The 63,761-nt window shown below is 56.7% G+C and overlaps 1 protein-coding gene across 1 annotated transcript; it reads left to right on the top strand.

Moving 5' to 3' along the window:
- Nucleotides 1-4,194: 4,194 nt before the first annotated feature.
- Nucleotides 4,195-33,320, top strand: brix1 (biogenesis of ribosomes BRX1). The gene is made up of 10 exons (XM_087975310.1): nt 4,195-4,347; nt 7,227-7,338; nt 8,796-8,839; nt 10,017-10,087; nt 16,626-16,675; nt 17,754-17,827; nt 17,918-17,968; nt 18,854-18,955; nt 22,178-22,306; nt 32,843-33,320. Exons 1-10 carry the CDS (start codon nt 4,210-4,212, stop codon nt 33,116-33,118), a joined length of 1,047 nt encoding a protein of 348 aa, XP_087831436.1. The 5' UTR covers nt 4,195-4,209; the 3' UTR covers nt 33,119-33,320.
- Nucleotides 33,321-63,761: the final 30,441 nt, after the last annotated feature.

Below are 63,761 nucleotides of genomic sequence, written 5' to 3'. Positions count from 1 at the left end.
CGGGTGTATCCCCCCCCCCCGTTACCCGGGTGTATACCCCCCCCCCCCGTTACCCGGGTGTATCCCCCCCCCCGTTACCCGGGTGTATACCCCCCCCCCCCCCCGTTACCCGGGTGTATCCCCCCCCCCGTTACCCGGGTGTATCCCCCCCCCCCGTTACCCGGGTGTATACCCCCCCCCCCCCCCGTTACCCGGGTGTATACCCCCCCCCCCCGTTACCCGGGTGTATACCCCCCCCCCCAACCCCGTTACCCGGGTGTATACCCTCCCCCCCCCCGTTACCCGGGTGTATCCCCCCCCCCTCCCGTTACCCGGGTGTATACCCTCCCCCCCCCCGTTACCCGGGTGTATACCCTCCCCCCCCCCCCCGTTACCCGGGTGTATACCCTCCCCCCCCCGTTACCCGGGTGTATACCCCCCCCCCCCCCCGTTACCCGGGTGTATACCCCCCCCCCCCCGTTACCCAGGTGTATACCCCCCCCCCCCCGTTACCCGGGTGTATACCCCTCCCCCCCCCGTTACCCGGGTGTATACCCCCCCCCCCGTTACCCGGGTGTATACCCCCCCCCCCCCGTTACCCGGGTGTATACCCCCCCCCCCCGTTACCCGGGTGTATCCCCCCCCCCGTTACCCGGGTGTATACCCCCCCCCCCCCCCGTTACCCGGGTGTATACCCCCCCCCCCCGTTACCCGGGTGTATCCCCCCCCCCCCCCGTTACCCGGGTGTATACCCCCCCCCCGTTACCCGGGTGTATCCCCCCCCCGTTACCCGGTTTAATCCCCCCCCCCCCCGTTACCCGGGTGTATACCCTCCCCCCCCGTTACCCGGGTGTATACCCCCCCCCCCGTTACCCGGGTGTATCCCCCCCCCGTTACCCGGTTTAATCCCCCCCCCCCCCTCCCGTTACCCGGGTGTATCCCCCCCCCCCCGTTACCCGGGTGTATCCCCCCCCCGTTACCCGGTTTAATCCCCCCCCCCCCCCCGTTACCCGGGTGTATACCCTCCCCCCTGTTACCCGGGTGTATACCCTCCCCCCCCCCCGTTACCCGGGTGTATACCCCCCCCCCCCGTTACCCGGGTGTATACCCCCCCCCCCCCCCCCCCGTTACCCGGGTGTATACCCCCCCCCCGTTACCCGGGTGTATCCCCCCCCCCGTTACCCGGGTGTATACCCCCCCCCCCCCGTTACCCGGGTGTATACCCCCCCCCCCCCCGTTACCCGGGTGTATACCCCCCCCCCGTTACCCGGGTGTATACCCCCCCCCGTTACCCGGGTGTATACCCCCCCCTCCCCGTTACCCGGGTGTATACCCCCCCCCCCCCCCGTTACCCGGGTGTATACCCCCCCCCGTTACCCGGGTGTATACCCCCCCCCCCCCCGTTACCCGGGTGTATACCCCCCCCCTCCCGTTACCCGGGTGTATACCCCCCCCCCCCCGTTACCCGGGTGTATACCCCCCCCCCTCCCGTTACCCGGGTGTATACCCCCCCCCTCCCGTTACCCGGGTGTATACCCCCCCCCCCCCGTTACCCGGGTGTATACCCCCCCCCCCCCGTTACCCGGGTGTATACCCCCCCCCCCGTTACCCGGGTGTATACCCCCCCCCCGTTACCCGGGTGTATACCCCCCCCCGTTACCCGGGTCTATACCCCCCCCCCCCCCGTTACCCGGGTGTATACCCCCCCCCCCGTTACCCGGGTGTATACCCCCCCCCCCGTTACCCGGGTGTATACCCCCCCCCCCGTTACCCGGGTGTATACCCCCCCCCCGTTACCCGGGTCTATACCCCCCCCCCCCCCGTTACCCGGGTGTATACCCCCCCCCCCGTTACCCGGGTGTATACCCCCCCCCCCGTTACCCGGGTGTATACCCCCCCCCCCCCCCCCGTTACCCGGGTGTATACCCCCCCCCGTTACCCGGGTGTATACCCCCCCCCCCCCCGTTACCCGGGTGTATACCCCCCCCCCCCCGTTACCCGGGTGTACACCCCCCCCCCCCCCCGTTACCCGGGTGTATACCCCCCCCCCCGTTACCCGGGTGTATACCCCCCCCCCCCCCCCGTTACCCGGGTGTATACCCCCCCCCCGTTACCCGGGTGTATACCCCCCCCCCCCGTTACCCGGGTGTATACCCCCCCCCCCCGTTACCCGGGTGTATACCCCCCCCCCCGTTACCCGGGTGTATACCCCCCCCCCCGTTACCCGGGTGTATACCCCCCCCCCCGTTACCCGGGTGTATACCCCCCCCCCCCCCGTTACCCGGGTGTATCCCCCCCCCCCCCCGTTACCCGGGTGTATACCCCCCCCCCCCCCGTTACCCGGGTGTACACCCCCCCCGTTACCCGGGTGTATACCCCCCCCCCCCCCGTTACATACCCCCCCCCCCCCGTTACCCGGGTGTATACCCCCCCCCCCGTTACCCGGGTGTATACCCCCCCCCCCCCCCCCCCGTTACCCGGGTGTATACCCCCCCCCCCCCCGTTACCCGGGTGTATACCCCCCCCCCCCCGTTACCCGGGTGTATACCCCCCCCCCCCCCGTTACCCGGGTGTATACCCCCCCCCCCGTTACCCGGGTGTATACCCCCCCCCCCCCCCCCGTTACCCGGGTGTATACCCCCCCCCCCCCCCCGTTACCCGGGTGTATACCCCCCCCCCCGTTACCCGGGTGTATACCCCCCCCCCCCCCCGTTACCCGGGTGTATACCCCCCCCCCCCCCCCCGTTACCCGGGTGTATACCCCCCCCCCCCGTTACCCGGGTGTATACCCCCCCCCCCCCCCCGTTACCCGGGTGTATACCCCCCCCCCCCCCCGTTACCCGGGTGTATACCCCCCCCCCCGTTACCCGGGTGTATACCCCCCCCCCCCCCCGTTACCCGGGTGTATACCCCCCCCCCCCGTTACCCGGGTGTATACCCCCCCCCCCCCCGTTACCCGGGTGTATACCCCCCCCCCCCCGTTACCCGGGTGTATACCCCCCCCCCCCCCCGTTACCCGGGTGTATACCCCCCCCCCCCCGTTACCCGGGTGTATACCCCCCCCCGTTACCCGGGTGTATACCCCCCCCCCGTTACCCGGGTGTATACCCCCCCCCCCCGTTACCCGGGTGTATACCCCCCCCCCGTTACCCGGGTGTATACCCCCCCCCGTTACCCGGGTGTATACCCCCCCCCCGTTACCCGGGTGTATACCCCCCCCCCCCCGTTACCCGGGTGTATACCCCCCCCCCCCGTTACCCGGGTGTATACCCCCCCCCGTTACCCGGGTGTATACCCCCCCCCCGTTACCCGGGTGTATACCCCCCCCCCCGTTACCCGGGTGTATACCCCCCCCCCCCCGTTACCCGGGTGTATACCCCCCCCCGTTACCCGGGTGTATACCCCCCCCCGTTACCCGGGTGTATACCCCCCCCCCGTTACCCGGGTGTATACCCCCCCCCGTTACCCGGGTGTATACCCCCCCCCCGTTACCCGGGTGTATACCCCCCCCCCCCGTTACCCGGGTGTATACCCCCCCCCCCCCCGTTACCCGGGTGCCATCTCAGCGCCAGGTGACGATACGCTTTCCTCAGATCCTGTTCCCCCACATCCCGCCCGACACCGAGCTCCTCATACAGACACCGCATCGTCACCGCCGCCGCCGCCGCCTCCCGGGCCCCGGGCCTCGGCCTCGGCCTCTCCTCGCCGCCCGCCCCCGGCCTCAGGACACACCCGCGCGCCGCTCAACAACACACTTCCGGAGCAACTGTCACCTCTGACCCCGCACTTCCTGTCCTCTCTCCTCCCTGACACCGTCACAGAGCAGGCCCTGCGGAGACACGCCGGAAGTGCCCGGGGGAGCGGGCTGACGGGGACCCCCACCGGAAGTGCCCGGGGGAGCGGGCTGACGGGGACCCTCACCGGAAGTGCCCGGGGGAGCGGGCTGACGGGGACCCTCACCGGAAGTGGCCGGGGGAGCGGGCTGACGGGGACCCTCACCGGAAGTGCCCGGGGGAGCGGGCTGACGGGGACCCCCACCGGAAGTGCCCGGGGGAGCGGGCTGACGGGGACCCTCACCGGAAGTGCCCGGGGGAGCGGGCTGACGGGGACCCTCACCGGAAGTGCCCGGGGGAGCGGGCTGACGGGGACCCTCACCGGAAGTGGCCGGGGGAGCGGGCTGACGGGGACCCTCACCGGAAGTGCCCGGGGGAGCGGGCTGACGGGGACCTCATGGTGATGGCGGCGGCGCTGAAGCGCGGCTCCGGGAACACGCGGGTGAAGCGGGTCCGTGTCCGGGGCCCGGGGCCGGGGCCGGGGGGTGAGGGTCCCGGGGAAAGGGACAACGTTGTTCCGCGGCCCGTGTCCACGGTGAGCCCCGCGCGGGTACATTGCTCTAGCGCCTGTCACATCCCGGCACCGGGGGGGGGGTAGTGACCCATCCTCAGGGAGAGGGGACCCTCACCACAGACCCATCACCCCCCTCCCCCAGCCCTGACCCTCGGACAGTGTCCCCTCCCCCAGCCCTGACCCTCGGACAGTGTCCCCTCCCCCAGCCCTGACCCTCGGACAGTGCCCCCTCCCCCCAGCCCTGACCCTCGGACAGTGTCCACTCCCCCAGCCCTGACCCTCGGACAGTGTCCCCTCCCCCAGCCCTGACCCTCGGACAGTGTCCCCTCCCCCAGCCCTGACCCTCGGACAGTGTCCCCTCCCCCAGCCCTGACCCTCGGACAGTGTCCCCTCCCCCAGCCCTGACCCTCGGACAGTGTCCCCTCCCCCAGCCCTGACCCTCGGACAGTGTCCCCTCCCCCAGCCCTGACCCTCGGACAGTGTCCCCTCCCCCAGCCCTGACCCTCGGACAGTGCCCCCTCCCCCAACACTGACCCTCGGACAGTGCCCCCTCCCCCAACACAGACCCTCGGACAGTGTCCCCTCCCCCCAGCCCTGACCCTCGGACAGTGTCCCCTCCCCCAGCCCTGACCCTCGGACAGTGTCCCCTCCCCCAGCCCTGACCCTCGGACAGTGTCCCCTCCCCCAGCCCTGACCCTCGGACAGTGTCCCCTCCCCCAGCCCTGACCCTCGGACAGTGTCCCCTCCCCCAGCCCTGACCCTCGGACAGTGTCCCCTCCCCCAGCCCTGACCCTCGGACAGTGTCCCCTCCCCCAGCCCTGACCCTCGGACAGTGTCCACTCCCCCAGCCCTGACCCTCGGACAGTGCCCCCTCCCCCAACACTGACCCTCGGACAGTGTCCCCTCCCCCCAGCCCTGACCCTCGGACAGTGTCCACTCCCCCAATACTGACCCTCGGACAGTGCCCCCTCCCCCAACACAGACCCTCGGACAGTGTCCACTCCCCCAGCCCTGACCCTCGGACAGTGTCCCCTCCCCCAGCCCTGACCCTCGGACAGTGTCCACTCCCCCAGCCCTGACCCTCGGACAGTGTCCACTCCCCCAGCCCTGACCCTCGGACAGTGTCCACTCCCCCAGCCCTGACCCTCGGACAGTGTCCACTCCCCCAGCCCTGACCCTCGGACAGTGTCCACTCCCCCAGCCCTGACCCTCGGACAGTGTCCACTCCCCCAGCCCTGACCCTCGGACAGTGTCCCCTCCCCCAGCCCTGACCCTCGGACAGTGTCCACTCCCCCAGCCCTGACCCTCGGACAGTGCTCCCTCCCCCCAGCCCTGACCCTCGGACAGTGCCCCCTCCCCCAGCCCTGACCCTCGGACAGTGCCCCCTCCCCCAACACTGACCCTCGGACAGTGTCCACTCCCCCAGCCCTGACCCTCGGACAGTGCCCCCTCCCCCAACACTGACCCTCGGACAGTGTCCCCTCCCCCCAGCCCTGACCCTCGGACAGTGTCCACTCCCCCAATACTGACCCTCGGACAGTGCCCCCTCCCCCAACACTGACCCTCGGACAGTGTCCCCTCCCCCCAGCCCTGACCCTCGGACAGTGTCCACTCCCCCAGCCCTGACCCTCGGACAGTGCCCCCTCCCCCAGCCCTGACCCTCGGACAGTGCCCCCTCCCCCAGCCCTGACCCTCGGACAGTGCCCCCTCCCCCAGCCCTGACCCTCGGACAGTGCCCCCTCCCCCAGCCCTGACCCTCGGACAGTGCCCCCTCCCCCAGCCCTGACCCTCGAACAGTGCCCCCTCCCCCAACACTGACCCTCGGACAGTGTCCCCTCCCCCCAGCCCTGACCCTCGGACAGTGCCCCCTCCCCCAACACTGACCCTCGGACAGTGCCCCCTCCCCCAACACTGACCCTCGGACAGTGCCCCCTCCCCCAACACTGACCCTCGGACAGTGCCCCCCTCCCCCAACACTGACCCTCGGACAGTGCCCCCTCCCCCAGCCCTGACCCTCGGACAGTGTCCCCTCCCCCAGCCCTGACCCTCGGGCAGTGTCCCCTCCCCCCAGCCCTGACCCTCGGACAGTGTCCACTCCCCCAGCCCTGACCCTCGGACAGTGTCCCCTCCCCCCAGCCCTGACCCTCGGACAGTGTCCACTCCCCCAGCCCTGACCCTCGGACAGTGCCCCCCTCCCCCAGCCCTGACCCTCGGACAGTGCCCCCTCCCCCAGCCCTGACCCTCGGACAGTGTCCCCTCCCCCAGCCCTGACCCTCGGACAGTGCCCCCCTCCCCCAGCCCTGACCCTCTGACAGTGCCCCCTCCCCCCGCCCTGACCCTCGGACAGTGCTGACCGTTTTTCCCCCGGTCTGGAGTGAAGAGCACAGGCCCCACATCCATGATGTTTGTGCGAGTGGGGCAGGCCCGTGCTCCTGAATGGCCTTCCTTTGCCCCCCCCCCGTTATAGTTTGCTGTATTGATCCGCTCTGTCGTCTGAGAGGCTCATGGCTGCCCTCTCCGCATTGCCCACCTCCCTCCCAGATCCTGACTTGCTTTAACGAGGAACCTGGGCCATGAGAATATTCCCTTCAACCTCCTTTTCAGGAACATAGTTCCATCGACTCGGGCCCCGATCTGAGACAGTAATTTGTCGCAGCAGTTTTGAATTGGTGCCCACCGATTTGTAACCTGTCATCCCTCCTTCTGGACTTTGCTGCGAGTCGACACTTGTTCTCCACTCCACAGGATCTTCCATTTCGATGCTGCGCTCCGGCCGAGCCCTGTCAGAGGCCAGCCCCCCTCCTGTTTGTACATGTTGCTGTGTTTGGGTGTTTGTTCTTGGCTAGAGTTTGGTTTGGTGCAGCTGATGAATGTTTTCCTCCCTCTGCCCTGATCCCCAGGGGCAATGGAAGAACAAGGAGCGAGTTTTGATCTTCTCCTCTCGAGGAATTAGCTACCGAGCGCGCCACCTGATGCAGGATCTACGCACACTAATGCCTCACTCAAAACCAGGTAAATTTGAAACTCCGAGAGGATTCTCAATCGACTATCACAAGGATTTCTGAAGACGTTTGTTTTAGGTTGAAGCATAAACGATATGGTACTGTTTTGTGATATTATGTTCACGTTTAGTCTCTGGTTTCGGGAGGGAGTGGGGAGTGGGGGGGGGGCGGAGATTGTGAGCATTGCTGGCTCAGCCAGCTTTCAGAAATATATTCAAGGCTGAGACAGCCCGGGTTTACTCAGAAAGGGAATCTGTGGTTATGGGGAAACGGAAGAAAGGTGGAGTTGAAAGTTACCAGTTTTGAGAATGACAGGTGATCGCGATGAAGCATATCAGGTTCTTTGGGGGTTTGTCAGGGTCAGAGCTGAGAGAGTGTTCCCCCTCAGGGGACAGTCTGGGACCTGAGGGTACAGTCTCTGAATAAAGGGGCACCGATGTCAGACTGAGATGGGGAGGAATTCCTTCTCTCAGAGGGTTGTGAGTCTTTGGAACTCCTTGTCACAGAGAGAGCTGTGGGGGCAGAGTCCTCGTGTATATTTAAGGCTGAGAGAGATTCTTGATCAGTCACAGGGTCAAGGGGGAAGAGCAGGAAAGTGGGTGTGAGGAATGTGGGATCAGCCACCATCCTATTGGATGGGGAAGCAGACTTGAGGGGCTGAATGGCCTCCTCCTGTTTGTATTTATTATGGTCTTTTCTATCAGCCATGATGTAATTGAATGGGCTGAATGGTCTCCTCTCGTTGCTCAGAATCTCCGAATTGCTTTAACAGTAGGAGACCTTTGACCTGTCATGTCAGCACCAGCTCTTCAATGAGCGTCATTCCCAAGCAGCGATCTCCAGCCTTTTCCCCCCTACTCTTCCAAGCTATTTCTATTGAACTCATCGTCCGATGCCCCTCAGTTGCAGTTGGTCCACCACGTTTCCAAGCTGTGCAATTCAGAACTGAGCTCCTCGATCCTCATCACTGAAGTTTCTCACTCCTGGAACCATTCCTGTAAACCACCCCCACACTCTCTCCGAACCACTCACATCTTCCCTATAACGTGGCCCCCACAACTGTCCCCAATCCTCCAGCTGGGGTCAAACAGGGTCTTGTACAAGTTCCCCATCACCTCCTCGCTCTTGTACTGCATGTCTGTCTTAGTAAAAGTGATGTCCTTTTCTTTTATGGTCTTATTGTGGGTGTCTCGAGAACAAAGTGGTCCCCGTGATGGAGTTAAATATTGCTGTTCCACGTGTTAGCGCTGCTGGGAGTCAGTGTTCTGATTGGCTGGTCGTGCAAAGGTAGTGAGAGAATGAAGGTTGTCATGGCTGAGAGACCTGGCAGAGTCCTGCCTGGGGAAAGGCTGAGAGGACGTTCCTCAAGGGTGACCCTCATCATGGAGGGGTGGACTTGGAGGGTGAGTAACCTTGGATTTCTGAGCCCTTTGCAAAAGTAATGAAGTGCGATTCTTCTCATTGCAGACACCAAAATGGATCGAAAGGACAAGCTGTTTGTGATTAATGAGGTGAGCTGGGCTGGGGGAGGGCTAGCTGCTGGATGCACACTGTGCCAGTGGCTGTGAGGTGACGTGGAGGGTAACTATGGATTCACTTTCCGTATGTTTGGGATTGGGAGTGGATTGTGTGAGGCATGATGCCAATCAGCTGGGAAGCCCATTGACAGGACGGTATGCAGAGTGAGCTGGGACTACGAATCTCACACTGTGGAAGGTGCCCCAGTCTGAGGCATGGTGACCCTGTTCAGAGATGTCGTTGCATCAGCAGCCAACCATTAGGGCAGAAGCACCAAGCCTTTTACAGTAAAATCATTCACCAGATGGGGCTGTCACTGACCAGGCTAGCATTTATTACCCACCCCTAATTGCCCTCTGAGCCTGGAGTCATGTGTAGGCCAGACCAGGTAAAGACAGCGGTTTCCTTCCCTCAAGCACATTTGTCAACTGAATGGGTTCTTGTAACAACAGACAGCAGTTACTTGGTCATCATAAGACTCTTATTTTGAGATTTTTATGGAATTTAAATTCCACCACCTGCTGTCTCCAGAACGTGTTTCCTGGGTCTTTGTCTAAATCATCTTGTGATGATACCATGAGGCTGTCACTGCCCTGGATACAGGCATGTCCCTACTCGCTGTAGTACACTCAGGAACCTCCCCTGTGGTGTCTAGCCCTGTCCTAGGCAGGAGAGGGCGATGATACAGGCTGGCTTTTTTTTTTAGATTAGATTAGATTACTTACAGTGGGGAAACAGGCCCTTCGGCTGAACAAGTCCACACCGACCCGCCGAAGTGCAACTCACCCAGACCCATTCCTCTACATTTACCCCTTCACCTAACACTACGGGCAATTTAGCATGGCCAATTCACCTGGCCTGCACATCTTTGGACTGTGGGAGGAAACCGGAGCACCCGGAGGAAACCCACGCAGACACGGGGAGAACGTGCAAACTCCACACAGTCAGTCGCCTGAGGCGGGAATTGAACCCGGGTCTCTGGTGCTGTGAGGCAGCAGTGCTAACCACTGTCCCACCGTGCCGCCCGGTACATGGTGACTCGGTCTAATGTGGCCAATGGGCAGATGGGGCCCAGTTTAAAAAGCATTCCTGTTGGTAGCTAGTTAATGAGTGGTAACCTCTTCATCCCATCAGCTGGAGAGTGCATTGATGTCGGTTGTCTTTCCTCAGATCTGTGAAATGAAGAACTGCAATAAATGCTTATACTTTGAAGCAAAGAAGAAGCAGGACCTGTATATGTGGTGAGTGTGTGTGTGTGGGGCAGGACCTGTATATGTGGTGAGTGTGTGTGTGTGTGTGTGTGTGTGGGGCAGGACCTGTATATGTGGTGAGTGTGTATGTGTGTGTGTGGGGCAGGACCTGTATATGTGGTGAGTGTGTGTGTGTGTGGGGCAGGACCTGTATATGTGGTGAGTGTGTGTGTGTGGGGCAGGACCTGGATATGTGGTGAGTGTGTGTGTGTGTGTGTGTGGGGCAGGACCTGTATATGTGGTGAGTGTGTGTGTGTGTGTGTGTGGGGCAGGACCTGTATATGTGGTGTGTGTGTGTGTGTGTGTGGGGCAGGACCTGTATATGTGGTGAGTGTGTGTGTGTGTGGGGCAGGACCTGTATATGTGGTGAGTGTGTGTGTGTGTGTGTGTGGGGCAGGACCTGTATATGTGGTGAGTGTGTGTGTGTGGGGCAGGACCTGTATATGTGGTGAGTCTGTGTGTGTGTGTGGGGGGCAGGACCTGTATATGTGGTGAGTCTGTGTGTGTGTGTGTGGGGCAGGACCTGTATATGTGGTGAGTCTGTGTGTGTGTGGGGCAGGACCTGTATATGTGGTGAGTGTGTGTGTGGGGCAGGACCTGTATATGTGGTGAGTGTATGTGTGTGTGTGGGGCAGGACCTGTATATGTGGTGAGTGTGTGTGTGTGGGGCAGGACCTGTATATGTGGTGTGTGTGTGTGGGGGGGGCAGGACCTGTATATGTGGTGAGTCTGTGTGTGTGGGGGGCAGGACCTGTATATGTGGTGAGTCTGTGTGTGTGTGTGGGGCAGGACCTGTATATGTGGTGAGTGTGTGTGTGGGGCAGGACCTGTATATGTGGTGAGTGTGTGTGTGGGGCAGGACCTGTATATGTGGTGAGTGTGTGTGTGGGGCAGGACCTGTATATGTGGTGAGTGTGTGTGTGTGTGTGGGGCAGGACCTGTATATGTGGTGTGTGTGTGTGTGTGTGTGGGGCAGGACCTGTATATGTGGTGAGTGTGTGTGTGTGTGGGGTAGGACCTGTATATGTGGTGAGTGTGTGTGTGTGTGTGGGGCAGGACCTGTATATGTGGTGTGTGTGTGTGTGGGGCAGGACCTGTATATGTGGTGAGTGTGTGTGTGGGGCAGGACCTGTATATGTGGTGTGTGTGTGTGTGTGTGGGGCAGGACCTGTATATGTGGTGAGTCTGTGTGTGTGGGGGGCAGGACCTGTATATGTGGTGAGTCTGTGTGTGTGTGTGTGGGGGGCAGGACCTGTATATGTGGTGAGTGTGTGTGTGTGGGGCAGGACCTGTATATGTGGTGAGTGTGTGTGTGTGTGGGGTAGGACCTGTATATGTGGTGAGTGTGTGTGTGTGTGGGGTAGGACCTGTATATGTGGTGAGTGTGTGTGTGTGTGTGGGGGGCAGGACCTGTATATGTGGTGAGTGTGTGTGTGGGGCAGGACCTGTATATGTGGTGAGTGTGTGTGTGGGGCAGGACCTGTATATGTGGTGAGTGTGTGTGTGGGGCAGGACCTGTATATGTGGTGAGTGTGTGTGTGGGGCAGGACCTGTATATGTGGTGAGTGTGTGTGGGGCAGGACCTGTATATGTGGTGAGTGTGTGTGGGGCAGGACCTGTATATGTGGTGAGTGTGTGTGGGGCAGGACCTGTATATGTGGTGAGTGTGTGTGGGGCAGGACCTGTATATGTGGTGGGTGTGGGAGGGGCAGGACCTGTATATGTGGTGAGTGTGTGTGTGGGGCAGGACCTGTATATGTGGTGAGTGTGTGTGGGGCAGGACCTGTATATGTGGTGAGTGCGTGTGGGGCAGGACCTGTATATGTGGTGGGTGTGTGTGGGGCAGGACCTGTATATGTGGTGGGTGTGGGAGGGGCAGGACCTGTATATGTGGTGAGTGTGTGTGTGGGGCAGGACCTGTATATGTGGTGAGTGTGTGTGGGGCAGGACCTGTATATGTGGTGAGTGTGTGTGGGGCAGGACCTGTATATGTGGTGGGTGTGGGAGGGGCAGGACCTGTATATGTGGTGAGTGTGTGTGTGGGGCAGGACCTGTATATGTGGTGAGTGTGTGTGGGGCAGGACCTGTATATGTGGTGAGTGCGTGTGGGGCAGGACCTGTATATGTGGTGAGTGTGTGTGTGGGGCAGGACCTGTATATGTGGTGAGTGTGTGTGTGTGTGTGTGTGGGGCAGGACCTGTATATGTGGTGAGTGTGTGTGTGTGTGGGGGGCAGGACCTGTATATGTGGTGAGTGTGTGTGTGTGTGGGGGGCAGGACCTGTATATGTGGTGAGTGTGTGTGTGGGGGGCAGGACCTGTATATGTGGTGAGTGTGTGTGTGTGTGTGTGTGGGGCAGGACCTGTATATGTGGTGAGTGTGTGTGTGTGTGTGTGGGGCAGGACCTGTATATGTGGTGAGTGTGTGTGTGTGTGGGGGGCAGGACCTGTATATGTGGTGAGTGTGTGTGTGTGTGTGTGTGTGGGGCAGGACCTGTATATGTGGTGAGTGTGTGTGTGTGTGGGTGGCAGGACCTGTATATGTGGTGAGTGTGTGTGTGTGTGTGGGGCAGGACCTGTATATGTGGTGAGTGTGTGTGTGTGGGGCAGGACCTGTATATGTGGTGTGTGTGTGTGTGTGTGGGGCAGGACCTGTATATGTGGTGAGTGTGTGTGTGGGGCAGGACCTGTATATGTGGTGTGTGTGTGTGTGTGGGGCAGGACCTGTATATGTGGTGTGTGTGTGTGTGGGGCAGGACCTGTATATGTGGTGAGTCTGTGTGTGTGTGTGGGGGGCAGGACCTGTATATGTGGTGAGTGTGTGTGTGTGTGTGGGGCAGGACCTGTATATGTGGTGAGTGTGTGTGTGTGTGTGTGTGGGGCAGGACCTGTATATGTGGTGAGTGTGTGTGTGGGGCAGGACCTGTATATGTGGTGTGTGTGTGTGTGTGGGGCAGGACCTGTATATGTGGTGAGTGTGTGTGTGTGGGGCAGGACCTGTATATGTGGTGAGTGTGTGTGTGTGTGTGGGGCAGGACCTGTATATGTGGTGTGTGTGTGTGTGTGTGTGGGGCAGGACCTGTATATGTGGTGAGTGTGTGTGTGGGGCAGGACCTGTATATGTGGTGTGTGTGTGTGTGTGTGGGGCAGGACCTGTATATGTGGTGAGTCTGTGTGTGTGGGGGGCAGGACCTGTATATGTGGTGAGTCTGTGTGTGTGTGTGTGGGGGGCAGGACCTGTATATGTGGTGAGTGTGTGTGTGTGTGTGGGGCAGGACCTGTATATGTGGTGAGTGTGTGTGTGTGTGGGGTAGGACCTGTATATGTGGTGAGTGTGTGTGTGTGTGTGTGTGTGGGGTAGGACCTGTATATGTGGTGAGTGTGTGTGTGTGTGTGGGGGGCAGGACCTGTATATGTGGTGAGTGTGTGTGTGGGGCAGGACCTGTATATGTGGTGAGTGTGTGTGTGGGGCAGGACCTGTATATGTGGTGAGTGTGTGTGTGGGGCAGGACCTGTATATGTGGTGAGTGTGTGTGGGGCAGGACCTGTATATGTGGTGAGTGTGTGTGGGGCAGGACCTGTATATGTGGTGAGTGTGTGTGTGGGGCAGGACCTGTATATGTGGTGAGTGTGTGTGGGGCAGGACCTGTATATGTGGTGAGTGCGTGTGGGGCAGGACCTGTATATGTGGTGAGTGAGTGTGTGGGGCAGGACCTGTATATGTGGTGAGTGTGTGTGTGTGTGTGTGGGGCAGGACCTGTATATGTGGTGTGTGTGTGTGTGGGGGGGGCAGGACCTGTATATGTGGTGAGTCTGTGTGTGTGGGGGGCAGGACCTGTATATGTGGTGAGTCTGTGTGTGTGTGTGTGGGGGGCAGGACCTGTATATGTGGTGAGTGTGTGTGTGTGGGGCAGGACCTGTATATGTGGTGAGTGTGTGTGTGTGTGGGGCAGGACCTGTATATGTGGTGAGTGTGTGTGTGTGTGGGGCAGGACCTGTATATGTGGTGAGTGTGTGTGTGTGTGTGGGGGGCAGGACCTGTATATGTGGTGAGTGTGTGTGTGGGGCAGGACCTGTATATGTGGTGAGTGTGTGTGTGGGGCAGGACCTGTATATGTGGTGAGTGTGTGTGGGGCAGGACCTGTATATGTGGTGAGTGTGTGTGGGGCAGGACCTGTATATGTGGTGGGTGTGGGAGGGGCAGGACCTGTATATGTGGTGAGTGTGTGTGTGGGGCAGGACCTGTATATGTGGTGAGTGTGTGTGGGGCAGGACCTGTATATGTGGTGAGTGTGTGTGGGGCAGGACCTGTATATGTGGTGGGTGTGGGAGGGGCAGGACCTGTATATGTGGTGAGTGTGTGTGTGGGGCAGGACCTGTATATGTGGTGAGTGTGTGTGGGGCAGGACCTGTATATGTGGTGAGTGCGTGTGGGGCAGGACCTGTATATGTGGTGAGTGTGTGTGTGGGGCAGGACCTGTATATGTGGTGAGTGTGTGTGTGTGTGTGGGGCAGGACCTGTATATGTGGTGAGTGTGTGTGTGTGTGGGGCAGGACCTGTATATGTGGTGAGTGTGTGTGTGTGTGTGTGTGTGTGTGTGGGGCAGGACCTGTATATGTGGTGAGTGTGTGTGTGTGTGGGGGGCAGGACCTGTATATGTGGTGAGTGTGTGTGTGTGTGGGGGGCAGGACCTGTATATGTGGTGAGTGTGTGTGTGGGGGGCAGGACCTGTATATGTGGTGAGTGTGTGTGTGTGTGTGTGTGTGGGGCAGGACCTGTATATGTGGTGAGTGTGTGTGTGTGTGTGTGGGGCAGGACCTGTATATGTGGTGAGTGTGTGTGTGTGTGGGGGGCAGGACCTGTATATGTGGTGAGTGTGTGTGTGTGTGTGGGGCAGGACCTGTATATGTGGTGAGTGTGTGTGTGTGTGGGTGGCAGGACCTGTATATGTGGTGAGTGTGTGTGTGTGTGTGGGGCAGGACCTGTATATGTGGTGAGTGTGTGTGTGTGGGGCAGGACCTGTATATGTGGTGTGTGTGTGTGTGTGTGTGGGGCAGGACCTGTATATGTGGTGAGTGTGTGTGTGGGGCAGGACCTGTATATGTGGTGTGTGTGTGTGTGTGGGGCAGGACCTGTATATGTGGTGTGTGTGTGTGTGGGGCAGGACCTGTATATGTGGTGAGTCTGTGTGTGTGTGTGGGGGGCAGGACCTGTATATGTGGTGAGTGTGTGTGTGTGTGGGGGGCAGGACCTGTATATGTGGTGAGTGTGTGTGTGTGTGGGGCAGGACCTGTATATGTGGTGAGTGTGTGTGTGTGTGGGGGGCAGGACCTGTATATGTGGTGAGTGTGTGTGTGTGTGTGTGTGGGGCAGGACCTGTATATGTGGTGAGTGTGTGTGTGTGTGTGGGGGGCAGGACCTGTATATGTGGTGAGTGTGTGTGTGGGGGGCAGGACCTGTATATGTGGTGAGTGTGTGTGTGTGTGTGTGTGGGGCAGGACCTGTATATGTGGTGAGTGTGTGTGTGTGTGTGTGGGGCAGGACCTGTATATGTGGTGAGTGTGTGTGTGTGGGGCAGGACCTGTATATGTGGTGTGTGTGTGTGTGTGTGTGGGGCAGGACCTGTATATGTGGTGAGTGTGTGTGTGTGGGGCAGGACCTGTATATGTGGTGTGTGTGTGTGTGTGTGTGGGGCAGGACCTGTATATGTGGTGAGTGTGTGTGTGTGGGAACACGACACCCAGGCTGCACAGGGACTTCAACATGAACGGAATGGCCTCTAAAAGCTGCCGTATACGCTGGAGAGGGAGCAGGAGAGGATGAGAATGTTTTCTTGAATAGTCAGAAAGCAGGAAACCTTTGCTCTGAGTGATCTAGCTGCCCTTGTACATGAATCACAGCTTTAACAAATACTGAGGGAGGGAAATGGTTTTGTTTGCTTTTGGAATTCTGTCAGAGGGTGTGGGTGTCACAGGATGGCCCAGCATTTATTGCCCGTCCCTAATTACCCAGAGGACAGGTAACAGTCGATCACATCGCTGTGGGTCTGGAGTCACGTGTCGGCCAGACCAGGTAAGGATATTTGTGAAACAGATGGGATTTTATAACAACAGTCACATGGTCATTATTAAAGTCTTAATTCCAAATGATTTGAGTCCATGTCCCGAGAACGTTACCTGGAGGTGGTCTGGCCACCCAGGTTGATAGGGTTGTTAAGGAGATTTATGGTGTGTTGGCTCTCAGTAACAGTTTAAGAGCCACAAGGCTCTGCTGCAGCTCTATAGAGCCCCAGTTAGACCACACTTGGAAGATTGTGTTCAGCTCTGGAAGGGTGTGGAAGCTTTAGAGAGGGGATAGAGGAGATTTCCCAGGAGGGAGGGGGTGCTGGGGGAGGTGCAATGAAGGTGCGTGTGGGGGGACAGGGAGGGTGATGTGGGTTTCGGTCCATTGTTTTTGCAAATCGTGCAAACTGAGCAACCTGTTCCTGAAGCCGTTTCTAAATGATGCAGATGGTTTGTTCTGTGTTTCAGGATCACGAATGTTCCTCATGGGCCATCTGCCAAGTTTCTCGTCCAAAACAGTAAGTGTCTGGGCCATTGAGGGTCGGCAGCTAGTCCCTGGTTTAATGGTTCACTGTGTGGGGTTCTCCAACTCCAGTCAGAATGTTCTGGACTTAGAGAGTATAGGAGAAAGTGAGGACTGCAGATGCTGGAGGTCAGAGTCGAGAGTGTGGTGCTGGAAAAGCGCAGCAGGTCAGGCAGCATCCGAGGAGCAGGAGAATCAATATTTCAGGCAAGAGCCCTTCATCGGGAATGAGGCGGTTTGGGCGTAGATTCCAGACTGCCTCAAACACTGACTGTGTGCCACATAGCCTCAGGCTAACAGGCCAGATACACTACTGTCAGGCTGAAGGTGACAGCAGCTCCCTAACTGAGGGGCGGTGTGTGACAGGCAGCTGAACTGAGGGGTAAAAACAATGACTGCAGATGCTGGAAACCAGATTCTGGATCAGTGGTGCTGGAAGAGCACAGCAGTTCAGGCAGCATCCGAGGAGCAGGAAAATCGACGTTTCGGGCAAAAGCCCTTCATCAGGAATAAAGGCAGAGAGCCTGAAGCGTGGAGAGATAAGCTAGAGGAGGGTGGGGGGGGGGGTGGAGAAAGTAGCATAGAGTACAATAGGTGTGTGGGGGAGGGGATGAAGGTGATAGGTCAGGGAGGAGAGGGTGGAGTGGATAGGTGGAAAAGGAGCTGGGCAGGTAACTGTGGGTGCTGGTGGGGTTTCATTGTGAATTACTGTCAGAGGGGAGCTCACCCCCTCTCACTGCCCCCCTCCCTCACCCCCTCTCACTGCCCCCCTCCCTCACCCCCTCTCACTGCCCCCCCTCCCTCACCCCCTCTCACTGCCCCCCTCCCTCACCCCCTCTCACTGCCCCCCTCCCTCACCCCCTCTCACTGCCCCCCTCCCTCACCCCCTCACACTGCCCCTCCCTCTCTGTTTCTGTCACTGTTCACACCTTCTGCACAAGTCATACACTCCACAACCACCTGATGAAGGAGCAACGCTCCGAAAGCTCGTGTGTTTCTAACTGAACCTGTTGGACTGTAACCTGGTGTTGTGTGATTTTTAACTGTGTCCACCTTCTCTGTTTCTCTCATAGTTCACACCCTGGATGAGCTGAAGTTGACTGGGAACTGTCTGAAAGGTTCAAGACCATTACTGTCCTTTGATCCGGTAGGACATTACATCCCTGTCACAAACGTTATGGTGGTTTAGCTGCAATCTGTCAGTTTAATATTTGTTTTCTGTCTTTGTTCTGAATAGACATTTGATAAGGAAGCTCATCATAGACTCTTGAAAGAACTCTTCATCCAGGTGAGCTTGTGTTTGCTGTCTCTCTCTGACCACAAAGCACTGTGAGGGAATCTGGCAGGGATGGTCATGGCAATGTCTGCCAACAGCTTCTGTCACCCTGAGCCAGGCCACGAGCCTGTCTGAGAGCTGGGCACTGTGTTTAACAGGTGCATGTCAATCTAACACCAACACACACCATTACTGCCCATCCCTAGTTGCCCCTGAGAAGGCTATAAATCTCCCAACACCAGGTTATAGTCCCAACAGGTTTATGTGCAAGTGCAAGCTTCCAGAGCACTGCTCCCTCATTGGGTCGCGAGCTGCAGTCCACATCATACCCCTGGAGAAGGTGGGGGAGAGCTGCCTTCCTGACCCGCTGCAGTCCATGTGCTGTAGGGTGACCCACAGTGCCCCGAGGGAGGGAATTCCAGGATTCTGACCCAGTGATAGTGAAGGAACGGTGATATATTTCCAAGTCCGGATGGGGAGTGGCTCAGAGGGGAACTTGCCGGGGGTGGTGTTCCCGTGTATAGTTGGTCGTGTGTTTGGAAGGTACTGTCTGAGAATATTTGGTACAGTTTGGCAGAACATCTTGTAGGTCACAGAACCCCGACAAGATTCCACACCAACCCCCGAGGAGAATCTGACCAGGGCCAACTAACCAATCATCTCCCCCCCACCCACCAAAGTCTCTGTAATCCCACATTGGCACTGGACAATCCACCTAACCTGCACATCTTTGGACTGGGGCCCATGCTGCTGAGTGTCAGTGGGGGAGGGGGTGGTGAGGGTTTCTGAGTTGCTGTAGAACAAGTTGGCACAGACCGTGATGGATGAGGAGGAGGGGGGCTTGCCTCATGGTGATGCCTAATGACCTGACAATCTGTTTAACCCATTGCCTTGTAGGTCTTTTCAACGCCGCGCTACCACCCAAAGAGCCAGCCTTTTGTTGATCATATCTTCACATTCACCATCTCTGATAACAGGATCTGGTTCAGGAATTACCAGGTCAGTTGAAAGCTGTTTGCTGAAGTTCTGCTCTCCAGCCCAGGGGCTTCACCACCTCACCGGGGTTTCTTCAAATGCTCCATGCCCTTTCTACCTCTTTTCACCCCCAAACTCTAGCTCCATTTCCTTCAAATGTTACTACACTGTGTTCACGATGAAAACCAGACCATTCGGCCAATCAGAGCTGAGTTAGTTTTTCTGCTCTGCGTGAATCTCCCACCAGTCCCTCTTTACCTCCCTCTAACAGTGTGTTCTGTTCAGTCCAGTCAGTTTAACACTAATTAGGAAACATTGAGATCGATTTCTTAACAACAAAGAAGATTCCAGCACATGAACAGGCCCTTCGGCCCTCCAAGCCTGTGCCGACACCTCTTGCCCTTCCATAGTAAACCTGTCTTCACTTACAGGATCCATATCTCTGTACTCCCTTCCTATTCATGTATGGGGGAGGGGGAGGTTAACTCGGGTTAGGGTCTGGGATGTACTGTCTGAGAGTGTGGGGGTAGGGGGAGGTTCACTCGAGGGGTCAGGGTCTGGGATGTACTGTCTGAGGGTGTGGGGGGAGGGGGAGATTCACTCGAGGGGTTAGGGTCTGGGATGTACTGTCTGAGAGTGTGGGGGGAGGGGGAGGTTCACTCGAGGGGTCAGGGTCTGGGATGTGCTGTCTGAGAGTGTGGGGGGAGGGGGAGGTTCACTCGAGGGGTCAGGGTCTGGAGTGTACTGTCTGAGAGGGTGGGGGGAGGGGGAGGTTCACTCGAGGGGTTAGGATCTGGGATGTACTGTCTGAGAGTGTGGGGGGAGGGGGAGGTTCACTCGAGGGGTTAGGGTCTGGGATGTACTGTCTGAGAGTGTGGGGGGAGGTTCACTCGAGGGGTCAGGGTCTGGAGTGTACTGTCTGAGAGTGTGGGGGAGAGGGAGGTTCACTCGAGGGGTCAGGGTCTGGGATGTACTGTCTGAGAGTGTGGGGGGAGGGGGAGGTTCACTCGAGGGGTCAGGGTCTGGAGTGTACTGTCTGAGAGTGTGGGGTGAGGGGGAGGTTCACTCGAGGGGTCAGGGTCTGGAGTGTACTGTCTGAGAGTGTGGGGTGAGGGGGAAGTTCACTCGAGGGGTCAGGGTCTGGGATGTACTGTCTGAGAGTGTGGGGGGAGGTTCACTCGAGGGGTCAGGGTCTGGGATGTACTGTCTGAGAGTGTGGGGGAGGGGGAGGTTCACTCGAGGGGTCAGGGTCTGGGATGTACTGTCTGAGAGTGTGGGGGTAGGGGGAAGTTCACTCGAGGGGTCAGGGTCTGGGATGTACTGTCTGAGGGTGTGGGGGGAGGGGGAGATTCACTCGAGGGGTTAGGGTCTGGGATGTACTGTCTGAGAGTGTGGGGGGAGGGGGAGGTTCACTCGAGGGGTCAGGGTCTGGGATGTGCTGTCTGAGAGTGTGGGGGGAGGGGGAGGTTCACTCGAGGGGTCAGGGTCTGGAGTGTACTGTCTGAGAGGGTGGGGGGAGGGGGAGGTTCACTCGAGGGGTTAGGGTCTGGGATGTACTGTCTGAGAGTGTGGGGGGAGGTTCACTCGAGGGGTTAGGGTCTGGGATGTACTGTCTGAGAGTGTGGGGGGAGGTTCACTCGAGGGGTCAGGGTCTGGAGTGTACTGTCTGAGAGTGTGGGGGGAGGGGGAGGTTCACTCGAGGGTAGGGGGTGGGATGTACTGTCTGAGAGTGTGGGGGAGAGGCAGGTTCACTCGAGGGGTTAGGGTCTGGGATGTACTGTCTGAGAGTGTGGGGGGAGGCAGGTTCACTCGAGGGGTTAGGGTCTGGGATGTACTGTCTGAGAGTGTGGGGGGAGGCAGGTTCACTCGAGGGGTTAGGGTCTGGGATGTACTGTCTGAGAGTGTGGGGGAGAGGGAGGTTCACTCGAGGGGTCAGGGTCTGGGATGTACTGTCTGAGAGTGTGGGGGAGGGGGAGGTTCACTCGAGGGGTGAGGGTCTGGGATGTACTGTCTGAGAGTGTGGGGTGAGGGGGAAGTTCACTCGAGGGGTCAGGGTCTGGAGTGTACTGTCTGAGAGTGTGGGGGAGAGGGAGGTTCACTTGAGGGGTCAGGGTCTGGGATGTACTGTCTGAGAGTGTGGGGTGAGGGGGAAGTTCACTCGAGGGTAGGGGGTGGGATGTACTGTCTGAGAGGGTGGGGGGAGGGGGAGGTTCACTCGAGGGGTCAGGGTCTGGGATGTACTGTCTGAGAGGGTGGGGGGAGGCAGGTTCACTCGGGGGTAGGGGGTGGGATGTACTGTCTGAGAGGGTGGGGGGAGGCAGGTTCACTCGGGGGTAGGGGGTGGGATGTACTGTCTGACAGGGTGGGGGGAGGCAGGTTCACGCGAGTGGGTTAGGATCTGGAATGTATTGAGAGTATAAATGGTACACACTGCTGCTACTGAGTGTCGGTGGTGGGGGGGAGGGGATGTTTGTGGATGTGGTGCCAATCGAGTGGGTTATTTGATCCTGGATGGTATCCTGAGTGTTGTTGGAGTTGCCCCAATCCTGGTGAGTGGGGAGTATTGCACCACATTCTGGATTTGGAGATGGAGATTCCACATTCACTGCCGAACCTCGGGAATTTCAGCTTGGTCAAAGCAACAGCTCAGTGGTTCCACAGTGGGAAGGAGTCTGTGCATTGCACTTACTGAACAAGCCTGACTGTGCTGCCAATTACACCACAAAGCAAGGCTTTACTGGACCTGCATCCTTCACTCTGATTTCTCTCCACAGATGCTGCAAGAGCTTTTCCAACCATTTGATTTTGTTTCTGATTTCCAGGGTTTGTAGTTCTTTCAGCTTTTACCAAGGTGACGTTGTTGGTTTACACTTGGGTGAGATACAGCTGATACTCTGCTAGAAATGGTCAGTGTGTCCAGGCACAGCAGCCTGACCGACCCGGCCTCCTTCCTCACGGCAGTCAGCGCCCAGCTCTCAGGCAGGCAGGCAAAATGATTGTGCTCGGATGAGAAGGAGACAAAAAACTTGAAGAGAAGATCTGTCTTTTGAGTAATCCCGAAACCACATCCTGTGGATGCTGGAAATCAAAAAATAAAATCAGCAAAAGCTGGAGAAACTCAGCAGCTCTAACAGCATCTGTGGAGAGAGACACTGAGTTAGCTTTGCAGGTTCTGCAGGGTTTGGCTCAGATTATGACTGGGGGTGAGGGAGGTCTCTGTGACTGACCACCTTGTCTCAATTGCAGATTATTGAAGAAGATGGAGCTCTGGTTGAAATTGGACCACGTTTTGTTCTAAACCTCATTAAGATATTCCAGGGAAGTTTTGGAGGCCCAACACTCTATGAAAATCCCAATTACCAGTCTCCGAACATGGTAAGAGACGCCTCCCAGCACGTCACAGTGAGCAATTCTGTCCCCCCAGCCTAAAGAAGCGTGGACTCCAGGGGGGGCTCTCCATGCCCACCACAACTGCTGCATCTGCATGGTGACCGAATCAGCAGCAGCTCTCTGACACCTTACACTGCAGTACCGCGTTAGCACGCAGGGCAAGGCACTTACTCAGTGATCCCTCACTCCCGGTAATCAGCAGCTTTGTGCTGTTACTTAATGAAAGGATCACACTTATCCTATTCTTCAAGACAAGGCAATAAGCTCCTTCACATCTGTCTCTGAGGCAAGCAATATTTTCACGTTTCTGATCTGAAAGGACCGATCAACGACAGTGCCCACTCCCTCAGCACTGACCCTCTCACAGTGTCCACTCCCTCAGCACTGACCCTCTCACAGTGCCCACTCCCTCAGCACTGACCCTCCGACAGTGCCCACTCCCTCAGCACTGACCCTCCGACAGTGCCCACTCCCTCAGCACTGACCCTCCGACAGTGCCCACTCCCTCAGCACTGACCCTCCGACAGTGCGGCACTCCCTCAGCACTGACCCTCCGACAGTGCGGCACTCCCTCAGCACTGACCCTCCGACAGTGCGGCACTCCCTCAGCACTGACCCTCCGACAGTGCGGCACTCCCTCAGCACTGACCCTCCGACAGTGCGGCACTCCCTCAGCACTGACCCTCCGACAGTGCGGCACTCCCTCAGCACTGACCCTCCGACAGTACTGCACTCCCTCAGCACTGACCCTCCGACAGTGCGGCACTCCCTCAGCACTGACCCTCCGACAGTGCGGCACTCCCTCAGCACTGACCCTCCGACAGTGCGGCACTCCCTCAGCACTGACCCTCCGACAGTGCGGCACTCCCTCAGCACTGACCCTCCAACAGTGCCCACTCCCTCAGCACTGACCCTCCGACAGTGCGGCACTCCCTCAGCACTGACCCTCCGACAGCGCCCACTCCCTCAGCACTGACCCTGCGACAGTGCGGCACTCCCTCAGCACTGACCCTGCGACAGTGCGGCACTCCCTCAGCACTGACCCTCCGACAGTGTGGCGCTCCCTAAGCACTGACCCTCCGACAGTGCGGCACGCCCTCAGCACTGACCCTCCGACAGTGCCCACTCCCTCAGCACTGACCCTCCGACAGTGCGGCACTCCCTCAGCACTGACCCTCCGACAGTGCCCACTCCCTCAGCACTAACCCTCTGACAGTGCGGCACTCCCTCAGCACTGACCCTCCGACAGTGCGGCACTCCCTCAGCACTGACCCTCCGACAGTGCGGCACTCCCTCAGCACTGACCCTCCGACAGTGCGGCACTCCCTCAGCACTGACCCTCCGACAGTGCGGCACTCCCTCAGCACTGACCCTCCGACAGTGCGGCACTCCCTCAGCACTGACCCTCCGACAGTGCGGCACTCCCTCAGCACTGACCCTCCGACAGTGCCCACTCCCTCAGCACTGACCCTCCGACAATGCGGCACTCCCTCAGCACTGACTCTCCGACAGTGCGGCGCTCCCTCAGCACTGACCCTCCGACAGTGCGGCGCTCCCTCAGCACTGACCCTCCGACAGTGCGGCACTCCCTCAGCACTGACCTCCGACAGTGCGGCACTCCCTCAGCACAGACACTCCAACAGTGCCCACTCCCTCAGCACTGACCCTCCGACAGTGCGGCACTCCCTCAGTACTGACCCTCCGACAGTGCGGCGCTCCCTCAGCACTGACCCTCCGACAGTGCGGCCCTCCGACAGTGCGGCGCTCCCTCAGCACTGACCCTCCGACAGTGCGGCACTCCCTCAGCACTGACCCTCCGACAGTGCCCACTCCCTCAGCACTGACCCTCCGACAGTGTGGCGCTCCCTCAGCACTGACCCTCCGACAGTGCGGCGCTCCCTCAGCACTGACCCTCCGACAGTGCGGCGCTCCCTCAGCACTGACCCTCCGACAGTGCGGCGCTCCCTCAGCACTGACCCTCCGACAGTGCCCACTCCCTCAGCACTGACCCTCCGACAGTGCGGCACTCCCTCCGTACTGACCCTCCGACAGTGCGGCACTCCCTCAGCACTGACCCTCCGACAGTGCGGCGCTCCCTCAGCACTGACCCTCCGACAGTGCGGCACTCCCTCAGCACTGACCCTCCGACAGTGCGGCACTCCCTCAGCACTGACCCTCCGACAGTGCGGCACTCCCTCAGCACTGACCCTCCGACAGTGCGGCACTCCCTCAGCACTGACCCTCCGACAGTGCGGCACTCCCTCAGCACTGACCCTCCGACAGTGCGGCACTCCCTCAGCACTGACCCTCCGACAGTACTGCACTCCCTCAGCACTGACCCTCCGACAGTGCGGCACTCCCTCAGCACTGACCCTCCGACAGTGCGGCACTCCCTCAGCACTGACCCTCCGACAGTGCGGCACTCCCTCAGCACTGACCCTCCGACAGTGCGGCACTCCCTCAGCACTGACCCTCCAACAGTGCCCACTCCCTCAGCACTGACCCTCCGACAGTGCGGCACTCCCTCAGCACTGACCCTCCGACAGCGCCCACTCCCTCAGCACTGACCCTCCGACAGTGCGGCACTCCCTCAGCACTGACCCTCCGACAGTGCGGCACTCCCTCAGCACTGACCCTGCGACAGTGCGGCACTCCCTCAGCACTGACCCTGCGACAGTGCGGCGCTCCCTAAGCACTGACCCTCCGACAGTGCGGCACGCCCTCAGCACTGACCCTCCGACAGTGCCCACTCCCTCAGCACTGACCCTCCGACAGTGCGGCACTCCCTCAGCACTGACCCTCCGACAGTGCCCACTCCCTCAGCACTAACCCTCTGACAGTGCGGCACTCCCTCAGCACTGACCCTCCGACAGTGCGGCACTCCCTCAGCACTGACCCTCCGACAGTGCGGCACTCCCTCAGCACTGACCCTCCGACAGTGCGGCACTCCCTCAGCACTGACCCTCCGACAGTGCGGCACTCCCTCAGCACTGACCCTCCGACAGTGCGGCACTCCCTCAGCACTGACCCTCCGACAGTGCGGCACTCCCTCAGCACTGACCCTCCGACAGTGCGGCACTCCCTCAGCACTGACCCTCCGACAGTGCGGCACTCCCTCAGCACTGACCCTCCGACAGTGCGGCACTCCCTCAGCACTGACCCTCCGACAGTGCGGCACTCCCTCAGCACTGACCCTCCGACAGTGCGGCACTCCCTCAGCACTGACCCTCCGACAGTGCGGCACTCCCTCAGCACTGACCCTCCGACAGTGCGGCACTCCCTCAGCACTGACCCTCCGACAGTGCGGCACTCCCTCAGCACTGACCCTCCGACAGTGCGGCACTCCCTCAGCACTGACCCTCCGACAGTGCGGCACTCCCTCAGCACTGACCCTCCGACAGTGCGGCACTCCCTCAGCACTGACCCTCCGACAGTGCGGCACTCCCTCAGCACTGACCCTCCGACAGTGCGGCACTCCCTCAGCACTGACCCTCCGACAGTGCGGCACTCCCTCAGCACTGACCCTCCGACAGTGCGGCGCTCCCTCAGCACTGACCCTCCGACAGTGCGGGGCTCCCTCAGCACTGACCCTCCGACAGTGCGGGGCTCCCTCAGCACTGACCCTCCGACAGTGCGGGGCTCCCTCAGCACTGACCCTCCGACAGTGCGGCACTCCCTCAGTACTGACCCTCCGACAGTGCCCACTCCCTCAGCACTGACCCTCCGACAGTGCGGCACTCCCTCAGCACTGCCCCTCCGACAGTGCGGCACTCCCTCAGCACTGACCCTCCGACAGTGCGGCACTCCCTCAGCACTGACCCTCCGACAGTGCGGCACTCCCTCAGCACTGACCCTCCGACAGTGCGGCACTCCCTCAGCACTGACCCTCCGACAGTGCGGCACTCCCTCAGCACTGACCCTCCGACAGTGCGGCACTCCCTCAGCACTGACCCTCCGACAGTGCGGCACTCCCTCAGCACTGACCCTCCGACAGTGCGGCACGTCCTCAGCACTGACCCTCCGACGGTGCGGCACTCCCTCAGCACTGACCCTCCGACAGTGCCCACTCCCTCAGCACTGACCCTCCGACAGTGCCCACTCCCTCAGCACTGACCCTCCGACAATGCGGCACTCCCTCAGCACTGACTCTCCGACAGTGCGGCGCTCCCTCAGCACTGACCCTCCGACAGTGCGGCGCTCCCTCAGCACTGACCCTCCGACAGTGCGGCACTCCCTCAGCACTGACCTCCGACAGTGCGGCACTCCCTCAGCACAGACACTCCAACAGTGCCCACTCCCTCAGCACTGACCCTCCGACAGTGCGGCACTCCCTCAGCACTGACCCTCCGACAGTGCGGCCCTCCGACAGTGCGGCGCTCCCTCAGCACTGACCCTCCGACAGTGCGGCACTCCCTCAGCACTGACCCTCCGACAGTGCCCACTCCCTCAGCACTGACCCTCCGACAGTGTGGCGCTCCCTCAGCACTGACCCTCAGACAGTGCGGCGCTCCCTCAGCACTGACCCTCCGACAGTGCGGCGCTCCCTCAGCACTGACCCTCCGACAGTGCGGCGCTCCCTCAGCACTGACCCTCCGACAGTGCCCACTCCCTCAGCACTGACCCTCCGACAGTGCGGCACTCCCTCCGTACTGACCCTCCGACAGTGCGGCACTCCCTCAGCACTGACCCTCCGACAGTGCGGCGCTCCCTCAGCACTGACCCTCCGACAGTGCGGCACTCCCTCAGTACTGACCCTCCGACAGTGCCCACTCCCTCAGCACTGACCCTCCGACAGTGCCCACTCCCTCAGCACTGACCCTCCGACAGTGCGGCACTCCCTCAGCACTGACCCTCCGATAGTGCGGCACTCCCTCAGCACTGACCCTCCGATAGTGCGGCACTCCCTCAGCACTGACCCTCCGACAGTGCGGCACTCCCTCAGCACTGACCCTCCGACAGTGCGGCACTCCCTCAGCACTGACCCTCCGACAGTGCGGCACTCCCTCAGCACTGACCCTCCGACAGTGCGGCACTCCCTCAGCACTGACCCTCCGACAGTACCCGCTCCCTCAGCACTGACCCTCCGACAGTGCGGCACTCCCTCAGCACTGACCCTCCGACAGTGTGGCACTCCCTCAGCACTGACCCTCCGACAGTACCCGCTCCCTCAGCACTGACCCTCCGACAGTGCGGCACTCCCTCAGCACTGACCCTCCGACAGTGCGGCACTCCCTCAGCACTGACCCTCCGACAGTGTGGCACTCCCTCAGCACTGACCCTGCGACAGTGCGGCACTCCCTCAGCACTGACCCTCCGACAGTGCGGCACTCCCTCAGCACTGACCCTCCGACAGTGTGGCACTCCCTCAGCACTGACCCTGCGACAGTGCGGCACTCCCTCAGCACTGACCCTCCGACAGTGTGGCGCTCCCTCAGCACTGACCCTCCGACAGTGCGGCACGCCCTCAGCACTGACCCTCCGACAGTGCCCACTCCCTCAGCACTGACCCTCCGACAGTGCGGGGCTCCCTCAGCACTGACCCTCCGACAGTGCGGGGCTCCCTCAGCACTGACCCTCCGACAGTGCGGCACTCCCTCAGTACTGACCGTCCGACAGTGCCCACTCCCTCAGCACTGACCCTCCGACAGTGCGGCACTCCCTCAGCACTGCCCCTCCGACAGTGCGGCACTCCCTCAGCACTGACCCTCCGACAGTGCGGCACTCCCTCAGCACTGACCCTCCGACAGTGCGGCACTCCCTCAGCACTGACCCTCCGACAGTGCGGCACTCCCTCAGCACTGACCCTCCGACAGTGCGGCACTCCCTCAGCACTGACCCTCCGACAGTGCGGCACTCCCTCAGCACTGACCCTCCGACAGTGCGGCACTCCCTCAGCACTGACCCTCCGACAGTGCGGCACTCCCTCTGCACTGACCCTCCGACAGTGCGGCACTCCCTCTGCACTGACCCTCCGACAGTGTGGCACTCCCTCAGCACTGACCCTGCGACAGTGCGGCACTCCCTCAGCACTGACCCTCCGACAGTGTGGCGCTCCCTCAGCACTGACCCTCCGACAGTGCGGCACGCCCTCAGCACTGACCCTCCGACAGTGCCCACTCCCTCAGCACTGACCCTCCGACAGTGCGGGGCTCCCTCAGCACTGACCCTCCGACAGTGCGGGGCTCCCTCAGCACTGACCCTCCGACAGTGCGGCACTCCCTCAGTACTGACCCTCCGACAGTGCCCACTCCCTCAGCACTGACCCTCCGACAGTGCGGCACTCCCTCAGCACTGCCCCTCCGACAGTGCGGCACTCCCTCAGCACTGACCCTCCGACAGTGCGGCACTCCCTCAGCACTGACCCTCCGACAGTGCGGCACTCCCTCAGCACTGACCCTCCGACAGTGCGGCACTCCCTCAGCACTGACCCTCCGACAGTGCGGCACTCCCTCAGCACTGACCCTCCGACAGTGCGGCACTCCCTCAGCACTGACCCTCCGACAGTGCGGCACGTCCTCAGCACTGACCCTCCGACGGTGCGGCACTCCCTCAGCACTGACCCTCCGACAGTGCCCACTCCCTCAGCACTGACCCTCCGACAGTGCCCACTCCCTCAGCACTGACCCTCCGACAATGCGGCACTCCCTCAGCACTGACTCTCCGACAGTGCGGCGCTCCCTCAGCACTGACCCTCCGACAGTGCGGCGCTCCCTCAGCACTGACCCTCCGACAGTGCGGCACTCCCTCAGCACTGACCTCCGACAGTGCGGCACTCCCTCAGCACAGACACTCCAACAGTGCCCACTCCCTCAGCACTGACCCTCCGACAGTGCGGCACTCCCTCAGCACTGACCCTCCGACAGTGCGGCACTCCCTCAGCACTGACCCTCCGACAGTGCCCACTCCCTCAGCACTGACCCTCCGACAGTGCGGCACTCCCTCAGCACAGACACTACGACAGTGCGGCACTCCCTCAGCACTGACCCTCCGACAGTGCGGCACTCCCTCAGCACTGACCCTCCGACAGTGCGGCACTCCCTCAGCACTGACCCTCCGACAGTGCGGCACTCCCTCAGCACTGACCCTCCGACAGTGGCCACTCCCTCAGCACTGACCCTCCGACAATGCGGCACTCCCTCAGCACTGACTCTCCGACAGTGCGGCGCTCCCTCAGCACTGACCCTCCGACAATGCGGCACTCCCTCAGCACTGACCCTCCGACAGTGCGGCACTCCCTCAGCACTGACCCTCCGACAGTGCCCACTCCCTCAGCACTGACCCTCCGACAGTGTGGCGCTCCCTCAGCACTGACCCTCCGACAGTGCGGCGCTCCCTCAGCACTGACCCTCCGACAGTGCGGCACTCCCTCAGCACTGACCCTCCGACAGTGCCCACTCCCTCAGCACTGACCCTCCGACAGTGCGGCACTCCCTCAGCACAGACACTACGACAGTGCGGCACTCCCTCAGCACTGACCCTCCGACAGTGCGGCACTCCCTCAGCACTGACCCTCCGACAGTGCGGCACTCCCTCAGCACTGACCCTCCGACAGTGCGGCACTCCCTCAGCACTGACCCTCCGACAGTGCGGCACTCCCTCAGCACTGACCCTCCGACAGTGCGGCACTCCCTCAGCACTGACCCTCCGACAGTGCCCACTCCCTCAGCACTGACCCTCCGACAATGCGGCACTCCCTCAGCACTGACTCTCCGACAGTGCGGCGCTCCCTCAGCACTGACCCTCCGACAATGCGGCACTCCCTCAGCACTGACTCTCCGACAGTGCGGCACTCCCTCAGCACTGACCCTCCGACAGTGCGGCACTCCCTCAGCACTGACCCTCCGACAGCGCGGCACTCCCTCAGCACTGACCCTCCGACAGTGCCCACTCCCTCAGCACTGACCCTCCGACAGTGCGGCACTCCCTCAGCACTGACCCTCCGACAGTGCCCACTCCCTCAGCACTAACCCTCTGACAGTGCGGCACTCCCTCAGCACTGACCCTCCGACAGTGCGGCACTCCCTCAGCACTGACCCTCCGACAGTGCGGCACTCCCTCAGCACTGACCCTCCGACAGTGCGGCACTCCCTCAGCACTGACCCTCCGACAGTGCGGCACTCCCTCAGCACTGACCCTCCGACAGTGCGGCACTCCCTCAGCACTGACCCTCCGACAGTGCGGCACTCCCTCAGCACTGACCCTCCGACAGTGCGGCACTCCCTCAGCACTGACCCTCCGACAGTGCGGCACTCCCTCAGCACTGACCCTCCGACAGTGCGGCACTCCCTCAGCACTGACCCTCCGACAGTGCGGCACTCCCTCAGCACTGACCCTCCGACAGTGCGGCACTCCCTCAGCACTGACCCTCCGGCAGTGCGGCACTCCCTCAGCACTGACCCTCCGACAGTGCGGCACTCCCTCAGCACTGACCCTCCGACAGTGCGGCACTCCCTCAGCACTGACCCTCCGACAGTGCGGCACTCCCTCAGCACTGACCCTCCGACAGTGCGGCACTCCCTCAGCACTGACCCTCCGACAGTGCGGCACTCCCTCAGCACTGACCCTCCGACAGCGCGGCACTCCCTCAGCACTGACCCTCCGACAGCGCGGCACTCCCTCAGCACTGACCCTCCGACAGCGCGGCACTCCCTCAGCACTGACCCTCCGACAGCGCGGCACTCCCTCAGCACTGACCCTCCGACAGTGCGGCACTCCCTCAGCACTGACCCTCCGACAGTGCGGCACTCCCTCAGCACTGACCCTCCGACAGTGCGGCACTCCCTCAGCACTGACCCTCCGACAGTGCGGCACGTCCTCAGCACTGACCCTCCGACGGTGCGGCACTCCCTCAGCACTGACCCTCCGACAGTGCCCACTCCCTCAGCACTGACCCTCCGACAATGCGGCACTCCCTCAGCACTGACTCTCCGACAGTGCGGCGCTCCCTCAGCACTGACCCTCCGACAGTGCGGCGCTCCCTCAGCACTGACCCTCCGACAGTGCGGCACTCCCTCAGCACTGACCTCCGACAGTGCGGCACTCCCTCAGCACAGACACTCCAACAGTGCCCACTCACTCAGCACTGACCCTCCGACAGTGCGGCACTCCCTCAGCACTGACCCTCCGACAGTGCGGCACTCCCTCAGCACTGACCCTCCGACAGTGCCCTCTCCCTCAGCACAGACACTACGACAGTGCGGCACTCCCTCAGCACTGACCCTCCGACAGTGCGGCACTCCCTCAGCACTGACCCTCCGACAGTGCGGCACTCCCTCAGCACTGACCCTCCGACAGTGCGGCACTCCCTCAGCACTGACCCTCCGACAGTGCGGCACTCCCTCAGCACTGACCCTCCGACAGTGCGGCACTCCCTCAGCACTGACCCTCCGACAGTGCGGCACTCCCTCAGCACTGACCCTCCGACAGTGCGGCACTCCCTCAGCACTGACCCTCCGACAGTGCGGCACTCCCTCAGCACTGACCCTCTGACAGTGCCCACTCCCTCAGCACTGACCCTGAGACAGTGCGGCACTCCCTCAGCACTGACCCTCCGACAGTGCCCACTCCCTCAGCACTGACCCTGAGACAGTGCCCACTCCCTCAGCACTGACCCTGAGACAGTGCCCACTCCCTCAGCACTGACCCTGAGACAGTGCCCACTCCCTCAGCACTGACCCTGAGACAGTGCCCACTCCCTCAGCACTGACCCTGAGACAGTGCCCACTCCCTCAGCACTGACCCTGAGACAGTGCCCACTCCCTCAGCACTGACCCTGAGACAGTGCCCACTCCCTCAGCACTGACCCTGAGACAGTGCCCACTCCCTCAGCACTGACCCTGAGACAGTGCCCACTCCCTCAGCACTGACCCTGAGACAGTGCGGCACTCCCTCAGCACTGACCCTGAGACAGTGCCCACTCCCTGAGCACTGACCCTCCGACAGTGCCCACTCCCTCAGCACTGACCCTGAGACAGTGCCCACTCCCTCAGCACTGACCCTGAGACAGTGCCCACTCCCTCAGCACTGACCCTGAGACAGTGCCCACTCCCTCAGCACTGACCCTGAGACAGTGCCCACTCCCTCAGCACTGACCCTGAGACAGTGCCCACTCCCTCAGCACTGACCCTGAGACAGTGCCCACTCCCTCAGCACTGACCCTGAGACAGTGCCCACTCCCTCAGCACTGACCCTGAGACAGTGCCCACTCCCTCAGCACTGACCCTGAGACAGTGCGGCACTCCCTCAGCACTGACCCTGAGACAGTGCCCACTCCCTCAGCACTGACCCTCCGACAGTGCCCACTCCCTCAGCACTGACCCTGAGACAGTGCCCACTCCCTCAGCACTGACCCTCTCTCTCAGTGAGCGGTTGCCGTGTTGTTTCTGGTTCTCTTGATTTCTCTGTGTGTCTGGGATTAGACTCTGAATGGATTGTCGCACATCCCTGACTGCGCCTGGCCCCTCTGACTATCTGTTTCTCTCTGTTGCCCCCCTCGTTACCCTCCCCTCTGTGTTCCTCCAGCACCGGCGGATGTTGAGACTGGCCACAGCGGCCAAGTTTGTGGAGAAGTCTCGGACTAAGGAATGGCAACGGCTGCAACGCACTGAGGAGCGGATGGTCCTGCCTGAGGACCCCACCCAAGCCGTCTTCGACACACCGACTGAGAGGAAAAAAACAGTCATCCAACATCACCCCCCCCCAGAACCACCGCCGGACCCCAAGAGGAAAAAGCTGCTTTCCAAACGGCAGAGAGTCCAGCTGCGGCGAAAGGCTGGCCGTGTGCCCGGGTCAGGGTGAGTCCCACACCCTGTGAGAGAGCTGGCCGCCAGGGCAGCTGTGGGCAGTGTGTGAACACCAGTGTGACCAGCTCCCCACTCTCCTCCTGACCCCTCCCCGATCCGCTGGGCTCCGGGGGGGACACCGTTCGCATGAGTCAGTTTTTCACAGTTGTTTGTTGACACATTTTGTTTTTGCAATAAAATAGTTTCCTGGCTGATAATTGGTGTTTGTTCTGTGGGGGATTTCAACCTCGTCCTCATCACTCCGCCACCACCCTCCCCACCCACCAGTAGGACTGGCTTTGCCCTGGTGAGGGGTATTGGTTTCAGAGAGGTGACTGTGTGTGAGAGCTCCCCCCTGCACTGGGCTGTGATGGTGAGGGGTGACTGTGTGTGAGAGCTCCCCCCTGCACTGGGCTGTGATGGTGAGGGGTGAGTGTGTGTGAGCTCCCCCCTGCACTGGGCTGTGATGGTGAGGGGTGAGTGTGTGTGAGCTCCCCTGTGATGGTGAGGGGTGAGTGTGTGTGAGCTCCCCTGTGATGGTGAGGGGTGAGTGTGTGTGTGAGCTCCCCCCTGCACTGGGCTGTGATGGTGAGGGGTGAGTGTGTGTGTGAGCTCCCCCCTGCACTGGGCTGTGATGGTGAGGGGTGAGTGTGTGTGAGCTCCCCCCTGCACTGGGCTGTGATGGTGAGGGGTGAGTGAGTGTGAGCTCCCCCCTGCACTGGGCTTTGATGGTGAGGGGTGTGTGTGAGAGCTCCCCCCTGCACTGGGCTGTGATGGTGAGGGGTGAGTGTGTGTGTGAGCTCCCCCCTGCACTGGGCTGTGATGGTGAGGGGTGAGTGTGTGTGAGCTCCCCCCTGCACTGGGCTGTGATGGTGAGGGGTGAGTGTGTGTGAGCTTCCTCCTGCACTGGGCTGTGATGGTGAGGGGTGAGTGTGTGTGAGCTCCCCCCTGCACTGGGCTGTGATGGTGAGGGGTGAGTGTGTGTGTGAGCTCCCCCCTGCACTGGGCTGTGATGGTGAGGGGTGAGTGTGTGTGAGCTCCCCTGTGATGGTGAGGGGTGAGTGTGTGTGTGAGCTCCCCCCTGCACTGGGCTGTGATGGTGAGGGGTGAGTGTGTGTGTGAGCTCCCCCCTGCACTGGGCTGTGATGGTGAGGGGTGAGTGTGTGTGTGAGCTCCCCCCTGCACTGGGCTGTGATGGTGAGGGGTGAGTGTGTGTGAGCTCCCCCCTGCACTGGGCTGTGATGGTGAGGGGTGAGTGAGTGTGAGCTCCCCCCTGCACTGGGCTTTGATGGTGAGGGGTGTGTGTGAGAGCTCCCCCCTGCACTGGGCTGTGATGGTGAGGGGTGAGTGTGTGTGTGAGCTCCCCCCTGCACTGGGCTGTGATGGTGAGGGGTGAGTGTGTGTGAGCTCCCTCCTGCACTGGGCTGTGATGGTGAGGGGTGTGTGTGTGAGCTCCCCCCTGCACTGGGCTGTGATGGTGAGGGGTGAGTGTGTGTGAGCTCCCCCCTGCACTGGGCTGTGATGGTGAGGGGTGAGTGTGTGTGTGAGCTCCCCCCTGCACTGGGCTGTGATGGTGAGGGGTGAGTGTGTGTGAGCTCCCCTGTGATGGTGAGGGGTGAGTGTGTGTGTGAGCTCCCCCCTGCACTGGGCTGTGATGGTGAGGGGTGAGTGTGTGTGTGCTCCCCTGTGATGGTGAGGGGTGAGTGTGTGTGTGAGCTCCCTCCTGCACTGGGCTGTGATGGTGAGGGGTGAGTGTGTGAGCTCCCCCCTGCACTGGGCTGTGATGGTGAGGGGTGAGTGTGTGAGCTCCCCCCTGCACTGGGCTGTGATGGTGAGGGGTGAGTGTGTGAGCTCCCTCCTGCACTGGGCTGTGATGGTGAGGGGTGAGTGTGTGTGTGAGCTCCCCCCTGCACTGGGCTGTGATGGTGAGGGGTGAGTGTGTGAGCTCCCCCCTGCACTGGGCTGTGATGGTGAGGGGTGAGTGTGTGTGTGAGCTCCCCCCTGCACTGGGCTGTGATGGTGAGGGGTGAGTGTGTGAGCTCCCTCCTGCACTGGGCTGTGATGGTGAGGGGTGAGTGTGTGTGTGAGCTCCCCCCTGCACTGGGCTGTGATGGTGAGGGGTGAGTGTGTGAGCTCCCCCCTGCACTGGGCTGTGATGGTGAGGGAAGCTGAACAAAGGGAGAATGTTAGACCCTGGGGTCACAGTGAGGTTGGAACAAGCAGTGGAGGTTGCAGACGTTGCTGTCCCTTCTGGGTTTGGGGTCCGTTGTTGTGGTCAGGCTTAGTGTCTGTGATAAAAATGCACAGGTCAGGAGTATGTCAGTCTGCCTCACTGTTTCATCAAGTCATGGCTCATATGTCTGTGTTTCTAATTCCACACTTTCATCCAGCACTCACCATCCCCATACTGCTCAGTTCCCCGGCCTAACCAGGCTCTTGCAGTTCTGTCTTACACGTTATTGTCTGCTTTCAGAGACGGTGTTATTAAACTGATATCCACCGCATCCTGGGCTAATGAATTCCACTAATTCACAACCCGTCACGAGAAATGCTTTCAACTCTGCCACCCATTATCCTGAAGGTCTGACCTGTCATTCCAGATTGCCCCACAAGGGGGATGATCCTCTCTGTGTCTGCTTTGTTACCCCCCCTTTTGCAAGCTATGGACCCAAGTTAAATCTGCCCTTGTTACTCTAAACTCCAGAGACTATCGACCTAAACTGACCAGTCTCTCTTTATTAGACAAGCCCCTCAACTCTGGAAACAGTTTAATGAATCTCAGTTGCATCCCTTCTCAGTTAAGGAGACCAAATCTGCATGTTACTATTGGGGAGGGGCTGACTGTTACTGAGAGACTCTTAATCCAAACTTCACCTGGGGAGGGGCTGGCCTGTTACTGAGAGACTCTTAATCCAAACTTCACCTGGGGAGGGGCTGACTGTCACTGAGAGACTCTTAATCCAAACTTCACCTGGGGAGGGGCTGGTGTGTTACTGAGAGACACTTAATCCAAACATCACCTGGGGAGGGGCTGGCCTGTTACTGAGAGACTCTTAATCCAAACTTCACCTGGGGAGGGGCTGACTGTCACTGAGAGACTCTTAATCCAAACTTCACCTGGGGAGGGGCTGACTGTCACTGAGAGACTCTTAATCCAAACTTCACCTGGGGAGGGGCTGACTGTTACTGAGAGACTCTTAATCCAAACATCACCTGGGGAGGGGCTGGTCTGTTACTGAGAGACTATTAATTCACCTGGTTCTGAGCACTGGCTGAGAATCCTGCCATAGCAGATGCTGAAATTTGGATTCGATAAAAAATATCTGGAGAAAGAATCTACTGATGACCATCAGTCCTTTGTTGATTGTCAGAAAAACCACCAATGGAATTTACTCATGTCCTTTAGGGAGGGAAATCTGCTGTCCTCATCTGGACTGGCAGACATATGACTGCAGACCCACAGCGATGGGCTTGGTCCTCTCCTGCTCTCGGGAGTGGCCTAGCGAGGTCCTCACTCACCACCACCACTGTCACAAGGCCAGCAAGGGATGAGTAATAAATGCTGTCCATCCAGCAACTCCCATGTCCCATGAGTGAATAAGAGAAACATGGCTTTGTATACTAACCAATTATTGCATTTTTATTGAATGTTATCTTTTAATAATAAACCAATAATTGTGTTTAAATAACCCAGTTATTTGATGGGGTTTAAACCCTGTTGAGATATTTATTTAGTCACCTTTGGAAGTGTGAAGGATATTTTCATTTTATTTTGGCAGTGGAGTAGTGTAAAGACCACCTCTGTTTTTCTGTATTTGTGGAAAAGGACTTTCAGAACCCAAAGCTCCTGGAGGAATTGCTGTGCCTCCCAACGCAGGTCACTGACCCGCTGGGTTTTTTTCTCTTTTTTTAACCTCTGAACCTTCTGCTTAATTTTTTTTTCTTTTTTTCCCCCACACTACCACCGAACTGCGGTAGAGCTTATTTATTCCCCAGCACCCATGTGTGTGTGTGCAGGTGAGAGACACAAGGTGCACAAATCTTTATTCATTTCCCACCACCAGGAAAAAAGGAAACACCCGGGTGGCCAGTGACAAACACTGCCCTTCACATCAAAGGGCAGTGCTGTGTGATCAAAACAGTGAAGGGGAGGGTAGGGACTAAATCAAAATAGAGTTGGAGGGAGAAATGATGCACTCCACTCCCTGCGGCGCCCACCTCTCCCTGAACAACTCCAGGGTGTTGGTGGACACCGCGTGCTCCTTCTCCAAGGACACCCGGGCTCTAATGTAACCGCGGAAGAGGGGCAGGCAGTCGGCCCTAACGACCCCCTCCACGGCCCGCTGCCTGGACCTGTTGATGGCCAGTTTGGCCAGGCCCAGGAGCAGACCCACGAGGAGGTCTTCAGACCTGCCCTCCTTCCTCCGTACCGGGTGCCCGAAGATCAGGAGCGTGGGACTGAAGTGCAGCCAAAAGCAGAGGAGGAGGTTTTTCAGAAAATCAAAAAGGGAGTGCAAACGCCCACACCCAATATACACGTGGTCCATGGACTCCACAGCGCCACAGAACAAGCAGTTGGGCTGGGAGTCCGTGAACCACCACAATCTGCGGTTGCAGGGGACTGCTGCGTGCAGCACCCTCCACTCCAGATCCCTGAGAGAAAGGGGGAGGACTCCCGCGTAGAGAGCCCTCCACTGGGGATCCCCACCGCCCGGTGGCAAATGGGCACGCCAAGGTGTGTCCGGACGGTGGATGAGGGAGAAGAGGTGCAAACGCTGTTTACACAGCCACTTGTTCGGGCAGTGGGCACGGGGGAAAGGTCTCGTTTACAGCTGACCTACACTCAGGCTGTCACTGGAGCTGAAATATCTGATTGGTCAGTGGGCGAGTGACCAGTTATTGATGACATAAGCCCGCTGCCAGCCGACAATGATGTGACTGGCTCTTGGGATTGTGAATGAAACAGAAACCATCAGACTTTGAGAATACAAGGTGCTAAGATGGCTGGCGTGTTTCCCTTTTCAAAGTTTAACTAATGTCAACAACCTTTATAAATGTGAACCAGTCACCCTGTGCTTCCCGCAAACGAGTGAAAGAAGTAAGACCGAAAACTGGCAAAGTGATTGGGTAAGCAAACTTTAGTCATCTGGGAGCTCTGAACCACAGCCACAACACCACATGGTCATCAGTGTCTGACCAAGGGGAGTGTTTACAAAGCTGTCAGAGATTTTACTTCATAAAACAATATGTCAAAGTTCATAATTGCTTGTCTGTAGTATGTCTTTTTTTAAATAAATACTAATTTTTGTGTTGTACAAAAACTGACTCCGTACTTCCCATCGACCTGGGGCTGAAAAACACGGGCACTGCGAAACTCTCCATTTCACATCAAACTTTTCCTTTGGGTCCGTTTCCAGAAGAGCAGGCCTAGAAATCCGGCTCAGTGCAGAGTGAGGTGTAACAGTGTAGGATTCCGGCTCAGTGCAGAGTGAGGTGTAACAGTGTAGGATTCCGGCTCAGTGCAGAATGAGGTGTAACAGTGTAGGATTCCGGCTCAGTGCAGAGTGAGGTGTAACAGTGTAGGATTCCGGCTCAGTGCAGAGTGAGGTGTAACAGTGTTGGATTCCGGCTCAGTGCAGAGTGAGGTGTAACAGTGTAGGATTACGGCTCAGTGCAGAGTGAGGTGTAACAGTGTAGGATTCCAGCTCAGTGCAGAGTGAGGTGTAACAGTGTAGGATTCCAACTCAGTTCAGAGTGAGGTGTAACAGTGTAGGATTCCGGCTCAGTGCAGAGTGAGGTGTAACAGTGTTGGATTCCGGCTCAGTGCAGAGTGAGGTGTAACAGTGTAGGATTACGGCTCAGTGCAGAGTGAGGTGTAACAGTGTAGGATTCCGGCTCAGTGCAGAATGAGGTGTAACAGTGTAGGATTCCGGCTCAGTGCAGAGTGAGGTGTAACAGTGTAGGATTCCGGCTCAGTGCAGAGTGAGGTGTAGCAGTGTAGGATTCCGGGTCAGTGCAGAGTGAGGTGTAACAGTGTAGGATTCCAGCTCAGTGCTGAGTGAGGTGTAACAGTGTAGGATTCCGGCTCAGTGCTGAGTGAGGTGTAACAGTGTAGGATTCCGGCTCAGTGCAGAGTGAGGTGTAACAGTGTAGGTTTCCAGCTCAGTGCAGAGTGAGGTGTAACAGTGTAGGATTCCATCTCAGTGCAGAGTGAGGTGTAGCAGTGTAGGATTCCGGCTCAGTGCAGAGTGAGGTGTAACAGTGTAGGATTCCGGCTCAGTGCAGAGTGAGGTGTAACAGTGTAGGATTCCATCTCAGTGCAGAGTGAGGTGTAGCAGTGTAGGATTCCGGCTCAGTGCTGAGTGAGGTGTAACAGTGTAGGATTCCGGCTCAGTGCAGAGTGAGGTGTAGCAGTGTAGGATTCCATCTCAGTGCAGAGTGAGGTGTAGCAGTGTAGGATTCCGGCTCAGTGCAGAGTGAGGTGTAACAGTGTAGGATTCCATCTCAGTGCAGAGTGAGGTGTAGCAGTGTAGGATTCCGGCTCAGTGCAGAGTGAGGTGTAACAGTGTAGGATTCCGGCTCAGTGCAGAGTGAGGTGTAACAGTGTAGGATTCCGGGTCAGTGCAGAGTGAGGTGTAACAGTGTAGGATTCCGGGTCAGTGCAGAGTGAGGTGTAACAGTGTAGGATTCCAGCTCAGTGCAGAGTGAGGTGTAACAGTGTTGTATTCCGGTACAGTGCTGAGTGAGGTGTAACAGTGTAGGATTCCGGCTCAGTGCTGAGTGAGGTGTAACAGTGTAGGATTCCAGCTCAGTGCTGAGTGAGGTGTAACAGTGTAGGATTCCGGCTCAGTGCTGAGTGAGGTGTAACAGTGTAGGATTCCGGCTCAGTGCAGAGTGAGGTGTAACAGTGTAGGATTCCGGGTCAGTGCAGAGTGAGGTGTAACAGTGTAGGATTCCGGGTCAGTGCAGAGTGAGGTGTAACAGTGTAGGATTCCGGCTCAGTGCAGAGTGAGGTGTAACAGTGTAGGATTCCGGGTCAGTGCAGAGTGAGGTGTAACAGTGTAGGATTCCGGGTCAGTGCAGAGTGAGGTGTAACAGTGTAGGATTCCGGCTCAGTGCAGAGTGAGGTGTAACAGTCTAGGATTCCAGCTCAGTGTAGAGTGAGGTGTAACAGTGTAGGATTCCGGCTCAGTGCAGAGTGAGGTGTAACAGTGTAGGATTCCGGCTCAGTGCAGAGTGAGGTGTAACAGTGTAGGATTCCGGCTCAGTGCAGAGTGAGGTGTAACAGTCTAGGATTCCGGCTCATTGCAGAGTGAGGTGTAGCAGTGTAGGATTCCGGCTCAGTGCAGAGTGAGGTGTAACAGTGTAGGATTCCGGCTCAGTGCTGAGTGAGGTGTAACAGTGTAGGATTCCGGCTCAGTGCAGAGTGAGGTGTAACAGTGTAGGATTCCAGCTCAGTGCAGAGTGAGGTGTAGCAGTGTAGGATTCCGGCTCAGTGCAGAGTGAGGTGTAACAGTGTAGGATTCCGGCTCAGTGCAGAGTGAGGTGTAACAGTGTAGGATTCCATCTCAGTGCAGAGTGAGGTGTAACAGTGTAGGATTCCAGCTCAGTACTGAGTGAGGTGTAACAGTGTAGGATTCCGGCTCAGTGCAGAGTGTGGTGTAACAGTGTAGGATTCCGGCTCAGTGCAGAGTGAGGTGTAACAGTGTAGGATTCCGGCTCAGTGCAGAGTGAGGTGTAACAGTGTAGGATTCCGGCTCAGTGCAGAGTGAGGTGTAACAGTGTAGGATTCCGGGTCAGTGCAGAGTGAGGTGTAACAGTGTAGGATTCCAGCTCAGTGCAGAGTGAGGTGTAACAGTGTTGTATTCCGGTACAGTGCTGAGTGAGGTGTAACAGTGTAGGATTCCGGCTCAGTGCTGAGTGAGGTGTAACAGTGTAGGATTCCAGCTCAGTGCAGAGTGAGGTGTAACAGTGTAGGATTCCGGCTCAGTGCAGCGTGAGGTGTAACAGTGTAGGATTCCGGATCAGTGCAGAGTGAGGTGTAACAGTGTAGGATTCCAGCTCAGTGCTGAGTGAGGTGTAACAGTGTAGGATTCCGGGTCAGTGCAGAGTGAGGTGTAACAGTGTAGGATTCCGGCTCAGTGCAGAGTGAGGTGTAACAGTCTAGGATTCCAGCTCAGTGTAGAGTGAGGTGTAACAGTGTAGGATTCCGGCTCAGTGCAGAGTGAGGTGTAACAGTGTAGGATTCCGGCTCAGTGCAGAGTGAGGTGTAACAGTCTAGGATTCCAGCTCAGTGTAGAGTGAGGTGTAACAGTGTAGGATTCCGGCTCAGTGCAGAGTGAGGTGTAACAGTGTAGGATTCCGGCTCAGTGCTGAGTGAGGTGTAACAGTGTAGGATTCCGGCTCAGTGCAGAGTGAGGTGTAACAGTGTAGGATTCCGGCTCAGTGCTGAGTGAGGTGTAACAGTGTAGGATTCCGGCTCAGTGCAGAGTGAGGTGTAACAGTGTTGTATTCCGGTACAGTGCTGAGTGCGGTGTAACAGTCTCGGATTCCGGATCAGTGCAGAGTGAGGTGTAGCAGTGTAGGATTCCGGCTCAGTGCAGAGTGAGGTGTAACAGTGTAGGATTCCGGGTCAGTGCAGAGTGAGGTGTAACAGTGTAGGATTCCGGGTCAGTGCAGAGTGAGGTGTAACAGTGTAGGATTCCGGGTCAGTGCAGAGTGAGGTGTAACAGTGTAGGATTCCGGCTCAGTGCAGAGTGAGGTGTAACAGTGTAGGATTCCGGCTCAGTGCAGAGTGAGGTGTAACAGTCTAGGATTCCGGCTCAGTGCAGAGTGAGGTGTAACAGTCTAGGATTCCAGCTCAGTGCAGAGTGAGGTGTAACAGTGTAGGATTCCGGCTCAGTGCAGAGTGAGGTGTAACAGTGTAGGATTCCGGATCAGTGCAGAGTGAGGTGTAACAGTGTAGGATTCCGGATCAGTGCAGAGTGAGGTGTAACAGTGTAGGATTCCGGCTCAGTGCAGAGTGAGGTGTAACAGTGTAGGATTCCGGCTCAGTGTAGAGTGAGGTGTAACAGTGTAGGATTCCGGCTCAGTGCAGAGTGAGGTGTAACAGTGTAGGATTCCGGCTCAGTGCAGATTGTGGTGTAACAGTGTAGGATTCCAGCTCAGTGCAGAGTGAGGTGTAACAGTGTAGGATTCCGGCTCAGTGCTCTGTGAGGTGTAACAGTGTAGGATTCCGGCTCAGTGCCGAGTGAGGTGTAACAGTGTTGGATTCCGGCTCAGTGCAGAGTGAGGTGTAACAGTGTAGGATTCCGGGTCAGTGCAGAGTGAGGTGTAACAGTGTAGGATTCCGGGTCAGTGCAGAGTGAGGTGTAACAGTGTAGGATTCCGGGTCAGTGCAGAGTGAGGTGTAACAGTGTAGGATTCCGGCTCAGTGCAGAGTGAGGTGTAACAGTGTAGGATTCCGGCTCAGTGCAGAGTGAGGTGTAACAGTCTAGGATTCCGGCTCAGTGCAGAGTGAGGTGTAACAGTCTAGGATTCCAGCTCAGTGCAGAGTGAGGTGTAACAGTGTAGGATTCCGGCTCAGTGCAGAGTGAGGTGTAACAGTGTAGGATTCCGGATCAGTGCAGAGTGAGGTGTAACAGTGTAGGATTCCGGATCAGTGCAGAGTGAGGTGTAACAGTGTAGGATTCCGGCTCAGTGCAGAGTGAGGTGTAACAGTGTAGGATTCCGGCTCAGTGTAGAGTGAGGTGTAACAGTGTAGGATTCCGGCTCAGTGCAGAGTGAGGTGTAACAGTGTAGGATTCCGGCTCAGTGCAGATTGTGGTGTAACAGTGTAGGATTCCAGCTCAGTGCAGAGTGAGGTGTAACAGTGTAGGATTCCGGCTCAGTGCTCTGTGAGGTGTAACAGTGTAGGATTCCGGCTCAGTGCCGAGTGAGGTGTAACAGTGTTGGATTCCGGCTCAGTGCTGAGTGAGGTGTAACAGTGTAGGATTCCGGCTCAGTGCAGAGTGAGGTGTAACAGTCTCGGATTCCGGCTCAGTGCAGAGTGAGGTGTAACAGTGTAGGATTCCGGCTCAGTGCAGAGTGAGGTGTAACTGTGTAGGATTCCAGCTCAGTGCAGAGTGAGGTGTAACAGTGTAGGATTCCGGCTCAGTGCAGAGTGAGGTGTAACAGTGTAGGATTCCGGCTCAGTGCAGAGTGAGGTGTAACAGTGTAGGATTCCGGCTCAGTGCAGAGTGAGGTGTAACAGTGTAGGATTCCGGCTCAGTTCAGAGTGAGCTGTAACAGTGTAGGATTCCGGCTCAGTGCAGAGTGAGGTGTAACAGTGTAGGATTCCGGGTCAGCGCTGAGTGAGGTGTAACAGTGTAGGATTCCGGCTCAGTGCAGAGTGAGGTGTAACAGTGTAGGATTCCGGCTCAGTGCAGAGTGAGGTGTAACAGTGTAGGATTCCGGCTCAGTGCAGAGTGAGGTGTAACAGTGTAGGATTCCGGCTCAGTGCAGATTGTGGTGTAACAGTGTAGGATTCCAGCTCAGTGCAGAGTGAGGTGTAACAGTGTAGGATTCCGGCTCAGTGCAGAGTGAGGTGTAACAGTGTAGGATTCCGGCTCAGTGCAGAGTGAGGTGTAACAGTGTAGGATTCCGGCTCAGTGCAGAGTGAGGTGTAACAGTGTAGGATTCCGGGTCAGCGCTGAGTGAGGTGTAACAGTGTAGGATTCCGGCTCAGTGCAGAGTGAGGTGTAACAGTGTAGGATTCCGGCTCAGTGCTGAGTGAGGTGTAACAGTGTAGGATTCCGGCTCAGTGCAGAGTGAGGTGTAACAGTGTAGGATTCCGGCTCAGTGCAGAGTGAGGTGTAACAGTCTCGGATTCCGGCTCAGTGCAGAGTGAGGTGTAACAGTGTAGGATTCCGGCTCAGTGCAGAGTGAGGTGTAACTGTGTAGGATTCCAGCTCAGTGCCGAGTGAGGTGTAACAGTGTAGGATTCCGGCTCAGTGCAGAGTGAGGTGTAACAGTGTAGGATTCCGGCTCAGTGCAGAGTGAGGTGTAACAGTGTAGGATTCCGGCTCAGTTCAGAGTGAGCTGTAACAGTGTAGGATTCCGGCTCAGTGCAGAGTGAGGTGTAACAGTGTAGGATTCCGGGTCAGCGCTGAGTGAGGTGTAACAGTGTAGGATTCCGGCTCAGTGCAGAGTGAGGTGTAACAGTGTAGGATTCCGGCTCAGTGCAGAGTGAGGTGTAACAGTGTAGGATTCCGGCTCAGTGCAGAGTGAGGTGTAACAGTGTAGGATTCCGGCTCAGTTCAGAGTGAGCTGTAACAGTGTAGGATTCCGGCTCAGTGCAGAGTGAGGTGTAACAGTGTAGGATTCCGGGTCAGCGCTGAGTGAGGTGTAACAGTGTAGGATTCCGGCTCAGTGCAGAGTGAGGTGTAACAGTGTAGGATTCCGGCTCAGTGCAGAGTGAGGTGTAACAGTGTAGGATTCCGGCTCAGTGCAGAGTGAGGTGTAACAGTGTAGGATTCCGGCTCAGTGCTGAGTGAGGTGTAACAGTGTAGGATTCCATCTCAGTGCAGAGTGAGGTGTAACAGTGTAGGATTCCGGCTCAGTGCTGTGTGAGGTGTAACAGTGTAGGATTCCGGCTCAGTGCAGAGTGAGGTGTAACAGTGTAGGATTCCGGCTCAGTGCAGAGTGAGGTGTAACAGTGTAGGATTCCATCTCAGTGCAGAGTGAGGTGTAGCAGTGTAGGATTCCGGGTCAGCGCTGAGTGAGGTGTAACAGTGTAGGATTCCGGCTCAGTGCAGAGTGAGGTGTAACAGTGTAGGATTCCGGCTCAGTGCAGAGTGAGGTGTAACAGTGTAGGATTCCGGCTCAGTGCAGAGTGAGGTGTAACAGTGTAGGATTCCGGCTCAGTGCAGAGTGAGGTGTAACAGTGTAGGATTCCGGCTCAGTGCAGAGTGAGGTGTAACAGTGTAGGATTCCGGCTCAGTGCAGAGTGAGGTGTAACAGTGTAGGATTCCGGCTCAGTGCAGAGTGAGGTGTAACAGTGTAGGATTCCGGCTCAGTGCAGAGTGTGGTGTAACAGTGTAGGATTCCGGCTCAGTGCAGAGTGAGGTGTAACAGTGTAGGATTCCGGCTCAGTGCAGAGTGAGGTGTAACAGTGTAGGATTCCGGCTCAGTGCAGAGTGAGGTGTAACAGTGTAGGATTCCGGGTCAGTGCAGAGTGAGGTGTAACAGTGTAGGATTCCAGCTCAGTGCAGAGTGAGGTGTAACAGTGTTGTATTCCGGTACAGTGCTGAGTGAGGTGTAACAGTGTAGGATTCCGGCTCAGTGCTGAGTGAGGTGTAACAGTGTTGTATTCCGGCTCAGTGCAGAGTGAGGTGTAACAGTGTAGGATTCCGGGTCAGTGCAGAGTGAGGTGTAACAGTGTAGGATTCCGGCTCAGTGCAGAGTGAGGTTTAACAGTGTAGGATTCCGGCTCAGTGCAGAGTGAGGTGTAACAGTGTAGGATTCCAGCTCAGTGTAGAGTGAGGTGTAACAGTGTAGGATTCCGGCTCAGTGCTGAGTGAGGTGTAACAGTGTTGGATTCCGGCTCAGTTCAGAGTGAGGTGTAACAGTGTAGGATTCCGGCTCAGTGCAGAGTGAGGTGTAACAGTGTAGGATTCCGGCTCAGTGCTGAGTGAGGTGTAACAGTGTAGGATTCCGGGTCAGTGCAGAGTGAGGTGTAACAGTGTAGGATTCCAGCTCAGTGTAGAGTGAGGTGTAACAGTGTAGGATTCCAACTCAGTTCAGAGTGAGGTGTAACAGTGTTGGATTCCGGCTCAGTGCTGAGTGAGGTGTAACAGTGTAGGATTCCAGCTCAGTGCTGAGTGAGGTGTAACAGTGTAGGATTCCGGGTCAGTGCAGAGTGAGGTGTAACAGTGTAGGATTCCGGCTCAGTGCAGAGTGAGGTGTAACAGTCTAGGATTCCAGCTCAGTGTAGAGTGAGGTGTAACAGTGTAGGATTCCGGCTCAGTGCAGAGTGAGGTGGAACAGTGAAGGATTCCGGCTCAGTGCAGAGTGAGGTGTAACAGTGTAGGATTCCGGCTCAGTGCTGAGTGAGGTGTAACAGTGTAGGATTCCGGGTCAGTGCAGAGTGAGGTGTAACAGTGTAGGATTCCGGCTCAGTGCAGAGTGAGGTGTAACAGTGTAGGATTCCGGCTCAGTGCAGAGTGAGGTGTAACAGTGTAGGATTCCGGCTCAGTGCAGAGTGAGGTGTAACAGTGTAGGATTCCGGCTCAGTGCTGAGTGAGGTGTAACAGTGTAGGATTCCGGCTCAGTGCAGAGTGAGGTGGAACAGTGAAGGATTCCGGCTCAGTGCAGAGTGAGGTGTAACAGTGTAGGATTCCGGCTCAGTGCTGAGTGAGGTGTAACAGTGTAGGATTCCGGCTCAGTGCTGAGTGAGGTGTAACTGTGTAGGATTCCGGATCAGTGCTGTGTGAGGTGTAACAGTGTAGGATTCCGGCTCAGTGCAGAGTGAGGTGTAACAGTGTAGGATTCCGGCTCAGTGCAGAGTAAGGTGTAACAGTGTAGGATTCCAGCTCAGTGCAGAGTGAGGTGTAACAGTGTAGGATTCCGGCTCAGTGCAGAGTAAGGTGTAACAGTGTAGGATTCCAGCTCAGTGCAGAGTGAGGTGTAACAGTGTAGGATTCCAACTCAGTTCAGAGTGAGGTGTAACAGTGTAGGATTCCGGCTCAGTGCAGAGTGAGGTGTAACAGTGTTGGATTCCGGCTCAGTGCAGAGTGAGGTGTAACAGTGTAGGATTCCGGCTCAGTGCAGAGTGAGGTGTAACAGTGTAGGATTCCGGCTCAGTGCAGAGTGAGGTGTAACAGTGTAGGATTCCGGCTCAGTGCAGAGTGTGGTGTAACAGTGTAGGATTCCGGCTCAGTGCAGAGTGAGGTGTAACAGTGTAGGATTACGGCTCAGTGCAGAGTGAGGAGTAACTGTGTAGGATTCCAACTCAGTTCAGAGTGAGGTGTAACAGTGTTGGATTCCGGCTCAGTACAGAGTGAGGTGTAACAGTGTAGGATTCCAGCTCAGTGCTGAGTGAGGTGCAACAGTATAGGATTCCAGCTCAGTGCAGAGTGAGGTGTAACAGTGTAGGATTCCGGCTCAGTGCAGAGTGAGGTGTAACAGTGTAGGATTCCGGCTCAGTGCAGAGTGAGGTGTAACAGTGTAGGATTCCGGGTCAGTGCAGAGTGAGGTGTAACAGTGTAGGATTCCGGCTCAGTGCAGAGTGAGGTGTAACAGTGTAGGATTCCGGCTCAGTGCAGAGTGAGGTGTAACAGTCTAGGATTCCGGCTCAGTGCAGAGTGAGGTGTAACAGTGTAGGATTCCGGGTCAGTGCAGAGTGAGGTGTAACAGTCTAGGATTCCAGCTCAGTGTAGAGTGAGGTGTAACAGTGTAGGATTCCGGCTCAGTGCAGAGTGAGGTGTAACAGTGTAGGATTCCGGCTCAGTGCAGAGTGAGGTGTAACAGTGTAGGATTCCGGCTCAGTGCAGAGTGAGGTGTAACAGTGTTGTATTCCGGTACAGTGCTGAGTGAGGTGTAACAGTGTAGGATTCCGGCTCAGTGCAGAGTGAGGTGTAACAGTGTAGGATTCCGGCTCAGTGCAGAGTGAGGTGTAACAGTGTAGGATTCCGGGTCAGTGCAGAGTGAGGTGTAACAGTGTAGGATTCCGGGTCAGTGCAGAGTGAGGTGTAACAGTGTAGGATTCCGGCTCAGTGCAGAGTGAGGTGTAACAGTGTAGGATTCCGGCTCAGTGCAGAGTGAGGTGTAACAGTCTAGGATTCCGGCTCAGTGCAGAGTGAGGTGTAACAGTCTAGGATTCCAGCTCAGTGTAGAGTGAGGTGTAACAGTGTAGGATTCCGGCTCAGTGCAGAGTGAGGTGTAACAGTGTAGGATTCCGGCTCAGTGCAGAGTGAGGTGTAACAGTGTAGGATTCCGGCTCAGTGCAGAGTGAGGTGTAACAGTGTAGGATTCCATCTCAGTGCAGAGTGAGGTGTAACAGTGTAGGATTCCGGCTCAGTGCTGAGTGAGGTGTAACAGTGTAGGATTCCATCTCAGTGCAGAGTGAGGTGTAACAGTGTAGGATTCCGGCTCAGTGCAGAGTGAGGTGTAACAGTGTAGGATTCCGGCTCAGTGCAGAGTGAGGTGTAACAGTCTAGGATTCCGGCTCAGTGCAGAGTGAGGTGTAACAGTGTAGGATTCCGGCTCAGTGCAGAGTGAGGTGTAACAGTGTAGGATTCCGGGTCAGTGCAGAGTGAGGTGTAACAGTGTAGGATTCCGGGTCAGTGCAGAGTGAGGTGTAACAGTGTAGGATTCCAGCTCAGTGTAGAGTGAGGTGTAACAGTGTAGGATTCCGGCTCAGTGCAGAGTGAGGTGTAACAGTGTAGGATTCCGGCTCAGTGCAGAGTGAGGTGTAACAGTGTAGGATTCCAGCTCAGTGTAGAGTGAGGTGTAACAGTGTAGGATTCCGGCTCAGTGCAGAGTGAGGTGTAACAGTGTAGGATTCCGGCTCAGTGCAGAGTGAGGTGTAACAGTGTAGGATTCCGGCTAAGTGCAGAGTGAGGTGTAACAGTGTAGGATTCCGGCTCAGTGCAGAGTGAGGTGTAACAGTGTAGGATTCCGGGTCAGTGCAGAGTGAGGTGTAACAGTGTAGGATTCCGGCTCAGTGCAGAGTGAGGTGTAACAGTGTAGGATTCCGGCTCAGTGCAGAGTGAGGTGTAACAGTGTAGGATTCCGGCTCAGTGCAGAGTGAGGTGTAACAGTGTAGGATTCCGGCTCAGTGCAGAGTGAGGTGTAACAGTGTAGGATTCCGGCTCAGTGCAGAGTGAGGTGTAACAGTGTAGGATTCCGGCTCAGTGCAGAGTGAGGTGTAACAGTGTAGGATTCCAGCTCAGTGCTGAGTGAGGTGTAACAGTGTAGGATTCCGGCTCAGTGCAGCGTGAGGTGTAACAGTGTAGGATTCCGGGTCAGTGCAGAGTGAGGTGTAACAGTGTCGGATTCCGGCTCAGTGCAGAGTGAGGTGTAACAGTGTCGGATTCCGGCTCAGTGCAGAGTGAGGTGTAACAGTGTAGGATTCCGGCTCAGTGCAGAGTGAGGTGTAACAGTGTAGGATTCCGGATCAGTGCTGTGTGAGGTGTAACAGTGTAGGATTCCGGCTCAGTGCAGAGTAAGGTGTAACTGTGTAGGATTCCGGATCAGTGCAGAGTGAGGTGTAACAGTGTAGGATTCCGACTCTGTGCAGAGTAAGGTGTAACTGTGTAGGATTCCGGATCAGTGCTGTGTGAGGTGTAACAGTGTAGGATTCCGGCTCAGTGCAGAGTGAGGTGGAACAGTGTAGGATTCCGGCTCAGTGCAGAGTGAGGTGTAACAGTGTAGGATTCCGGATCAGTGCAGAGTGAGGTGTAACAGTGTAGGATTCCGGATCAGTGCAGAGTGAGGTGTAACAGTGTAGGATTCCGGCTCAGTGCAGAGTGAGGTGTAACAGTGTAGGATTCCGGCTCAGTGTAGAGTGAGGTGTAACAGTGTAGGATTCCGGCTCAGTGCTGTGTGAGGTGTAACAGTGTAGGATTCCGGCTCAGTGCAGAGTGAGGTGTAACAGTGTAGGATTCCGGCTCAGTGCAGAGTGAGGTGTAACAGTGTAGGATTCCGGCTCAGTGCAGAGTAAGGTGTAACAGTGTAGGATTCCAGCTCAGTGCAGAATGAGGTGTAACAGTGTAGGATTCCAACTCAGTTCAGAGTGAGGTGTAACAGTGTAGGATTCCGGCTCAGTGCAGAGTGAGGTGTAACAGTGTTGGATTCCGGCTCAGTGCAGAGTGAGGTGTAACAGTGTAGGATTCCGGCTCAGTGCAGAGTGAGGTGTAACAGTGTAGGATTCCGGCTCAGTGCAGAGTGAGGTGTAACAGTGTAGGATTCCGGCTCAGTGCAGAGTAAGGTGTAACAGTGTAGGATTCCAGCTCAGTGCAGAGTAAGGTGTAACAGTGTAGGATTCCGGATCAGTGCAGAGTGAGGTGTAGCAGTGTAGGATTCCGGCTCAGTGCAGAGTGAGGTGTAACAGTGTAGGATTCCGGGTCAGTGCAGAGTGAGGTGTAACAGTGTAGGATTCCAGCTCAGTGCAGAGTAAGGTGTAACAGTGTAGGATTCCGGATCAGTGCAGAGTGAGGTGTAGCAGTGTAGGATTCCGGCTCAGTGCAGAGTGAGGTGTAACAGTGTAGGATTCCGGGTCAGTGCAGAGTGAGGTGTAACAGTGTATGATTCCGGGTCAGTGCAGAGTGAGGTGTAACAGTGTAGGATTCCAGCTCAGTGCAGAGTGAGGTGTAACAGTGTTGTATTCCGGTACAGTGCTGAGTGAGGTGTAACAGTGTAGGATTCCGGCTCAGTGCAGAGTGAGGTGTAACAGTGTAGGATTCCAGCTCAATGCTGAGTGAGGTGTAACAGTGTAGGATTCCGGGTCAGTGCAGAGTGAGGTGTAACAGTGTAGGATTCCGGCTCAGTGCAGAGTGAGGTGTAACAGTCTAGGATTCCAGCTCAGTGTAGAGTGAGGTGTAACAGTGTAGGATTCCGGCTCAGTGCTGAGTGAGGTGTAACAGTGTAGGATTCCGGCTCAGTGCAGAGTGAGGTGTAACAGTGTAGGATTCCGGCTCAGTGCAGAGTGAGGTGTAACAGTGTAGGATTCCGGCTCAGTGCAGAGTGAGGTGTAACAGTCTAGGATTCCAGCTCAGTGTAGAGTGAGGTGTAACAGTGTAGGATTCCGGGTCAGTGCAGAGTGAGGTGTAACAGTGTAGGATTCCGGCTCAGTGCAGAGTGAGGTGTAACAGTCTAGGATTCCAGCTCAGTGCAGAGTGAGGTGTAACAGTGTAGGATTCCGGCTCAGTTCAGAGTGAGCTGTAACAGTGTAGGATTCCGGCTCAGTGCAGAGTGAGGTGTAACAGTGTAGGATTCCGGGTCAGCGCTGAGTGAGGTGTAACAGTGTAGGATTCCGGCTCAGTGCAGAGTGAGGTGTAACAGTGTAGGATTCCGGCTCAGTGCTGAGTGAGGTGTAACAGTGTAGGATTCCGGCTCAGTGCAGAGTGAGGTGTAACAGTGTAGGATTCCGGCTCAGTGCAGAGTGAGGTGTAACAGTGTAGGATTCCGGCTCAGTGCTGAGTGAGGTGTAACAGTGTAGGATTCCGGCTCAGTGCAGAGTGAGGTGTAACAGTGTAGGATTCCGGCTCAGTGCAGAGTGAGGTGTAACAGTGTAGGATTCCGGCTCAGTGCAGAGTGAGGTGTAACAGTGTAGGATTCCGGGTCAGCGCTGAGTGAGGTGTAACAGTGTAGGATTCCGGCTCAGTGCAGAGTGAGGTGTAACAGTGTAGGATTCCAGCTCAGTGCAGAGTGAGGTGTAACAGTGTAGGATTCCGGCTCAGTGCAGAGTGAGGTGTAACAGTGTAGGATTCCGGGTCAGCGCTGAGTGAGGTGTAACAGTGTAGGATTCCGGCTCAGTGCAGAGTGAGGTGTAACAGTGTAGGATTCCGGCTCAGTGCTGAGTGAGGTGTAACAGTGTAGGATTCCGGCTCAGTGCAGAGTGAGGTGTAACAGTGTAGGATTCCGGGTCAGTGCAGAGTGAGGTGTAACAGTGTAGGATTCCGGCTCAGTGCTGAGTGAGGTGTAACAGTGTAGGATTCCGGCTCAGTGTAGAGTGAGGTGTAACAGTGTAGGATTCCGGCTCAGTGCAGAGTGAGGTGTAACAGTGTAGGATTCCGGCTCAGTGCAGAGTGAGGTGTAACAGTCTCGGATTCCGGCTCAGTGCAGAGTGAGGTGTAACAGTGTAGGATTCCGGCTCAGTGCAGAGTGAGGTGTAACTGTGTAGGATTCCAGCTCAGTGCAGAGTGAGGTGTAACAGTGTAGGATTCCGGCTCAGTGCAGAGTGAGGTGTAACAGTGTAGGATTCCAGCTCAGTGCAGAGTGAGGTGTAACAGTGTAGGATTCCGGCTCAGTTCAGAGTGAGCTGTAACAGTGTAGGATTCCGGCTCAGTGCAGAGTGAGGTGTAACAGTGTAGGATTCCGGGTCAGCGCTGAGTGAGGTGTAACAGTGTAGGATTCCGGCTCAGTGCAGAGTGAGGTGTAACAGTGTAGGATTCCGGATCAGTGCTGTGTGAGGTGTAACAGTGTAGGATTCCGGCTCAGTGCAGAGTGAGGTGTAACAGTGTAGGATTCCGGATCAGTGCAGAGTGAGGTGTAACAGTGTAGGATTCCAGCTCAGTGCAGAGTGAGGTGTAACAGTGTAGGATTCCGGCTCAGTGCAGAGTGAGGTGTAACAGTGTAGGATTCCGGCTCAGTGCAGAGTGAGGTGTAACAGTGTAGGATTCCGGCTCAGTGCTGAGTGAGGTGTAACAGTGTAGGATTCCATCTCAGTGCAGAGTGAGGTGTAGCAGTGTAGGATTCCGGCTCAGTGCAGAGTGAGGTGTAACAGTGTAGGATTCCGGCTCAGTGCAGAGTGAGGTGTAACAGTGTAGGATTCCATCTCAGTGCAGAGTGAGGTGTAGCAGTGTAGGATTCCGGCTCAGTGCAGAGTGAGGTGTAACAGTGTAGGATTCCAGCTCAGTGCTGAGTGAGGTGTAACAGTGTAGGATTCCGGCTCAGTGCAGAGTGAGGTGTAACAGTGTAGGATTCCGGGTCAGTGCAGAGTGAGGTGTAACAGTGTAGGATTCCGGCTCAGTGCAGAGTGAGGTGTAACAGTGTAGGATTCCGGCTCAGTGCAGAGTGAGGTGTAACAGTGTAGGATTCCGGCTCAGTGCAGAGTGAGGTGTAACAGTGTAGGATTCCGGCTCAGTGCTGAGTGAGGTGTAACAGTGTAGGATTCCGGCTCAGTGCAGAGTGAGGTGTAACAGTGTAGGATTCCGGCTCAGTGCAGAGTGAGGTGTAACAGTGTAGGATTCCGGCTCAGTGCTGAGTGAGGTGTAACAGTGTAGGATTCCGGCTCAGTGCTGAGTGAGGTGTAACAGTGTAGGATTCCGGCTCAGTGCAGAGTGAGGTGTAACAGTGTAGGATTCCGGCTCAGTGCAGAGTGAGGTGTAACAGTGTAGGATTCCGGCTCAGTGCAGAGTGAGGTGTAACAGTGTAGGATTCCGGCTCAGTGCAGAGTGAGGTGTAACAGTGTAGGATTCCAGCTCAGTGCAGAGTGAGGTGTAACAGTGTAGGATTCCGGCTCAGTGCTGTGTGAGGTGTAACAGTGTAGGATTCCGGCTCAGTGCAGAGTGAGGTGTAACAGTGTAGGATTCCAGCTCAGTGCAGAGTGAGGTGTAACAGTGTAGGATTCCGGCTCAGTGCAGAGTGAGGTGTAACAGTCTCGGATTCCGGCTCAGTGCAGAGTGAGGTGTAACAGTGTAGGATTCCGGCTCAGTGCAGAGTGAGGTGTAACAGTGTAGGATTCCGGCTCAGTGCTGAGTGAGGTGTAACAGTGTAGGATTCCGGCTCAGTGCAGAGTGAGGTGTAACAGTCTCGGATTCCGGCTCAGTGCAGAGTGAGGTGTAACAGTGTCGGATTCCGGGTCAGTGCAGAGTGAGGTGTAACAGTGTAGGATTCCGGGTCAGTGCAGAGTGAGGTGTAACAGTGTAGGATTCCGGCTCAGTGCAGAGTGAGGTGTAACAGTGTAGGATTCCAGCTCAGTGCAGAGTGAGGTGTAACAGTGTAGGATTCCGGCTCAGTGCTGTGTGAGGTGTAACAGTGTAGGATTCCGGCTCAGTGCAGAGTGAGGTGTAACAGTGTAGGATTCCAGCTCAGTGCAGAGTGAGGTGTAACAGTGTAGGATTCCGGCTCAGTGCAGAGTGAGGTGTAACAGTCTCGGATTCCGGCTCAGTGCAGAGTGAGGTGTAACAGTGTAGGATTCCGGCTCAGTGCAGAGTGAGGTGTAACAGTGTAGGATTCCGGCTCAGTGCTGAGTGAGGTGTAACAGTGTAGGATTCCGGCTCAGTGCAGAGTGAGGTGTAACAGTCTCGGATTCCGGCTCAGTGCAGAGTGAGGTGTAACAGTGTCGGATTCCGGCTCAGTGCAGAGTGAGGTGTAACAGTGTAGGATTCCGACTCTGTGCAGAGTGAGGTGTAACTGTGTAGGATTCCGGATCAGTGCTGTGTGAGGTGTAACAGTGTAGGATTCCGGCTCAGTGCAGAGTGAGGTGTAACAGTGTAGGATTCCGGCTCAGTGCAGAGTAAGGTGTAACAGTGTAGGATTCCAGCTCAGTGCAGAGTGAGGTGTAACAGTGTAGGATTCCAACTCAGTTCAGAGTGAGGTGTAACAGTGTAGGATTCCGGCTCAGTGCAGAGTGAGGTGTAACAGTGTTGGATTCCGGCTCAGTGCAGAGTGAGGTGTAACAGTGTAGGGTTACGGCTCAGTGCAGAGTGAGGTGTAACAGTGTAGGATTCCGGCTCAGTGCAGAGTGAGGTGTAACAGTGTAGGATTCCGGCTCAGTGCAGAGTGAGGTGTAACAGTGTAGGATTCCAGCTCAGTGCAGAGTGAGGTGTAACAGTGTAGGATTCCGGGTCAGTGCAGAGTGAGGTGTAACAGTGTAGGATTCCAGCTCAGTGCAGAGTGAGGTGTAACAGTGTAGGATTCCGGCTCAGTGCTGTGTGAGGTGTAACAGTGTAGGATTCCGGCTCAGTGCAGAGTGAGGTGTAACAGTGTAGGATTCCAGCTCAGTGCAGAGTGAGGTGTAACAGTGTAGGATTCCGGCTCAGTGCAGAGTGAGGTGTAACAGTCTCGGATTCCGGCTCAGTGCAGAGTGAGGTGTAACAGTGTAGGATTCCGGCTCAGTGCAGAGTGAGGTGTAACAGTGTAGGATTCCGGCTCAGTGCTGAGTGAGGTGTAACAGTGTAGGATTCCGGCTCAGTGCAGAGTGAGGTGTAACAGTCTCGGATTCCGGCTCAGTGCAGAGTGAGGTGTAACAGTGTCGGATTCCGGGTCAGTGCAGAGTGAGGTGTAACAGTGTAGGATTCCGGGTCAGTGCAGAGTGAGGTGTAACAGTGTAGGATTCCGGCTCAGTGCAGAGTGAGGTGTAACAGTGTAGGATTCCAGCTCAGTGCAGAGTGAGGTGTAACAGTGTAGGATTCCGGCTCAGTGCTGTGTGAGGTGTAACAGTGTAGGATTCCGGCTCAGTGCAGAGTGAGGTGTAACAGTGTAGGATTCCAGCTCAGTGCAGAGTGAGGTGTAACAGTGTAGGATTCCGGCTCAGTGCAGAGTGAGGTGTAACAGTCTCGGATTCCGGCTCAGTGCAGAGTGAGGTGTAACAGTGTAGGATTCCGGCTCAGTGCAGAGTGAGGTGTAACAGTGTAGGATTCCGGCTCAGTGCTGAGTGAGGTGTAACAGTGTAGGATTCCGGCTCAGTGCAGAGTGAGGTGTAACAGTCTCGGATTCCGGCTCAGTGCAGAGTGAGGTGTAACAGTGTCGGATTCCGGCTCAGTGCAGAGTGAGGTGTAACAGTGTAGGATTCCGACTCTGTGCAGAGTGAGGTGTAACTGTGTAGGATTCCGGATCAGTGCTGTGTGAGGTGTAACAGTGTAGGATTCCGGCTCAGTGCAGAGTGAGGTGTAACAGTGTAGGATTCCGGCTCAGTGCAGAGTAAGGTGTAACAGTGTAGGATTCCAGCTCAGTGCAGAGTGAGGTGTAACAGTGTAGGATTCCAACTCAGTTCAGAGTGAGGTGTAACAGTGTAGGATTCCGGCTCAGTGCAGAGTGAGGTGTAACAGTGTTGGATTCCGGCTCAGTGCAGAGTGAGGTGTAACAGTGTAGGGTTACGGCTCAGTGCAGAGTGAGGTGTAACAGTGTAGGATTCCGGCTCAGTGCAGAGTGAGGTGTAACAGTGTAGGATTCCGGCTCAGTGCAGAGTGAGGTGTAACAGTGTAGGATTCCGGCTCAGTGCAGAGTAAGGTGTAACAGTGTAGGATTCCAGCTCAGTGCAGAGTAAGGTGTAACAGTGTAGGATTCCGGATCAGTGCAGAGTGAGGTGTAGCAGTGTAGGATTCCGGCTCAGTGTAGAGTGAGGTGTAACAGTGTAGGATTCCGGGTCAGTGCAGAGTGAGGTGTAACAGTGTAGGATTCCGGGTCAGTGCAGAGTGAGGTGTAACAGTGTAGGATTCCGGGTCAGTGCAGAGTGAGGTGTAACAGTGTAGGATTCCAGCTCAGTGCAGAGTGAGGTGTAACAGTGTTGTATTCCGGTACAGTGCTGAGTGAGGTGTAACAGTGTAGGATTCCGGCTCAGTGCAGAGTGAGGTGTAACAGTCTAGGATTCCAGCTCAGTGTAGAGTGAGGTGTAACAGTGTAGGATTCCGGGTCAGTGCAGAGTGAGGTGTAACAGTGTAGGATTCCGGCTCAGTGCAGAGTGAGGTGTAACAGTCTAGGATTCCAGCTCAGTGCAGAGTGAGGTGTAACAGTGTTGTATTCCGGTACAGTGCTGAGTGAGGTGTAACAGTGTAGGATTCCGGCTCAGTGCTGAGTGAGGTGTAACAGTGTAGGATTCCGGGTCAGTGCAGAGTGAGGTGTAACAGTGTAGGATTCCGGGTCAGTGCAGAGTGAGGTGTAACAGTGTAGGATTCCGGCTCAGTGCTGAGTGAGGTGTAACAGTGTAGGATTCCGGGTCAGTGCAGAGTGAGGTGTAACAGTGTAGGATTCCGGGTCAGTGCAGAGTGAGGTGTAACAGTGTAGGATTCCGGCTCAGTGCAGAGTGAGGTGTAACAGTGTAGGATTCCGGCTCAGTGCAGAGTGAGGTGTAACAGTCTAGGATTCCGGCTCAGTGCAGAGTGAGGTGTAACAGTCTAGGATTCCAGCTCAGTGTAGAGTGAGGTGTAACAGTGTAGGATTCCGGCTCAGTGCAGAGTGAGGTGTAACAGTGTAGGATTCCGGCTCAGTGCAGAGTGAGGTGTAACAGTGTAGGATTCCGGCTCAGTGCAGAGTGAGGTGTAACAGTGTAGGATTCCGGCTCAGTGTAGAGTGAGGTGTAACAGTGTAGGATTCCGGCTCAGTGCAGAGTGAGGTGTAACAGTGTAGGATTCCAGCTCAGTGCAGAGTGAGGTGTAACAGTGTAGGATTCCGGGTCAGTGCAGAGTGAGGTGTAACAGTGTAGGATTCCGGCTCAGTGTAGAGTGAGGTGTAACAGTGTAGGATTCCGGCTCAGTGCAGAGTGAGGTGTAACAGTGTAGGATTCCGGCTCAGTGCAGAGTGAGGTGTAACAGTGTTGGATTCCGGCTCAGTGCTGAGTGAGGTGTAACAGTGTAGGATTCCGGCTCAGTGCAGAGTGAGGTGTAACAGTCTCGGATTCCGGCTCAGTGCAGAGTGAGGTGTAACAGTGTAGGATTCCGGCTCAGTGCAGAGTGAGGTGTAACTGTGTAGGATTCCAGCTCAGTGCAGAGTGAGGTGTAACAGTGTAGGATTCCGGCTCAGTGCAGAGTGAGGTGTAACAGTGTAGGATTCCAGCTCAGTGCAGAGTGAGGTGTAACAGTGTAGGATTCCGGGTCAGTGCAGAGTGAGGTGTAACAGTGTAGGATTCCAGCTCAGTGCAGAGTGAGGTGTAACAGTGTAGGATTCCGGGTCAGTGCAGAGTGAGGTGTAACAGTGTAGGATTCCGGCTCAGTGCAGAGTGAGGTGTAACAGTGTTGGATTCCGGCTCAGTGCTGAGTGAGGTGTAACAGTGTAGGATTCCGGCTCAGTGCAGAGTGAGGTGTAACAGTCTCGGATTCCGGCTCAGTGCAGAGTGAGGTGTAACAGTGTAGGATTCCGGCTCAGTGCAGAGTGAGGTGTAACTGTGTAGGATTCCAGCTCAGTGCAGAGTGAGGTGTAACAGTGTAGGATTCCGGCTCAGTGCAGAGTGAGGTGTAACAGTGTAGGATTCCGGCTCAGTGCAGAGTGAGGTGTAACAGTGTAGGATTCCGGCTCAGTGCAGAGTGAGGTGTAACAGTGTAGGATTCCGGCTCAGTTCAGAGTGAGCTGTAACAGTGTAGGATTCCGGCTCAGTGCAGAGTGAGGTGTAACAGTGTAGGATTCCGGGTCAGCGCTGAGTGAGGTGTAACAGTGTAGGATTCCGGCTCAGTGCAGAGTGAGGTGTAACAGTGTAGGATTCCGGCTCAGTGCAGAGTGAGGTGTAACAGTGTAGGATTCCGGCTCAGTGCAGAGTGAGGTGTAACAGTGTAGGATTCCGGCTCAGTGCAGAGTGAGGTGTAACAGTGTAGGATTCCGGCTCAGTGCTGAGTGAGGTGTAACAGTGTAGGATTCCGGCTCAGTGTAGAGTGAGGTGTAACAGTGTAGGATTCCGGCTCAGTGCAGAGTGAGGTGTAACAGTGTAGGATTCCGGCTCAGTGCAGATTGTGGTGTAACAGTGTAGGATTCCAGCTCAGTGCAGAGTGAGGTGTAACAGTGTAGGATTCCGGCTCAGTGCAGAGTGAGGTGTAACAGTCTCGGATTCCGGCTCAGTGCAGAGTGAGGTGTAACAGTGTAGGATTCCGGCTCAGTGCAGAGTGAGGTGTAACTGTGTAGGATTCCAGCTCAGTGCAGAGTGAGGTGTAACAGTGTAGGATTCCGGCTCAGTGCAGAGTGAGGTGTAACAGTGTAGGATTCCAGCTCAGTGCAGAGTGAGGTGTAACAGTGTAGGATTCCGGCTCAGTGCAGAGTGAGGTGTAACAGTGTAGGATTCCGGCTCAGTTCAGAGTGAGCTGTAACAGTGTAGGATTCCGGCTCAGTGCAGAGTGAGGTGTAACAGTGTAGGATTCCGGCTCAGTGCTGAGTGAGGTGTAACAGTGTAGGATTCCATCTCAGTGCAGAGTGAGGTGTAGCAGTGTAGGATTCCGGCTCAGTGCAGAGTGAGGTGTAGCAGTGTAGGATTCCGGCTCAGTGCAGAGTGAGGTGTAACAGTGTAGGATTCCGGCTCAGTGCAGAGTGAGGTGTAACAGTGTAGGATTCCATCTCAGTGCAGAGTGAGGTGTAGCAGTGTAGGATTCCGGCTCAGTGCAGAGTGAGGTGTAACAGTGTAGGATTCCAGCTCAGTGCAGAGTGAGGTGTAACAGTGTAGGATTCCGGCTCAGTGCAGAGTGAGGTGTAACAGTGTAGGATTCCGGCTCAGTGCAGAGTGTGGTGTAACAGTGTAGGATTCCGGGTCAGTGCAGAGTGAGGTGTAACAGTGTAGGATTCCGGCTCAGTGCAGAGTGTGGTGTAACAGTGTAGGATTCCGGCTCAGTGCTGAGTGAGGTGTAACAGTGTAGGATTCCGGCTCAGTGCAGAGTGAGGTGTAACAGTGTAGGATTCCAGCTCAGTGTAGAGTGAGGTGTAACAGTGTAGGATTCCGGCTCAGTGCAGAGTGAGGTGTAACAGTGTAGGATTCCAGCTCAGTGCAGAGTGAGGTGTAACAGTGTAGGATTCCGGCTCAGTGCTGAGTGAGGTGTAACAGTGTAGGATTCCGGCTCAGTGCAGAGTGAGGTGTAACAGTGTAGGATTCCGGCTCAGTGCAGAGTGAGGTGTAACAGTGTAGGATTCCGGCTCAGTGCAGAGTGAGGTGTAACAGTGTAGGATTCCGGCTCAGTGCAGAGTGAGGTGTAACAGTGTAGGATTCCGGGTCAGTGCAGAGTGAGGTGTAACAGTGTAGGATTCCAGCTCAGTGCAGAGTGAGGTGTAACAGTGTAGGATTCCGGCTCAGTGCAGAGTGAGGTGTAACAGTGTTGTATTCCGGTACAGTGCTGAGTGAGGTGTAACAGTGTAGGATTCCGGCTCAGTGCTGAGTGAGGTGTAACAGTGTAGGATTCCGGCTCAGTGCTGAGTGAGGTGTAACAGTGTAGGATTCCGGCTCAGTGCAGAGTGAGGTGTAACAGTGTAGGATTCCGGCTCAGTGCAGAGTGAGGTGTAACAGTGTAGGATTCCGGCTCAGTGCAGAGTGAGGTGTAACAGTGTAGGATTCCGGCTCAGTGCAGAGTGAGGTGGAACAGTGAAGGATTCCGGCTCAGTGCAGAGTGAGGTGTAACAGTGTAGGATTCCGGCTCAGTGCACAGTGAGGTGTAACAGTGTAGGATTCCGGCTCAGTGCTGAGTGAGGTGTAACAGTGTAGGATTCCGACTCTGTGCAGAGTGAGGTGTAACTGTGTAGGATTCCGGATCAGTGCTGTGTGAGGTGTAACAGTGTAGGATTCCGGCTCAGTGCAGAGTGAGGTGTAACAGTGTAGGATTCCGGCTCAGTGCAGAGTAAGGTGTAACAGTGTAGGATTCCAGCTCAGTGCAGAGTGAGGTGTAACAGTGTAGGATTCCGGCTCAGTGCAGAGTGAGGTGTAACAGTGTAGGATTCCGGCTCAGTGCAGAGTAAGGTGTAACAGTGTAGGATTCCAGCTCAGTGCAGAGTGAGGTGTAACAGTGTAGGATTCCGGCTCAGTGCAGAGTAAGGTGTAACAGTGTAGGATTCCAGCTCAGTGCAGAGTGAGGTGTAACAGTGTAGGATTCCGGCTCAGTGCAGAGTAAGGTGTAACAGTGTAGGATTCCAGCTCAGTGCAGAGTGAGGTGTAACAGTGTAGGATTCCAACTCAGTTCAGAGTGAGGTGTAACAGTGTAGGATTCCGGCTCAGTGCAGAGTGAGGTGTAACAGTGTAGGATTACGGCTCAGTGCAGAGTGAGGTGTAACAGTGTAGGATTCCGGCTCAGTGCAGAGTGAGGTGTAACAGTGTAGGATTCCGGCTCAGTGCAGAGTGAGGTGTAACAGTGTAGGATTACGGCTCAGTGCAGAGTGAGGAGTAACTGTGTAGGATTCCAACTCAGTTCAGAGTGAGGTGTAACAGTGTTGGATTCCGGCTCAGTACAGAGTGAGGTGTAACAGTGTAGGATTCCGGCTCAGTGCTGAGTGAGGTGTAACAGTGTAGGATTCCGGCTCAGTGTAGAGTGAGGTGTAACAGTGTAGGATTCCGGCTCAGTGCTGAGTGAGGTGTAACAGTGTAGGTTTCCGGCTCAGTACAGAGTGAGGTGTAACAGTGTAGGATTCCGGCTCAGTGCTGAGTGAGGTGTAACAGTGTAGGTTTCCGGCTCAGTGCAGAGTGAGGTGTAACAGTGTTGGATTCCGGCTCAGTGCAGAGTGAGGTGTAACAGTGTAGGATTCCGGCTCAGTGCAGAGTGAGGTGTAACAGTGTAGGATTCCGGCTCAGTGCTGAGTGAGGTGTAACAGTGTAGGATTCCGGTTCAGTGCAGAGTGAGGTGGAACAGTGAAGGATTCCGGCTCAGTGCAGAGTGAGGTGTAACAGTGTAGGATTCCGGCTCAGTGCAGAGTGAGGTGTAACAGTGCAGGATTCCGGCTCAGTGCAGAGTGAGGTGGAACAGTGAAGGATTCCGGCTCAGTGCAGAGTGAGGTGTAACAGTGTAGGATTCCGGCTCAGTGCAGAGTGAGGTGTAACAGTGTAGGATTCCGGCTCAGTGCAGAGTGAGGTGTAACAGTGTAGGATTCCGGCTCAGTGCTGAGTGAGGTGTAACAGTGTAGGATTCCGGGTCAGTGCAGAGTGAGGTGTAACAGTGTAGGATTCCGGGTCAGTGCAGAGTGAGGTGTAACAGTGTAGGATTCCGGCTCAGTGCAGAGTGAGGTGTAACAGTGTAGGATTCCGGCTCAGTGCAGAGTGAGGTGTAACAGTCTAGGATTCCGGCTCAGTGCAGAGTGAGGTGTAACAGTCTAGGATTCCAGCTCAGTGTAGAGTGAGGTCTAACAGTGTAGGATTCCGGCTCAGTGCAGAGTGAGGTGTAACAGTGTAGGATTCCGGCTCAGTGCAGAGTGAGGTGTAACAGTGTAGGATTCCGGCTCAGTGCAGAGTGAGGTGTAACAGTGTAGGATTCCGGCTCAGTGCAGAGTGAGGTGTAACAGTGTAGGATTCCAGCTCAGTGCAGAGTGAGGTGTAACAGTGTAGGATTCCGGCTCAGTGCTGTGTGAGGTGTAACAGTGTAGGATTCCGGCTCAGTGCAGAGTGAGGTGTAACAGTGTAGGATTCCAGCTCAGTGCAGAGTGAGGTGTAACAGTGTAGGATTCCGGGTCAGTGCAGAGTGAGGTGTAACAGTGTAGGATTCCGGCTCAGTGCAGAGTGAGGTGTAACAGTCTCGGATTCCGGCTCAGTGCAGAGTGAGGTGTAACAGTGTAGGATTCCGGCTCAGTGCAGAGTGAGGTGTAACAGTGTAGGATTCCGGCTCAGTGCAGAGTGAGGTGTAACAGTCTCGGATTCCGGCTCAGTGCAGAGTGAGGTGTAACAGTGTAGGATTCCGGCTCAGTGCAGAGTGAGGTGTAACAGTGTAGGATTCCGGCTCAGTGCAGAGTGAGGTGTAACAGTGTAGGATTCCGGCTCAGTTCAGAGTGAGGTGTAACAGTGTAGGATTCCGGCTCAGTGCAGAGTGAGGTGTAACAGTGTAGGATTCCGGCTCAGTTCAGAGTGAGGTGTAACAGTGTAGGATTCCGGCTCAGTGCAGAGTGAGGTGTAACAGTGTAGGATTCCGGGTCAGTGCTGAGTGAGGTGTAACAGTGTAGGATTCCGGCTCAGTGCAGAGTGAGGTGTAACAGTGTAGGATTCCGGCTCAGTGCAGAGTGAGGTGTAACAGTGTAGGATTCCGGCTCAGTGCAGAGTGAGGTGTAACAGTGTAGGATTCCGGCTCAGTGCAGAGTGAGGTGTAACAGTGTAGGATTCCGGCTCAGTGCAGAGTGAGGTGTAACAGTGTAGGATTCCAGCTCAGTGCTGAGTGAGGTGTAACAGTGTAGGATTCCGGCTCAGTGCAGCGTGAGGTGTAACAGTGTAGGATTCCGGGTCAGTGCAGAGTGAGGTGTAACAGTGTCGGATTCCGGCTCAGTGCAGAGTGAGGTGTAACAGTGTCGGATTCCGGCTCAGTGCAGAGTGAGGTGTAACAGTGTAGGATTCCGACTCTGTGCAGAGTGAGGTGTAACTGTGTAGGATTCCGGATCAGTGCTGTGTGAGGTGTAACAGTGTAGGATTCCGGCTCAGTGCAGAGTGAGGTGTAACAGTGTAGGATTCCGGCTCAGTGCAGAGTAAGGTGTAACAGTGTAGGATTCCAGCTCAGTGCAGAGTGAGGTGTAACAGTGTAGGATTCCAACTCAGTTCAGAGTGAGGTGTAACAGTGTAGGATTCCGGCTCAGTGCAGAGTGAGGTGTAACAGTGTTGGATTCCGGCTCAGTGCAGAGTGAGGTGTAACAGTGTAGGATTACGGCTCAGTGCAGAGTGAGGTGTAACAGTGTAGGATTCCGGCTCAGTGCAGAGTGAGGTGTAACAGTGTAGGATTCCGGCTCAGTGCAGAGTGAGGTGTAACAGTGTAGGATTCCGGCTCAGTGCAGAGTGAGGTGTAACAGTGTAGGATTCCGGCTCAGTGCAGAGTGAGGTGTAACAGTGTAGGATTCCGGCTCAGTGCAGAGTAAGGTGTAACAGTGTAGGATTCCAGCTCAGTGCAGAGTGAGGTGTAACAGTGTAGGATTCCGGATCAGTGCTGTGTGAGGTGTAACAGTGTAGGATTCCGGCTCAGTGCAGAGTGAGGTGTAACAGTGTAGGATTCCGGCTCAGTGCAGAGTAAGGTGTAACAGTGTAGGATTCCAGCTCAGTGCAGAGTGAGGTGTAACAGTGTAGGATTCCAACTCAGTTCAGAGTGAGGTGTAACAGT

The sequence above is a fragment of the Chiloscyllium plagiosum genome, unplaced genomic scaffold (assembly GCF_037043375.1).
Source record: "Chiloscyllium plagiosum isolate Xiang-an unplaced genomic scaffold, Cpla_swu_hap1 HiC_scaffold_2, whole genome shotgun sequence".
Taxonomy (NCBI): domain Eukaryota; kingdom Metazoa; phylum Chordata; class Chondrichthyes; order Orectolobiformes; family Hemiscylliidae; genus Chiloscyllium; species Chiloscyllium plagiosum.
Note: the sequence above shows the minus strand (reverse complement) of the source record. Positions and strands in the feature narration are given on the sequence as shown.

Coding starts and splice junctions, on each gene's coding strand:
- brix1 (XM_087975310.1), top strand. CDS start 4,210: ATGGTGATGGCGGCGGCGCTGAAGCGCGGCTCCGGGAACACGCGGGTG. Junction 7,339..8,795: donor AATGCCTCACTCAAAACCAG/GTAAATTTGAAA, acceptor TTCTCATTGCAG/ACACCAAAATGGATCGAAAG. Junction 16,676..17,753: donor CAAGTTTCTCGTCCAAAACA/GTAAGTGTCTGG, acceptor TTTCTCTCATAG/TTCACACCCTGGATGAGCTG.